At 41.9% G+C, this 72,089-nt stretch overlaps 1 protein-coding gene across 1 annotated transcript; it reads right to left on the reverse strand.

The window, feature by feature from the left end:
- Positions 1-6,191: 6,191 nt before the first annotated feature.
- LOC113008816 (potassium voltage-gated channel subfamily A member 5) lies at positions 6,192-52,489 on the reverse strand. The gene is made up of 2 exons (XM_026146628.2): positions 49,679-52,489; positions 6,192-13,094 (listed from the first exon to the last, which is right to left on the reverse strand). Exon 1 carries the CDS (start codon positions 52,163-52,165, stop codon positions 50,462-50,464), a length of 1,704 nt encoding a protein of 567 aa, XP_026002413.1. The 5' UTR covers positions 52,166-52,489; the 3' UTR covers positions 6,192-13,094; positions 49,679-50,461.
- Positions 52,490-72,089: the final 19,600 nt, after the last annotated feature.

The raw sequence follows: 72,089 nt of genomic DNA on the forward strand, positions 1-72,089 counted from the left end.
CGACGATTTTGATAGTCGACGTAATCGTGACTAGTCGACTAATCGTGGCAGCCCTATACAGCGTACACCACATTGTTAAGTCTGTGTTTTGGCGTTTTGTCTTTCGGGTGAACCAGTTTTTGTCTGAGCGTGTTGCTGGGTCTGAAATGCACCGGGATGTCGTGCTTGGAGAAAACTCTCCTGAGTTTTTCTGATACACCAGCTACATAGGGGATGACAATGTTGTTGCGTCTGTCCTTATCCTCCCTCGCTGGTGTCTGGTCTTCTTTTCTGTGCCTCTTTGTCACAAATTGTTTTTTCATTTAGTTGAACTTGAAATGTTTGTCAGTAGGTAAACAATTAGTATTGTACAGGGTGGGCCATTTATATGGATACACCGTCATAAAATGGGAATGGTTGGTGATATTAAAGTCCTGTTTGTGGCACATTAGTATATGTGAGGGGGCAAACTCCTCAAGATGAGTGGTGACCATGGTGGCCATTTAGAAGTCGGCCATCTTGGATACAACTTTTGTTTTTTCAATAGGAAGAGGGCCATGTGACACATCAAACTTATTGGTAATGTCACAAGAAAAACAATGGTGTACTTGATTTAAACATAACTTTATTCTTTCATGAGTTATTTACAAGTTTCTCTTCGTTCACAGCCATTGACATGTCGAAGAGGTTAACACGTGAGGAGCGGATCGAAATTGTGTTGATATCTGGTGAACGCGGTAACCGGGTCATTGCTGCAGATTTCAATGCAAGACACCCTACGAGACCACCCATCTCCCATGCTACAGTTAGCAAACTGCTTGCTAAGTTTCGCCAGACTGGTTCAGTGTTGGATTTGCCAAAATGTGGACACAAGAAAATTGTCACTAGTGAAGAAACATCAGTGGCTGTCCTAGCTTCATTCAGCAAGAGCCCACAACGTAGCACTCGCCGCATGTCACTGGAGAGTGGCATTAGTCAAACATCCCTTCGGCGGATATTACCTACTCACAAATGGCACCCTTACAAACTCCAGCTACTGCAGCATCTCAACAAGGATGACCCAGATTGGCGCACAGAATTTGCAGAATGGGCAAAACAAAAATTGGAACAGGACCCTCAGTTCACGCAGAAGATTTTGTTCAGTGATGAGGCAAACTTTTATGTGAATGGTGAAGTTAACAAACAAAACCACCGCTATTGGTCTGACACTAACCCACACTGGATGGATCCCTCCAAGACTGTTGGAACAACAAAAGTGATGGTTTGGTGTGGTATATAGTAGGGCTGTTCGATATAACGATATATATCAGATGACGATATAAAAATGTCTATCATTTCATTTTACGCTATCGTTTGTTTCATGGTGTCGCAAAATAAACTGTTTACGGCAATATTTTTTCATCGTTTTGATGGTCACTGTAGTGGCTATATTAATTTCTTAAAGTTCTCTCTTTCTCTTATATTTAATATAACCACACTACGGATGGACAAGTGCCTGTTTTTATGCGTTTTGGTTAGCAACAACAACAATAACACCATCGCCTGTCCGCTTGTTTATGTTCCACATAAACTTTTCACAATAAAGCTCAAGATCCTGTTGAGACTTTTCAAAATAAACTGAATCACGTGAAAGAGCAGATTATTTATGGATGAGAAGTAAAAAAGAGCCGCCAGGTGCTAAAAAATAAACCTTAGAATCAAACATTAGAACAGGCTTTTCCCCGCAGCACGCTGTGTAATAAATACTCACAAAGAAAACAGCGGCTGTTACAACTTATGTCTAAAAATATATAGCTTCATGCATCTGTTAAAACACTCAACTACAGCTACATGACGTGCAGCTGGAAACGCTTCCCGCAAGTCGAGCTGCCCGAGATTCACAGAATTTACAGAAAATGTTACATTTTTGTGATTTATATCGCATTGACAATCCAACACAATGGGCAGCACATTGAACACATTTTATAAGAGGTCAGAAACTTGTAAATAACTCATGAAAGAATAAAGTTACGTTGAAACCAAGCACACCATTGTTTTTCTTGTGACATTACCAATAAGTTTGATGTGTCACATGGCCCTCTTCCTTTTGAAAAAACAAAAGTTGTATCCAAGATGACTGACTTCTAAATGGCCACCATGGTCACCATCCATCTTGAGGAGTTTGCCCCCTCACATATACTAATGTGCCACAAACAGGACTTTAATATCACCAACCATTCCCATTTTATGACGGTGTATCCATATAAATGGCCCACCCTGTAGAATGGGAGGGAGAGTCTTCTTCTTTTCAGCCCCTCTTCTGTAGAATGATCTTCCAGTTTGGACTGAGAAGACAGACACTATCTCTACTTTTAAGATTAGGCTTAAAACTATCCTTTTTGCTAAAGCATTTAGGTAGGGCTGGATCAGGTGACCCTGAATCCTCCCTTAGTTATGATTGCAATAGGTCTAGGCTGCTGAGGGATTTCCATGATGCACTGAGTGTCGCTTCTCAACTCATTTTTTCACTCATTATGCATATATATATATATATATATATATATATATATATATATATGCAGACCTTGTTGATCGTCGCCCGGATCAACAAGGTCCGCGTCAGGTGTTGAGGAACCAGGGCACCCTGACGAAAAGTGGGCTACTGGAACAAGAAGGCATCGGTGGGCAAGAGACAAAAACAGGGCGTTGTTGGAATGCTACTACGCAAGTAACCCCGGCGGAAGGGGCTACATGAATAGGATGACGGACCTATGGATTCTTCGATACCCAACATCCACAATGACGGCGAAACCACTAGTAGCTCAGTGTTCCAACATTCGAAAGAAGGGACTGCTCTCACAGCTAGAGATTGACGAGGTACAACACAAATGCTACGGCAAGGAGGAGTCAGGACGCCAGGTCAGGGGGGAGATATCACCCCCACCCGAGATTGGGTACATAGCCCCAAGTGCGATAGGAGAAGGATCGTTGAGTGCGAGAGGAACTGACCTGAAAAATAGGATCATGGCCAAGCTTGAAACCTGGATCTCCCGTAGCCGGTTACCAAGATTACGTGAAGTACCCTCAGAAGGTCTGCTAGATGATGTTAATGCAGCACTACGGACGATACCTACAACCACGATTACCAACACTAACAAGCTGATATACAATACGGCAGCAGTGATCAGTGAGATGCTTGGCTACAAGTTGAACAGCCACAAGGGGCAGTACCCTCCATGGAGAAGGAGGCTAGAGGGCAAGATCAAAGTAGCACGGAGGGAGGTTAGCCAACTAACGGAGTTGCAGAAAGGTGCGACAAAGAAGGTGCATAAGAAATACAGCAAGCTGTCCATACCTGAGGCCTTGGAAACTGCCAAGCAAAGACTCACAGCCTTGGCCAGCCGCTTGAGGAGGTACACCAGAGAGATAGAAGGCAGGAGAATAAACCAGCTGTTCTCCACAGAACCAGCAAAGGTGTACTCTCAGTGGCAAGGGAACAATAATAAGAGAACAGCACCACCAAGGCTGGAGACGGAGCAATACTGGAAGAGCATATGGGAGAAGGACGTAACCCATAACGGCAATGCTCAGTGGCTAGTGGATCTGAGGGCAGACCACAGCGACCTCCCTGAACAGGGTCCCGTAACCATCACAGTGGCAGATATCCAAGAAAGGGTCTCCAGTATGAAGAGTTGGCCAGCACCAGGGCCCGACATGGTTCACGCCTACTGGCTAAAGAAGCTGACTGCACTCCACCAGCGTCTGGCAGCACAAATGAACCAGCTGCTAGTTAACGAGAGACACCCGGAATGGCTAACCGAAGGTCGGACGGTCCTGATCCCCAAGGACCCCAAGAAGGGACCGGTCCCCTCCAACTACCGACCAATAACCTGCATCAGTACTACATGGAAGCTCCTGTCAGGCATCATATCGGTTAAGATGAACAGGCACATGGGTCAATACATGAGTGGGGCACAGAAAGGGATTGGCAAGAATACCAGAGGCGCAAAACACCAGCTACTGGTAGACAGAACAGTCAGCCGAGACTGCAAGACCAGACTGACCAACCTGTGCACTGCCTGGATTGATTACAAGAAGGCCTATGACTCAATGCCCCACAGCTGGATACTGGAATGCCTAGAATTGTACAAGATCAATGGGACCCTAAGAGCCTTCATCAGGAACTCAATGGGGATGTGGCGTACAACACTAGAGGCCAACTCCAAGCCCATAGCACAAGTCACCATCAAGTGCGGGATCTACCAAGGAGATGCTCTGTCCCCACTGCTGTTCTGCATAGGCCTGAACCCCCTCAGTGAGATCATTAACAAGACTGGCTACGGATACCGACTACGGAACGGAGCAGTTGTCAGCCACCTCCTGTACATGGATGACATCAAGCTGTATGCCAAGAGTGAACGAGACATCGATTCACTGATCCACACTACCAGGCTATACAGCAATGACATTGGAATGTCGTTCGGACTGGAGAAGTGTAGTCGGATGGTAACAAAGAGAGGGAAGGTAGTCAGAACTGAGGGGATTGAACTACCAGAAGGCAACATTGCAGACATAGAGGACAGTTACAAGTACCTGGGGATCCCGCAGGCAAATGGGAACCATGAAGAGGCCGCTAGAAAGGCTGCAACCACCAAGTACCTGCAGAGGGTCAGGCAAGTCCTGAGGAGTCAGCTGAATGGTAAGAACAAGATCCGGGCCATCAACACGTACGCCCTGCCCGTGATCAGGTACCCTGCTGGGGTAATAGGCTGGCCAAAGGAGGAGATAGAAGCCACTGACATAAAGACAAGAAAGCTCCTTACCATGCATGGAGGGTTTCACCCCAAGTCCAGCACCCTGAGGCTGTACACTAAGCGGAAGGAAGGGGGCCGGGGAATGGTGAGTGTCAGCACCACAGTCCAGGATGAGACAACAAACATCCAAGAATACATTGGGAAGATGGCCCCAACTGACCGAGTGCTCAGTGAATACCTCAGGCAGCAGAAACCCAAGAAAGAGGAGGGAGACGAGGAACCATCATGAAAGGACAGGCCCCTGCACGGTATGTACCACCGGCAGATAGAGGAGGTGGCTGATATCCAGAAATCCTACCAGTGGCTGGACAAAGCTGGACTGAAAGACAGCACAGAGGCACTAATCATGGCAGCACAAGAACAAGCTCTGAGTACAAGATCCATAGAGGCTGGGGTCTATCACACCAGGCAAGACCCCAGGTGCAGGCTGTGTAAAGATGCCCCAGAGACAATCCAGCACATAACAGCAGGGTGCAAGATGCTAGCAGGCAAGGCATACATGGAACGCCATAACCAAGTGGCCGGCATAGTGTACAGGAACATCTGTGCCGAGTATAACCTGGAAGTCCCGAGGTCAAAATGGGAGATGCCCCCAAGGGTGGTGGAGAATGACCGAGCTAAGATCCTGTGGGACTTCCAGATACAGACGGACAAAATGGTGGTGGCTAACCAACCAGACATAGTGGTGGTAGACAAACAGAAGAAGACGGCCGTAGTGATCGATGTAGCGGTTCCGAATGACAGCAATATCAGGAAGAAGGAACACGAGAAGCTGGAGAAATACCAAGGGCTCAGAGAAGAGCTCGGGAGGATGTGGAGGGTGAAGGTAACGGTGGTCCCCGTGGTAATCGGAGCACTAGGTGCGGTGACTCCCAAGCTAGGCGAGTGGCTCCAGCAGATCCCGGGAATAACATCGGAGATCTCTGTCCAGAAGAGCGCAGTCCTGGGAACAGCTAAGATACTGCGCAGGACCCTCAAGCTCCCAGGCCTCTGGTAGAGGACCCGAGCTTGAAGGATAAACCGCCCGCAGGGGCGTGCTGGGTGTTTATTTTTAAAAAAAAAACACCCAGCACGCCCCTGCGGGCGGTTTATCCTTCAAGCTCGGGAGTTTGTTGGAGTTTTCTCTGTATTATTGTAGGGTCTTTACCTTACAACATAAAGCCCCTTGAGTTGATTGTTGTTGTACTTTGAGACTATATAAATAAAATAGAACTGAATTAAATTAAATTACTTTCTGTGTGCTGTGCAGGGTCCAAAAACTAACTTCAAAGAATCGGTGCAATGGTATTAAATAAGTAACTACAGTGATGTGACCGCTCTACATTAAGAGACTTTCGTACAGGCAAGTCTGTTTGAAATGCAGAAAATTCATTCACTTCACCAAGTGGAAGAACAGTGAAAAGCAGCTAAGCAGCAGAATCCAGTTAGTTTCTGTTTATTTCATAACTCTTCTGCATATATTATCAACAGTTTAACAAACAGGATTCTTTTATTTAAAAACACGATGTAACATTGATGGGTGGAGGTCTAACATGTGAAACACTTAAACCACTTCTACACACAGAAACTTTTGGCTTATTCAGACCAGTTTGGCAGCGCTGTATTTGGGAGAGGTGTCAGTAAAGGTTCTTGATGGAGGGCAGCAGCTTCACACTCACACAGACGGAAACTAATTCCACTACTGCCAGTACAACACAACATCCCCAGGTTTGTACGACTGCTGGGCTAATGCAGTCAAAGTCATGCACTAAGAAAACTTTGCAGGTTTCCAACACAAAGTCACTTTTTCAGACGTGTTGAAAAATGTCCAAAATGCTGCAAAATGTGCGAGCCACGAGCATCAGTTTGTGCCTCTGAGGGGTTTTATCACAAGTGCAGATAAAAAGATTGCCATTCAAATTTAAAAAAAAGATTCCTATAAATGTCTTTATGCTAACTCTAACTTAAACAAAAAGCAGATAAAACCATAAAGTTATTGTACAAAACATCACCCAAACGGAAAGCTTTATGTTGGAAAATCTTTAAATTTAGTTTAGTTTAAGATTGATTCATGATTTTACAGACACTGGCATTTTCAGGTTAATGGGAAGTGGTGTGAAATATGTTTCAGATGGCTTTGATTTGATTGTAATTTTTTAATCTCTACATGAAACACATTAAAAAAGATACTCAAAGAAAACAGCTAAGATAAGTTGTTTAACCAAATGTTGCGTTTTGCATATAAAACCGTGAATAAAAAGCATGATTATTTAATTTTCACAAAAATCGACAGTGGGCCTTATAATTCGGTGCGCCATATGTATGAATTCTGGTTGTGCTTACTGACCTTGAACTGATTTTATGTGGTGCGCGGCGCTCAAAAATTGGTCAAAAAAAATGTTTTACTACGACTTTGGTCAGCTACGAAGCCGCACCAGAGCATTATGGCTACTGTAGTCAGGAGCCTTGCAGAGTAATCTGGATCCAAAACTCCATCTGCTTCAGGTTCCAAAGTCAAACGAGCACTGCGGCATCACTGAGATTTAAAAAACTGTCTAAATTCTCTCATCTTTAATAAAATGATCAGCGTTGCTGCTTTACCAGGCGTAACAATTAAGGCATCCATGATGACAGAATTTATTAAATTTAATGGAGTTACAAGTTAGCAGGAAGTTAGCTCGCTAGTTTCCATCTAAACATGATATAGCATGTTCTGACTGAGAGATTTCTGAAACAAATTAAAACATACAGCTCTGCTATCACTTCCAACATAAATGAAGACAGAAAAGTAAACAGCAGTGACTTTTCTAGGGTTACTGAAGGTGGGCTAGCTGATATATAATGATGTGCTACGTGATCGCTAGCGACACAGTTATGTTAGCATAACATAAAACCAGTGAGGCTGGAGGATGAACGCTAACTTTTTTCCACTCAATAAAAGTTAACGTAAGGGTTCCTGATGATTTTTGACAAATGCAATCGCATGGCAGGATGCTGTAAACGGACCAAACATTAGTCAGGAGAACAACTGAGATAATCCATCGACAATACGAGGTTAGTCATTAATATACTGAAACAACATGGGAATAGAGCAGCTGCAAAAGGATTCAGCATTAATGAATCAATGGTACGGAAGTTGAGGAAGCAAGAAGAATGAGTTGCATAAAGTTTGATTTATCTGACTGTTTTGTTTCGCTTAATGCGCCTTATAATCCAGTGCGCCTTATGGTCTGAAAAATACAGTAATAATTTTAGGAGCTAAAATAGTTTGAATTACTGAATAAAAGATTGATGCAGCTTCATCTCTGGAAATCAGATCTCCCGGAGAAAAATCTCTGTGGTCCTAATAAAACACCATTATCAGATCCTAAATGGAAATAATGATGATTACTGAAGGTAACAATTACTTATGATGTCAGCATAAAGCGAAATTTACAAAACTGGAGCAGGTATGTGCAAAAGTTACTGATAGGTGCCGATCAGTCCTCACGTGTACACCATCTGATTAAACCTATAGAGGACTGTCTGCACCACCTCTATTCGTCAACGCCCGTTTTGTGAATTAAAGCAGGAATATCACGTGACACAATAAGATTGTTTAGTTTGGCAGTCAGAGAATAACAATTCCTTGAGAGGCACAAACTGAATCAAACTGAATAAGATAAATTGCAACTGATTCTAATGATGAGCAGTGTGTGTTTGTGTGTGAAAGAGGTATATGGAGAGCTAATGCAGGATGCTTGTAGGACTTTAGGGTAAGGTTGGACATCTCCGACATCTCCGATCTACACAGTACAGAGTTAGCAGCTTCAAGGGTTGATGGAGCACAGTTCACAGCTACAGAGAGCAGGGCAGAGACAATAAAACAGGAAGTACTGTAAAATCTCAAACAGGCCTATTTTTCTCATGGTTTCTTCATCCTAGTTCACTCATGGTTATTGTTTATTTGTAAAAACTAAGGAATTCCTTTAGTGTTTCACTATATAAGCAGACACATGTACCCAGATTTTGTGTCCTAGCTCATCTGAGTCAATAATTTCAAAAGTACCAAAATGTTAAAGCTGACTTTCACTTCCAGCCTTGGAGGCAACTTGTTTACCACAGAAAATCAAATTTACAGCTTCAACTCATCTTAATTTTCTAGCATTTGGACATAAAAATCAGAAAAGAAATAACAGTTTGGTCCAAATTAGTGTCCAAGTTACAGACAGGGCCACATTTAGCCCAGAGATCTGACTCCTCCAACTAAGAGATCCAAACCCACAACCTGGTGCCATAGCCTGGGCTGTACCACCAGCTATGATTCCCATCTTTTATATGCAATATGAAGATGTTTCTGAGTAATTTCAGGCTTTTATCTTCAATAGAAGATTAATAACCATCATCTTTCAAGAAATGATATTTTTATCCACTGGTGACAGGTTTCACTGGTACATGAAGTTATCTGCTGCATTGTCAGGCTGTAGTTTTCCTATATATTTTTACTTTTTTCCACTTTCCACTTCTAAACATATTTATTATTCCACATGGTCTTTCTTAAATATTTGAAAGTCTACATCTTATTTTACCTTTAATTGAACCTGCCTGAGTATAATGTTCAATCTCAAGACTGCTTTTTTCAAATGGAAATATTCTAGATTTCTACTGAAGTGTCAGTTTCAAATGTTTAGTTCTAATGGGTTCCCTGGATAACTTTACAGAGTGCAAAAACATCTGAAGAAGAGTGGTGTAAGTTTGGGACTTTTCATTGCACCAGTATGCAGCATGTTGCAAGTTGTCAAAAATGACTAATAATCATCATTACTGATCCTCCTCAGTGGTGCAGCCTTCTAAGTGACAAAGACATCACTCATGGCCCGCCACTGTAAGCCAAACTAAGGTGGTTAAACACAAGAACCTGCTGATGAGTTTCTTTGATTCATCACAGCAGTATTTTTCTGTGACGACATTTTACCAGTTTTATGTGGAAACACAGAGACATATTCCTTCTATTAAACATCTGAGGCGGTTCCTCAGTTTTATAAATGGATGCTTTATTAATTGTGAATATTTTCAGTATGTATTTAAACTTCTTCACACTAAAATAAAGAAACCTTCTGGGTCTTACAAATGAAGACTGTGAGGAAGAACCTCAAACAAAGACGCCCTGTTGTACAGAAATCTGTTGAAACCAGCCCTTTAGCTCCTGTCACCTCTAGCCCGGTAAACATCTGCTCTCTGGTCAAGCATGAGCACGCTCAGCTGGAGGCTTCATATCAGGATTTCATATCTATCTTTTAGATGCAAACTATAAACCACTGTACAGCACATTTGTAAGGATTGATATACAACAAGCTAATATAATCTTAGAGTTTATAAACCATATATCACATCTCTGCAGTATCTTCTTTCCAAAAGTGCTGAGTGAAAATCTGTGCTCATATTTTGATTATTCTCTCAGTCGGCTGTGGTGGTTGGCCAAAGTTAAAGTGAGAAGAGGCACAAGTTCTTATTGTTATATGGGACAGAACACCTTTTAAATCCAGTAACTGGAGATGGTGTTATAGATTATGTTTAAAATTGGATTTATTAAAGCTTTCCCAGTTAAGTTTCAAGTTTTCTGGCTCGTAGTCTTTACAGACAGAGCTTATTTCCTGTAAAACATTTAGTTATCTTTGAATCTTAGCTTATATAGTAGCATGGCTGAGAACTAAGGGAGACATAACTTTTGCCACTGTGGCCCCCAGACTCTGGAACTCTCCACCTTTGACCTTGAGATCTGTGGACAATGTAGTCTCTGTAGTCTCTTTAAAAAAAAACAACTAAAAACTAATCTTTGTGTTTGGTTAACTTTTTTTTTTGTCTTTTTTGTTGTAAATGCTCTGGCATTTCTTTATGAAGCACTTTGTGATCTCTGTCTTGAAAGGTACTATATAAATAAAATTTTACTTACTTAATTTTGAGGTTTTGGTTTTCAAAGATGGCTTTAAATGGTTCGTCTCACAAAATATAAGTCTAACTTCAACAAAGTATCTTAAAAAGAAACTATTTATATAAGTTGAGTTGTTGTTATACTCAACAAGTCACCTCAGTTATCACTGTTATCAGACAGAAGTGATCTTCACTAACACATTGACTTGTGTCTGACTTCTTTCACAAAGTTTATCAGCCTCTTCCAGACAAAATAGATTTGGATGCTTCTCACCCGGCATTGACAGCTGAGGTAAACAGTGGACTGACAAAGATAGGGAAAGAAAAATCTAGGGCTGATCTGGTCTGGAGTGACTTTGCTTTCTGGGTACACTCACTACAGATGAACAGCAACTAAAGCTTTGAGGTGTCTCAGGGATAAAAACATAAAATATTTAAGTGAAACATTTATTTTTAATTTTTCTGATTTATTGCTAAGTGTTAATATTATTCAAACATGTTAAAAATAGTTTGGATATTATTTTATTATATAATATATTAGTTACAGTGTTTTAACTACAGCCATTATGTGATGTTTTAGATATCTCTTGACTGATTAAAATGTGTTTGTCCTACAGTGGCCACGGTCGCTAGGTATGTACTTGAATTGCAAGACGCAAAAAAACAGAACTCAGTTGACTACAGTCTGCAATCTGCTGACTTCTGGTGGTGATATTTTACACTCTGGAACTTTAATGTTACAGAAAGCCTTTTTTTTATATAAAATTAAATAGGTCAGAAAATGAAGATTTGCTTGATAAAATATTGAACTGGATGTCAACTTGTGCTGCCCTGTCACAGCTCCTGGCGATGGTCATTTACACACAAAGTGTTGTTTTGGTGTGTGTGCTGTTATGTGAGGTATCTGACAAAATGACATTTTAGAATCCTTTAGGATGCCAGTTTAATACAACATCAACATTTCAGTCTCCAAAAAGCAGCAGGACCCTTGTTTTCCCGTTGTTCTGCAAATTCACTTGAAAACCCAAGATATTTCAGTTTTATCACATTTATAAAGCATCCAAAGGAGACGAACACACTTAACTGAGATGTTTAGGGTGTGGACAGTTTTATAGGAACTACCAGCTCCAATCCTTTGCTTAGTTGACTTGGCTGCCCTGTAGAGGTACTACTCATTTATATAATTTTAAAAATAAATATATAATAGTAAATAATAAATATATAATCGATAAGCTGTCATGTAACCCTTGAAATCTGTAATTGCTGGTAAAGTTATTTTATTTTTTTTCATTTTTTTATAAAGCTCATAGAAAAATTACAGTTTGAATGGGTGGTTTTGTTGAGTATGCTTCCAAATAAAGGGTTATTCTAGAAAAACCATTTGTATTTTAGACACTTAACTAATTGACTCCACATTTTTTAAACCACTAGATCCCTGTTTCATGGATTTGTTATCCAGCCATTATTCTGTGACATATTTGAAAGTTTACAGTACTTTATGTCCAATTTGTAAAGAAGACACTCATTCATGTCTCTCTCTACAGGCACACATAATCATGCCACTTAAAGTTGCTTGACTGATATGTAGGAGGAAGTACAAAATAACAGCAAGAAAAACAGGCCACACAAAGGTAGGGAGCACTAAATACTTCGGATTCAAGGCCCTGAAAAAAACAGGAAACAAACGGCTAAGATGAGCTGACACGTGAGAATGTGAGACCCTGAATGCATCTTGCTGTTAGGGACACCGGTCATTTGAAATGCTTCGTCCATTGTTATCTGAGATAGGCTATGGCTTTGGCCCTGGTCACAGCAGGAAGGGGAGGATTTAAGGAAAACTAAACACCCTTTTTACCAACAAGTGAAGGTTCCGTCTTTGTTAAAATTTGTTTTTTGTTTGTATCCCATCATCTCTCTTACACCGTTTTAGAAAAATAGAAATCAGGAAAAGATCATTAAAAAAATAAACCAAAAAGTTCATCCAAAGTCTACATCCACATAACAGCTTCACGTAAATATCAATGATATTGCACAGCAAGGGATTTCTTCCGATATGAAGTAAATCACTGACACAGTTGGTTGATTAAAAAAAGAACACGGTGGGATGTTAAAATGATTGAAACGTTGCATGTCGGGTTTTATTGTTTTTTTTCTTCAGAGAGACAGCAGCAGGATCCCGGGCCCTCCTTCATCAGGCAGATATGTCCTCTGAGTCCTGCTTGAAAAAAGAAAAAAAGTAAAAAAAAAAAAAAAAGAAAGCTTCAGAAGTATCACTGGTGAGTTTTGGTTGAAGGCACAGAGTTCTAAAAAGGGTGGATGATGCTGATTTTCAAAGCACAGCAGCAGGTTTTTAGTTGTTGGCGTTTCCTGATGGAGGGGATTCATGTGGTCGGATCGACTCTCCTGATGGTTGGAGGGCAGGGCTTAAACTCTCTGTGGACACATAAACAAGAATATGGGATGTGTTAGTGTGGGGAGAATAGAAAAACTAGAAAATATCCACAAAGCATATTCCACTAAAGATCCACAACTTTGATGCCAAAATAAACACTCTGCAGACACATTCGGGCCTAATCCAGGCTGCTTATGGCACTATTGGCCAAGTTATAGCAAATGAGCCAGATGTGACACAACAAACATGATATCTGGCTGATATAAAGAGGTTGCGTGCCTGAGTTGATCCAGCTAAATCCACCAATCAATGAGGCCTAATGTTTTGCAAAATCAGCTGTTGATACCAGGCCACATCTGGGCCAAACAGGTGGTACTTACTTAGGATGCTGCTGTGGCAACTACAGAGAAAAAAAGCTAATCCTCCTGGATACATTCAGAGTTGAAGTGCTTGTTTCTATGGGTGTTTTGACACATACATTTTGGGCATCATGTGACCCAAAGAAACCTGCACATTTGGGCTAAACATTCAGTGCTAATCAGGACGATCAGAGAAAGGCAGCCGTCATTACTGGACCTGAAAAACTCCAATATAAACCAGATTATTGTACTTCTCATAGATCAAAAGAAAAGCGTTAGTTCTTCCAATGACCAGGAAATATGTAGGTTTAGGTGAGATTTTTGGGAGGGTGGGGTGGGGGTCTTTGTATAACTGCAAAAGTTATGAGCTGAGCTGAGCTGAGTCGACACAACTGTCAAATTTAAAGGATCAAATTTATCATTTTGCCACCACTGTCCCCTCACAGGAAGAAGGTTGCTGGTTCAAACCCCAGCTGGGTTCATTCTTTGACTTTTCTTGTTTTCCCTGTAGCTTAGTGGGTCATCTCCAGGTCCACAGTCCAAAGACCTGCATGTTGGGTTAATTGGGGATAATAAATTGGCTGCAGATGTGAATATGTTAATGCAGGATTTAGCGTTACAGTAACTGATCCTGCAGACCCAATGTGCTCCACAGCAGGCTATTCTCCAGATCAGAGACCAACAGGCAGGAAATCACTGACCAATCAGATTCCTGCACAATGAGGTCACCATCCCTGAAGATTCCTGAGAGCTCAGAATGCAGATAGTCAGAGGGTCTGAAGGTTTTTTTCTGGGGTTTAAAGACTTTGTCAGAACAGCTTCAGTTAGAAATTTAGATCCTGAGAGAAACTTTATTCTCGATGTTTCGTTTTGGCCACAAACAATATTTACTATTCTACAAGAATCAACATCTGATCCTAAATCACAGCATCTGCTTGTATTTGGACTTTATATCACATTTGCACACAGTCTGCTTGTCTTTATTTTTACTCTCAGACTGTGGTAACTGGCACCTTCCTTCTTGCTTCAAATAAACTTTATTAATACAGCAGCTCTTTCAGCTTCAGGGCTTTTACTGTTTTCACATTTTCACACACACACACACACACACACACACACACACACACACACACACACACACACACACACACACACACACACACACACACACACACATAGATGAATACACACTGGTTAGTTTTATCACATTGATAACCCCCTGCATGTGATTTCAGATTAGCAGTTAGTTTAAGTGAATCCAGATAAGGAAAATAGATCCTGGGTATTTTGAACCTGCTTCATGGTCAGTGTTGGGGAGTTACGGAATACATGTACCAGTGTTATATATTTAAAATTCAAAATATGAGTATTCCGTTACAGTTACCGCCTAAATGCGCATGATTATTTGCAGGTAGCAGGTACTTAATGCTATCCATCAAGTCTAACAGTCTGCAATCTATAAACTAACTTCAGCTAATGCCAGCTAACAATGTTAGCTTGGTGGCGAGCTAGTTTCCTCTTTGTGTTGTATCTTCTGTGTGTCCTTGATTGTGCATGAATGTTTAAACCGGGAGGGAGAAATGGAACTTTGTCACATTTTTTACTCCACAGATTATAAACCAGCGTGTGAGGGTTTGTGTGGATAGGAAAGAAGCTGAGAGTAAGAGGGCTTCTGCATGGTGGTCGACAGCTCAGGGTCTGCATGTGCCTCCACCCCCACCTTACACCATCTTCCTCGAAGTTAATCCACCAGCAGTGGCAGCAGATGGTGCTGCGAGCGTCCACGGCTGTGCCCTCAGCAGCTCCTGTAGTTATGATTGCACGTCTGAGGCATTAAGTTGGATCAGTGTAATCCACTGCAGCATATGCAGCAGCCAAATCCAGCAGGCAGGAAAACCTTCCTCCTACACTTTCCCTCAACAAATGCTCTCCAAGAGGGTCACGAGGTGTTACCACGACTGACAACACCCCCCACCCCCACCCAGCTGCCAAATAAACACATCAGTCCTGAACTCGAAGCGTGTGAAGTCTTCACTACGAATACACTCTGAAAGGAAACTGCAGGTTTAAATAAAAGGCTAAACTGAGATTTGAAAGGAGAGTTTAATCTCATCCCACTAACCTCACACTCACAGAGCTGAGACGGCACAGCACAGTGTGAATCCCACCAAAGCAGATGGCCTTTCAATCACATAGGCTCTGAGACCACTGTCCTTTGCAGACATGTGTTACGTAACAATAACAACATTCTGCCATTCAGAGTGAACGCTTCTTATAGCTTCATCCTCAGTTTCTTTAAAATACCAGTAATCCTCAGGATCTCAGCTCTGAATATGCAGGAAGAGGATTCAGTGAAAAGTTAGTGGGTCGAGACAAAGTTTACTGTGGTCTAAGGAGCTTGGAAAGAAAAGCGTCTGGACTTCTTTAAGTTGCTTGAAGACGTTTCGCCTCTCATCCGAGAAGCTTCTTCAGTTCTAGGGTCAAATGGTGGAGAGTCCCAGATTAAAGCTCTGTGGGAGTAACCCACCAAGAGGGACAATGGACCCCCTAACGATCCTCTACCTAATCACACGAGCCAAGGTGGGAAGACGGCTGTAGGTCACAATCAACCAAGTTTTCGGGTGCGCTCATTGTGAAACCTATCTTTTTTTTTTTTAAATCACTTTATTTAAATATCAAAATTCACAATTACAAATACACATAATACAAGCACCATGCACAAATTATTCACATCTTATTTTACATTTTACAATAATAAAAGCTCCCACGGCAAGTCGTTTCCTAATTTCATATCTCTCATTTTTCTTCTTCTCAGCTCCGTTACAATGTTTTTACATACTGTGAAACTACTTATCATTTTTTGTTCTATAACACCTTTAGCCCTTGTTTTCCATATGTGTACATTTATAATGCACATCACCAGCCAAAACAATCTTCTTTTATTTTCACTCATCTTTTCTTTAAACAAACCATATCTTACTGGTTTTGTATTATTTTCAATATTAAAACCTAGTTTTTCCATCCTCCTTCTTATTTCAACCGTCCTGTAACATGATATCAATAGATGATCAAGAGTTTCGTTTTCATCACAATTCTCCATAGGGCATTTCTTAGTAGTAACGAAGCAACTCCACAGAACTACAGCTCTTACTGGGAGACGTCCGACAGAGATAAGCCACACTGTATCTCTCATGTTCTCGGATATTACTTTATCATATATGTTTTTAACTATTTTCTGATTTTCTTCTTTTTCCACAGCCTTATATTGTATCATACCTTCATTTTTTTTAGATTGATTTTATTATATATTTGTTTTGAGTTTAATTGTAAAAGATTTAAGGCATCCAATTTCCACTGATCCACAAGATCCCCAAACACAAGTTTAAAGTATGGCACTCCCATTCGGGCTCTCCCTTTCATTTTTTTCCACAAAGATTTCTTCCCTTGGATCCAGTGGGTGCTTCGCGCAAATGCGCTATATACATTTTTTAGAAAAGGAATCATCAAAATAATGCTAAGATCTGGCGCTCTTAATCCTCCATTTTCTTTTCCTTTATACATTAATTTCCTCTGCGTTACTTCGTGGTTTGTCCCCCAAATCAATTTGGTACACAATTTACTTAATTTAATAACAGTTTTCTGAGGATGGGGAAAGACAGTAGCCAGAAACAACAACTTTGTGAAACCTATCCGCCCCCTATCATGTGATTTCCTGAGGTCAGATGGCCCAGGATGTGAGTGGGCATTAAGGCGTCTGGGAAGGGATCTCAAAACTGGATTATAGATGGCAGACAGTTGGTGTCGTAAACCACGGACTCTGTTCAAAGATGGTCGCATTTATGTCCACTATGAGTGACCATCTTTGATTCACAGTTTAAAATAATCCTTTATATGATTGCCAAAAAGTTGATTCTGTTCATTTGGATGTAGCATTTTCAGTGGGAGAAACTGACTGCAGGTTTCCCCAACCTTATAAACACCACATTTGCAAAATGACTGAAACTAGCACCACTGACTAACATTAGGCTGTGAGGTCAGTTTCATGATTATTAATATGCAAATTGTCATGACGATTGATTGACAACCACTGATCAAAGACCATCAAAGGCCACTTTAAGCAATGCAGAGCCCTTAGCATCCAACATGAGCATAAAGGAGAGGAAAGCACTCACACGGGTAGGTGCACAGTTTTGCTAAACCAGAAAGACTATCATGAGAAATACTTATGAGCCCCTGAAATGAGACCCAGGAAGTAGTTACAGGAAGAGAGTGGTTGTCTGAAGCAGTTAGAACAAGACAAAGCTATTGACTGGACCACATACCACAGGCTATATCCAGAGGAAGCTACACCAAGTCTGTATGGTTTACCAAAGATACATAATCAGGGTGTACCTTTACGACCAATTGTCTGTATGATCAACTCGGTCACCTATAACATCTCAAAGTTTCTGGCTTTGATCCTCAACTCGTTGGTAGGCAGCTGTGAACACCAAGTCCAGAACACCTTGGACTTTGTTGACAAGGTAAGAGATGTCATTATGGAGGGAGATGAAACAATGGTCTTGTACAATGTTACATCTCTCTTCACTTGTGTTCCAGTCACTGTAGCAGTGTCAGTAGTCCGTAAGAGATTGCAGGATGATCCCAACCTAAGTAACAGGACCACCACTACTAAGTCATTGGTTCAGATATGCAGATGACATCTGGGTGAAAATCAAATCTCAGGTTGTACCACAATTTGTTGATGACATTAACTTGGTGGACCAACATATTGAATTCACCATGCAGGATATGAAAAGTAGCAGGTTAGCCTTCTTAGACTGTGAAATGTCAATCATTAATGGGGTAAAGTTAAAGGTTTATTTTTACCGTAAACCTACGCATACGGATCAGTATTTAAGGTTTGAGTCTCATTATCCACTGGGGTACAAACTGGGTGTCATCAGGATGCTACAACACAGGGCAAACACCATCCCCACAGACACAGCAGCCAGGGAATAAGAAAAACATCATATCAAGAAGGCTCTGAGTAAATGTGCTTACCCTAGCTGGACATTTGTCAAAGCTGGGAAGGCACCTAAAGAAAGCTCCAGGCATTATTAATATCTGCCCTTCATGACATCACAAAGTAGTCTGCAGCTGAGCGTTTGGCTCACATGAACGAGTGCTTTAAAACCTTTGACTGAAACTGTGCCAACAATTTAATCCTGTATTTAATAGTGACTAACGGAGCAATTTATGCACACACAAAGACAGGAGGCCGAGCTGAAGATGTTCAGAGTGAGAAGTGAGCAGGATGGACATTATAAATGAGTCCATCAGAGGGACAGCTTAAAGGTACAATTGTTGTCTTTAGATTTTGCCACAAACCATCTTGTTTGTAATAATCACATAAAAACTGTTCCAGAAAAGGGTTAAATGATTGATAAAAACCCAAACATTTCTGAATCAGCAGCTGTTTTATTCACAATGAAATAAACAATAATACAATAATTTTAAAATGTTGTGAAAAATTTGAAAACATGGTGAAAAGGCTTTTCATCTGGGCTTTGTTGGTGCTCTGGTCGATCTCACTATTCTCCACTAGGAGGAGCTGGAGGATTTGCTTCTCTCCTGTTAGGAGGAGTGTGGGTTGTGTTTTTCTTTGGTTGGTTTTTGGTGTCAGGGCACCCAGCCTGTCCTGTTTTGTTTATGCTTTGCTTTGAAATTCAGTGAAATGATCATGGATTGGTTCGAGTCGGTTAAGGCTCTGCTGTTTCTGAGGATTTATGTCTGGAAAGGTTTAAAATGAAATGAAGGAAATGATTTGATGCCACTTCCCTCCCCATCTCACACAGGCTCAACTCTACATGTGAAATTTTACATTAAGATGAGAACAATGACATTTGGGCGCTCGCTCTTAACGCTCCAGCAGCTTCATTGCCCTCTGGACTATTTAAAGCTGAGATGTGTTGTTTCATTTGTGTGTGTGTGTGTGTGTGTGTGTGTGTGTGTGTGTGTGTGTGTGTGTGTGTGTGTGTGTGTGTGTGTGTGTGTGTGTGTGTATTTGTGTATTCATGAGTCCTGTATGTCTGGTGTTACTCAGTAGGAGTAATGCATAGAGAGAAGAGGCTGGAGTTGTGATACATCCTGCTAACCTGGAGGGCTTCTTCATCCACCACTAATTTGAAGTTATCCATGGTTGCCATAGTTACCGCAGCTCACAGTGAAAAACCTGAGCTAAGAGACTAAAAACGCCTGAAAAAATATCTGACAGGCCCATGTACGGAGGCCCAGGAATGACAAATTTCTCTGTAGGTTATTAAACATAAAAATACCTATTTAATTAGTAGATGTACAAAGTATGGATTTTATATTAGCAGGACTGTAAAATCTATTTTATATGAATATATTTGAATGAAAGTACAGTGAAGTCAAACAGCTGAAGCTAGCAATATGTTGCTTCTGTTTTTGTTTTTCCCATATTACCTTATCACATAACCCTTTTATTTTATTTTATTATATTTTTTTTCTTAGAGTTGTTTGTTGTGGTCAATTTATGTATTTATTTGGTCCTTTATTTATATTAGAGATGGACCAATCTGATATTACGTATTCGTATCGGTCCGATACTGACCTAAATTACTGTACCGGATATTGGAGAGAAATAAAAAATGTAATCTGATCCATTAAATATCACAAAAGCACCTCACAAAACTTGCGACATGGCGTAACTCAGCTCATAACCATAGCACGTCCGAGCAGTATGCGTCATGTGATAGAGCGGCTGTGGCGTGCAAGACCTGTCGGCGGTCTGGTTGAGCATTTGGAGCCACGTTACCAAACCGGCATTTCATCTCCAAGAAAGTTACTGTATCCCAGAGAGAAGTAAAGCAAGTGTGTAAGTTCATCTCTCAATGTTTGTAAAGGATTCCCACATTAAGCTTAACAACCAATATATGGAGCTACTGCCTCTTCTCTCTCCCTCCCTCTCCTGTTGCTTCAATCAAATGTGCTTCAATCATGAAACTGATCAATGATCAGCTGATCGGCTTTTCTGTCCCAACTCCCATCTCTCTTGTTTGTTTTGGCCCACTTTGCACCAGAAAGAGGAAACCAGCGGCTGAACATCATCAGCACGTTTAAGCTTGATAAGCTGTTGTTAGAATTGATTTAATATTACTTTCTACAGCAGGATCTTTTTCTACGTAGCTGACGGCTGGTAACTGTGCAGGGGCGGATCTAGCAAAGTTTAGCCAGGGGGGCCGATAGGGCATTAACAGGGAAAAGGGGGGTACAAAGAAATACTTTTCTTTCTTATTCTCATTTAAATTGTCTAGCTTTTAATAAATAATTATCTGAATCTTACACCCAAAGTTTTAATCCGATGTAAAATGTATAGAAGTCCATTACTGTATATAGTAACTATTAAGTCTAATATACCCTAGTAAGCTATAGTACTTTTTCCTTTGGGAAGGTACCATCTGTGCAGTCTGTAATTCTGTTGAAAAAAGATATTGAATCTATTCAAATATTGTAGAAAAATAATTGATTTCTGTGCATTTTTTTTTACACGCGCATTAAATTAAAGTTAATTACGTCATCACAAGGTGGAGGGTGGGGGGTGGTTCCCTGTTTTTTTTGCTGGGAGTTGGCAACCCTATTACTTAGGTTGTTTAGTATTTACTCCTTAAAATACCAGAATAGGGAGGATGGAGTAGGTTTAAGTAAATTAGATTGATCAGTATTGCTGAACTATGAAATATTTTGGGTGCAGTGTATTTTTTGCCTACAGGTATAACAGAATAGCTTCAGTGTTTTGTTTTGTTTTTTTAAACTTGATTATGAAGTTATACAAAATGCAGCAAGATATTAAAAAACAGTTTCATTGATTAAAAAATACACTGTATCGGATTCGGCAGATATCCAAATTTATGATATCGGTATCGGACATAAAAAAGTGGCATCGTGCCATCTCTAATTTATGTTATGACAAAACATTATTTAGTTGTTATATGTATATTTGTTTACTATTACTTTTATAAAACAATTCTTTTAAATTTAATTGATTCACAAATTTTAATTTCTACTTTCAATTGCAACATTTTTTTATTCCTGATTAGTAAACATTTAACTCAAGTCATATGTGATCATATATAACCTTTTTACTTTATCTTAACTCTTTTTTTCTTTTTTGGGAGATTATTTAGTAGCCATTTATTTCATTATTAAAATCATTTAATGTTGTTTTTATGTGTTCGAACTTACAACAAAAAAAATTATATGCCCTTCATTGAAAAATAAACAGCAAGAAAAAACAAAGAAGTGAATACTTTTATTTCTTAACATTTTTTATTCATTTTAATATATTATTTTATTTCAAAACGTGAAATTTTTATAATTTTGTAATTTTATTTAAGGGTCAAATATCGTTGTTGTTTCTGTGACTTCATACATGCTGCCCTTTAATTATGGTATAACTATTTTGGATTTTATTTGGATTTCAACATCAAACACTTTGTTTTTCAATAATAAAAAAACATTCAAAAATATATTTTCAAATTTTTTTTTAGAACTTTTAAGCTTTTATTGGAGAACTTAACTGGAAGCATTTTATAATTATTTCATGATTATTTATTAAAATTCAACAGTAAGCAAATAAATTATAAGTAAGTGAATAATCGGATTCGCTAAACATTGTATTATAATGAGATGAATTATCTGTAATTCTTCCACTGCTATAACAAAATAAATTCAAACAAATTTGTCTAAAGATTCATCTATCTTTCGATCAATCTATCATTATCTATGTTGTTCTATGTAAGTTATATTCAATATAAAGATAAATCTATGGTCTTCAAATTAAGCTCACATTTAGAGTTAAAAAACAGGAAAAGCAGTAAAGCTAAAACTAATAACTATATTTATTAAAAACATTAAAGAATCATTTAAAAAACATACTCGAAGACCTTAGTTCAGGAAGTGTTTCTGCAACCAAAAAGGATCTGCACAGCCTCAGTACAGAGAGAGAGAAATCACACACACACACACACACACACACACACACACACACACACACACACACACACACACACACACACACACACACACACACACACCTCACAGCTCAATGCATAAATTGACTGTATCCAAATGTGTTTTCACACCCAGAGATGGTCTGGCCGCTTGTTGCTTTGGAATCATGGGAAATCTGATGGTGACGGGCAGTCGAGAAGAGGACTGCAGCTGTCACAGTATCCTTACAAAATTTTATCAGCATTGCTTTCAAAGATAAAAACAGGAATCAGGAAAGCAGATAAAGTAGTTTCAACCCAATTGGCTTCAAATCAGTGATAAGCAGCTCCTGATCAAAATATATCCACCTCTGCATTACTTTAATGATCATGCATGACTATGCGTGATCTGATATCTGTATATTTATGGAGATTTCTAGCTGACTGGACCAGGAGTTATCCCCCCTGAGAAGGATTTTTGACTCCGATTTCACAGGGAGATGATTTAATCCCATCCGAATGCAATGATAGATGTATTTCTGATGGAGCTCCATCTCTGGGAAAAAAAATCAGGGTAAACTGTTAATCCTATCTTCTTAATATCTCTCGGTTGTTTTAGCCCTCAGTCTCCCTCAGATAGTGGGTCAAACTGCAAAGCACCAGAAGACTTCCCTGCAGTCATAGAGATGCTTTCATGGGGTTTATCTCTCATGCTTGTGTATGAACGTGAGTAGAGTCGCTTAGAGCCCCGTCAACAAGTTCAAAAAGTGTACACTACTACTAGCAAGCTAAAGAGCACCACTGCAAAACCTATTCATGGATTCAGTCACAAAAACAAATCAAAATTACTCCATCACTTCAAACATGCTTAGCCGCACATATAGCTACAGAACTCTGTTTATAGTAACCATTGTCCATATGTAAATATGTAAGAAAATTGTGTATGTTTCTGTTCTGCGTCCTGTGTACTGTTTGTTTGTATATGTGTCTTTCTGGCTACTGTTACAACCAAATTTCCCCTTGTGGGACAATTAAAGGATTATTCTATTCTATTCTAAACACAAGATTAAGATTTGAACTCTTGTTTTAGGTAATGCCCTAATGATAGCGTGCTAACATAATTATAATGACAATAGTCAAAATGAACCGTTTATACATAAACAGGGTGTCTGCAGGTATAAGAGACCTTTTAAATGCTACTTTAAAAAATATTTATAACCAACTTGCAGCTGAGATAGTTACCCATGAAAAGTAAATAAATACTGTGAATCATAATTTTCAAGCCATTTGTGATTAAATTTCCATCTTCCAATTTCAGCATACACAAATGAGTACACCTGCTAGCAAGACCTTCTCCCACTAAACTGAAGCCTAAACACTGGAGCCTTCTCAAGTGACAACCTTCATGACTGAGATGTGAAGCCAACACCGCAGCTCCAACACCTGCAGTTCCTCTAATGTCCAGCAGAGACAGCAGTGAGTCAGTCCCCATAGACTCCCATGTAAAAAATCCAAATATCCAACAAGATGGGGGCCAAAATTTTTTTCACAGATATTGTCCAAGAAATCTGTGATATAATAAAAGGAGTGCTTTCAAAACCACAGATGTAAAGCTCATGAACAAAGGTGAATGGATCCATACGAGTTATCTTCTGGACACAATGAAGATTCATGGAAAACCATCCAACAGGTCCTAAGAAATTCTAGTCTAACCCAACCAACTAAATCAGTGCTGCGCAAACATTGAAAAAAAAAAAAGGTTTTATTTTTTCGTTTGTATTTTTTTTTTCAAGAAACTGTCTGAACTGAAATCCCATCAGTGTCATTGATATCAGTACTTTACTGTCTGTCAGAAACATGGGGCTATAATACACGGTGGCATTTCTAATGTCCTATTGAGTCAGCTGCTAAAGCTCAAACTGTTCATGTAAAAAGTACAGTTACAGGTGAACATGATCTCTCATTTGGTTTGTAAAATGTTCCTGTTCAGTGAGCAGAAGTGTATTTCTTTCTGCTCCAGTTCATTCTCTGGTTATTCAGCGGCCTAAGATGAATGAAGGAACATTCGGCGATGCTCGGCGTCGACACGGCCCACGACTTCACACCCTCGTCCTCTGTGAGAGAGAAGAGCGATGAAGATGAGCTGCAGTGAGACTGACTGCAGACGTGTTCAACAGAGTCATGAACTGATTTAATCCAACATGCTGCTGAACTCCTTTACATGAACGCTCAGATTCTGCAAGGGCCTGGACAGATCCAAAGGGACCAGATCGGTCCTGATTTTTCATTTTTATTCAACATATCACTTAACAAGAACAAAAGGGAGTAAGTGATCAGCAGGAGATATTTAACTGGAACTTGAACTTAGTGAACAGAACTTCTTTGGCAATATTGTAGATAACGTTAAACTTAATCATCATATCGGGCTCCTCTGATGACCTGTTTGCTGCTGCCTGCCACTGAAAGGCTGTGAGGAGAGGGGACACTTGGGTAGTGCATTTATCGTGGCATATAATGATCAGGAAAATGTCTAATTTTGTTGGGGATACCTACTTTGGCACAACATCTGCACTTTCAAATGTACACACATGTAGGTCTACAGGAATATCTGGACCAATCAAAGAGGTCCTGCCCTTGACTATCTCTGATTGGTTTAGACCACAATATGGGCATAATGTGTGTCTGTTGTTCACCACATGGAGACTTTCAGAGTTGCGGAGACTTTTTTCTTTTTTTTTACTCGAACAGCTGGTCACACTGGTGTGACCTAGGATTTTGTTTTTAGTCGCATCATTGAGAACTTCCATGTGCAGGCAAATTGTTCGCATTCTAGAGCCCTGTTTTTATGTGGAAACTCGATCCGCACGTAAAAGTGAAAGTACAAACGAGTGAAAAGGAAAGAACAAACTGCCTTGGCTTAATACAGTTGTACATTAGGGATCTGCATACAGTAAAGTGAAGCAGTTTTACATAATTTAAGACAAATTTATGCATTTTCTGTCATAAACGGGCTGTGTTCAGGCAGGTGAGGACCCAAACGCAAAACTCAAAGAAACAGAACTCAACTCAAGATCACTGCGTTATTGCAGGCTTAACACTGATACAGAACTATACTGGGAATGATAAACTGATGACTGAAGAACCACAGGGAAAATCACACAGCTTCAGGGATGAGACATTGACGGCACGACACAGAACTGAGGGAGACGTGGACATACATACACAGAGGATTAACGAGGGAAGTGGAAGCACACGGGGAACACAGGTGACGCTGATAATCATAACAAGACACGGCAGGAGCAAACACAACACTGACGCACACTGATGGGAGACTATCAAAGTAAAACAGGAAGTACACAGAGATGCAGATCAGAGGGCGAGAGCGAACACAGACATAGCGGGCTGGGGAAAACATGAAATAAAACACGAGGAGAAACGAGGACTCACAGATACACAGAGAGGGCACACAGGGGGTAAAGCCACGAGGGGAAATCTAATAAGCAACATCTTAACAGAAAAACCTAGGAACCATGGAATAAATAAAGAACAAAATACAAAAACACAAGAAAACTAAGAACGCTGGGTCAAAATGACCCAGTACCATGACATTTTCCAGTTATTTCTGCCCAAACAAAAATATATATTGTGCTTCAATACATCCAACCTTAATCAATAAAAACAGCCTTAGCGCTGACTAAAATCAGAAACAAATCATGATGGTAAAGACTGTAAAATAAGGAGGGGATGTTTTTCTCATTATCATTCATTATTTTAATATGGCATTATTAGTTCATTAGAAGTATATAACCAGCTTTGCATTAAACATAAATTGAAGTTTTTGACCTTACATTATCCTTTGCATTACAGTGATTGTTATAACTTTAGTTTGATCTTTTCTTACAGGTACCAGAATAATAACATGATTTTCCATTGCAGATGTAACCATGATCATTCCATACACATTGCAGTTTGTTGCTTATTTTAGAGTTGTGCTCAAGTTAATTAAAGGTTAAAAGCTACAGCCAGCGCGAGTCTGGCTGATCTATGGAGGGCAAAGGCTTTGAGCTTGGAAGGCCGCACGCGCTTACACAGCACTTATAAGATGTTATTCTTGGTGATTTTGTGCTTAGTCATGTTCTAATATGTTTTAAGTAGAAGTAGCTGATCCAGCAATATTAATTTAATATTATATACTTGATTTAGAGCAATACACACTGATGGTCTTAACAAATGAAAGAGTCCTTGTAGCTGCCATGTTGTGTCTTAGCAGGGTACAGACGGTTCCAGGAGACGGGGGCAGTCAGCGTCTGCCCTCGGGAAGGAGACAATGTTATTCTTTGTGTTAAATAAAATTGTCAACATTGATTGTATTACACCTGTCACTACGCATGAAGGGGCGTTCTAATACCCTGATTTCATAAAACTATGGTGATGTGTTTTTTGAGACGAGATCTGAGACTGTCTGCATACAGTGTCCATCTCCCACGTGTGTGATCATTAAATCATCGTTTGACTCAACCCGACCGGACCAGTGTTGTTATTATGGGTTTTTTCCTCTGGTGTCCATCCCCAATATTTTGAACTCGTAACAAGACCAAAGCAGAATGAATATTATATTAAAATCTGTTCATATTTCACATTTTTAGCTCGTCATGAATTTCTTCTGCCCATCAAACCACAAAATGCACCTTTAATGAAAGCCAGCATGCTGCCACGAGGCCCAACCCCCAAATATTCCACAGGAAACTAAAAATATAATAAGGTAATAATAAGCTTGGATAAGGGCACTTCTGGAAGAAGCAAGTCTGATTTGGCTTTTTGTAGTGATTGTGGAATCTCACACTGCACAGTGTCCTCCTATCAGCAGATTTATCCATCTGCTCACAGTAACGTCATGTGATGTCAGCACCTCTGAACAGAAACAGCTGTGAACTTGAATTATCTTCACATTCTCCTGGTAATCAAACGATAAAGCAGAAACTGGCCAAGACCAGCAGCGAACATGCGAGCAGCAGCCGTCATTAATGAAGAGTAAACAAAATCAAATGAAAGTATTCAGCGGTAGTCTTCCGTGAAGTCCTCCTCGTTAGTGTCAGAGGAAGGATGTTTACAGAGAGAGCTCAGAGGAGGTAAAAATCAAAAACGGAAGATGAGCCTGAGTCTTCGTCAGCTGCTGGAGGGATTAGAGAAGGAGGTGGAGGCTCCCGCCTCGTCAACCTCCATCAGTGCTGACACACATCTTTGACAGCGTCCTCAGCGGGTCGCCTCGAGGTTAATTGGAAGCCGCATCGTTAAAGATGGCTGGCCTATGAAACTCAATCAAGCGAGACCCATTGTGACTGGCTGCTGAGAGACCCAGCCTCCTGCGCCTGCCATTGGTGAGCCGTGACACTAACAGCAGCTCAACCCCAGATACTACAAACACACACACACACACACTCTCTCTGTGTCTATTTATATCCGGGGTTAGACATGGTGAATATTATTACTGAGTAATTAAATCTGTGTGTTCATGCACGACTGATGCGGCACATGGAGTCAAACGTGCTGCTGTGGACTGTCAGCTGAAAAAACAGAAAAAATAAAAACACAGTGGCGTGACGCAGTTGTGCCACCTCATCTGTGGATAATGAAACAGGATTTTCCCTCTTTGAGCCCCTAAAAATAGCTGCTTCATCCAGGAAGGGGGTCCAGCTCTGCCCAGAGCCACTGAACCAGGTCTTTATGCCATCACATTTTATTACTACAGCACTAGATTATGTTGCTCCACACTGATATCTTTGGTATAATCAGCAGAAGCCTGAAGTGCTGTTTTGAGTTAATATCATCCATTGGTTAGATTTTGCACATAAATATGACGCTGTGTTATAGTCACAGGGAGAAATAACTATTCTGTCTTGTTAGAGGAAAACATGTTAATTCAGCAGATGTCCCACAGAAAAGGAAAGTGAGGCCCTTCGTATGTGACCTCGGATGTTTGATGGTGATCTGGACAGACTGTGGCTGGAAAAGATCCGCCTCACTTTGACAACTGTACATCCAGTCCTCAGTAAACTGCTGATCCGGGTGGACGGCGGAGCCTCCACGGGCCTCCTTCACTGAGATGGAAAAGGCCTCAGGGCCTTCCTTGTGTCTGTGACAAACATCCTTGTCTCCATTCTCTGAGGCTGAAGGTGACGCACCGAAAACTGTGGCGAAGGCGTCAGCTTATTGAAAGCTTTATTTATAACAGTGGGCTCCTGATTTTGTGTCTGTAGTATATATTTGCCGTTACTCTAGAGATGAAATATCACAGCATGCATGCATCAGAATTTATTGACCACATGTGTATAGACACGCTTGGTTGGTAGGTGAGTTTAGGTTAACTCGTGGATTAAAGTCTTCCTTCTATCAACAAAATCCAAATCAGCAACTTGTTTGTCTTTCTTTTAATACTTCCTTACTTTGTGTCTACGAGTTAGTGCCAAGACCACCCCTTCCTGTTGCAGACACACATCTTTGATCAGATCAGCTGCTCCGGCTTCTTCCCACAGTCCAAAGCCAGGTTTTAAATTGGTCTCAGGTCTGAACGTGAATTACTGACTTTGTCCACGTGAGCAGACTAGCAACCAAGACACCTCTTCACCCACAACATGGATACACAGTGAAGTAAGTAGAGAGGAATGAGGCTCAGAAATGTCCTCACACAGCTGGGCACTGTGATGACCTTTATCTTGGAACTATTTTCAGCAGCGGATTAACCCAAATTCAGTGCTGTAGTGAAAGATTTTGGAAAAACACAATAATGCTTTAAATCCTGTAAACAAAACTATGAAATGTTAATAACGCTTCAGCACTAGTGAAGAAAACAAACAAAGTGCTGCTGCTGAACGTAAAGGAGAAGACGTGGGCTTCATTACACTTCCTACAAACACGCTCACTCATGAAAACCATGAAATATTGTAAGGTGACGGGTCACTCCCAAACTCTTTTGTGCTGAATAAAATAAGTTAGAGTGTGAACAGAGCAGAGAGGAAATAACAGCTTATCACCGAAACCGGAGCCAAAATTAGAGTCCTAATAAACATGCAGAGATGTCATTTGATTGCCAGGATATTTTGTTAGAGTTGTAGCCTGTTTTTCATGTGCCTCTGACAACAACAACAACTGTCTACAGAGACACCAAACAAAAGAGGTGGGCGGACTGACCCAAATATCAATAGTATCGATATCAACACTAGCATTGGTATTGAATTTATACTAGTGTGATAGGACCAACACTTTGATCCTCTGTGCAGCTTACTATTTTATTTATAGCCTGTAACACATTTAATGGTGGGAACTACTGCGTTAGCGCAGTTAGCTCGTTAACGTGTTGACGCCGTCCAGCCCCATGCACAGGGAGATCCGCGGTAGCTCGTTAACGGAGATTTGCCGTGTTGTGGCGTTAACGTCATTTCAGATTAACGCTGACAGCACTAGTGGGAACACAACGAATATGACTGCACATTTACGCTAACATCATCCTAGTGCAAAGACAAGTGGAAGCAGACAAAAACAACAAGCAGGCATGCTACAAACTTTACCCGAGTCATTTAGACAGCCGTTAGCACATGATTCTCCTTATGGGAACCTGATATGTTTAATATGCTGCTGAGAATATAGCCCAGAAGAAGCGTATATAGCTTTAATTTTGGAAAGAGCCATTTCTCTGTAATAAACTCTCTTTTCCAAAGATGAGTGATTTCTCAATCAGATAGATTTATTATTTTATCCCTTTGTTGTTTCAGCAACAACAACAAATTTAAAAACTGTACGTTTGAGTTAAAATATATTTATAATTTTAATAAATGAACCCTGACACCAAAGTATCGAACCGAACCGTGAATTTTGTGTATCGTTGCACCCCTAATATACACACACACACACATATATATATATATATATATATATATATATATATATATATATATATATATATATATATAGATAGATAGATAGATAGATAGATAGATAGATAGATAGATAGATAGATAGATAGATAGATATGGTTGATCTATATATAGATCAGAAAAGGGAACCTAAGCAACTATTAAAAGGCACAAAACAGTTGTCACAAAGAGATAAAGACTGACCACATCAATTCACAAACATGAGGCACAAAGTTCACAAAGCAGCATATAAATGAAGTGCCAAAGGGTTACAAAGGCACGACAAAATACCACAAGTAGAAATTTTCCAAATTGTAATTTCTTGGTCTACAGAGAAAAACGTAACAGTGTTATATGATAAAACCCAAAATAGCTCCAGTATTTCAACCCTCGCTAAATGAAATAAGAGAAAAACAGCCGAGGGTTAAAAGTTAAGCAGCTCGAAACAGCATCATGAAGGCATCTGACATTTTGTAAATGTAGGTGTTGTGCACTTATGTAACTGCATTAGACACATCACTAGCCTCTGCTTCCAAAGACAGCATTGCCACTGGGAAAATAAGGTAGGCCTTTATGAAACCGTGGCTTCTGTAGGTTGGATATCTGATTGGCTGTGAGCACCATCCTCATCATCACTTTGAGCAGCAGTGTAGGTGCCACAGAGCCCTGTGGCAGACAGTTATGGCGCTGCACTCAGAGCAGATGATGCAGAAGTGATGGCAGAAGCCGCTCATCTGGAAACGTTGCATTAAGTCAGTCTGGTTAGATAACGCTGGACTGATGCCTCTTTGTTTGCTTGTTTTCTGCATATTTGATCTTTCTCTCCCAGCTTGCAGAGGAACAACTGTCAAACTGCTGAAACGAATCACAAACCAAAAATAATCTGCAGTTAAAAGGTTTGGATGGATTTTTTTACACCTGTCACTTTGACCCTCTGTGATATTTGATGGCTCGTTTTATCACCGATGGTGTCCACATTTGTTGCACCTGAGCATTTAGACTATTAGGTTTTATATTTACATTTTCACCTTTGTCCATTTTATTTATAAAGCTATGTTTTAAAATTGCTTAATTGCCTTCAAATATAAACTAATGCTGTATGACTACATTATGTAAAATCTGCCAAATGTCAAAAGGATGGCAGGTGCATCGAGGCAGGATACGTTTATGTTCTGGAAGCAAAGCCAATATAAGACATGCAAACAGAATGAGCCCAAAATCTAAACTTTTGCTTTAAGAATCAACTTCATAAATGTGCTGAAACATGAAGTAAGAATAACTGCACAGCTGAAACATAGTTTCATGCTGCAGAAGCCTTAAAACAAATTATTCTATTTGCAGAAAACGATTGAAAATCATAACTAATGACATCATAACATTTGAGAATATCTGCCATCAATAAAGGAAACAGTAGAGGAATAAAAAACACAAAGAGAAAGATTATAAAAAGTTTTCATACTGTGCTCAAACAGTTTGGTTAATGGAAAGTTAATTATAACCAAAAATAAGTTTGGTATATGCACCATTACAGATCTGAGTCAGATGTGAACTTCATGCTTTCTCTCACCGGAAAGGTTTTTGGCTTCAAAGGTTTCCTACTTATTATTTTTACAGCTCGATAAAGACAATCCTGGTTTCTCTTCTCTGCTCTAACCTGTTCTGAGCAGACACCTATCCCACCTGCTGCGATGAGCCTGAAAGTTTACCCAGAATGCACTTTGGTTTCTGCTCCTCTATGACAGTTTATTCAGATTCTGATCGATCCATCGCACTGATGTTCACTGTCGCTCAGAGAACTAAAACCAGATTTTTTTCTTTGGTCTGTGATGCCTGCAGTGGGTGTAAAACTGATCCTGTTGCAGTTTATATCAGAGCTTAAACCAATTTGTCAGCCCTGAAAGTTTCATATGGAGCTCTGCTCTGCTGCACTTATGAAGTAATGAGAGATCGAAAGACTGGAAAACAGCGTGCTGTTTGTGGGCCTTCACGGCCTCATTAAATATACTGAAAATATGCATGAGCTGATGTGAGTAGGCCAGAGGAGAACTTCTCTTTGATACTCTATTAGGTTCTCATGCAGTTGTTATAAATAAAAGACATAAATGGCATCTTTGTCCTCCTGTCCCATCAACAGGTTACAGCAGGAACCTTTAAGTGCAGCCGGCCTCACAGAGACTGACTCTGTTCAACAGATCAAACTTCCCCTCCGAAAGTTCTGCTTCCACGTCCCTCTGAGCACCACTGGAAACCTGTTTATTTGCATTTCATATGCTAATTACTCTCAGAGACTGTTTGTCAGGGAGGTGACGCTATCGTGAAGTGAAATTACGAGGCAACCTCCCCCCCCCCCCCGGCTTGTCTGATGATCAGAGTTTATCCAGGAAGGTGCTGGCACGCAAGGCGGAGACACCGAGAGGGATTAATTAGCATTCTCAGCAGAGTTTACATATATTTGATTAATTTGAGCCCTCACAATGCTTTCCATTTTAAAGTTAACTGCTCTTCTCCAGGGCTAAACAATTAGGTTGCATAAGCTCATCTGAGTCTTACATTTCCATGTCACAGACCTCGAGCCAGCTGAGCAGCTCAGCTGAAAACCTTTAATTATCACACGCCAATGAGGCAATCATTTTCTATTTACTCATGAACTCTCTGCTACGCTCACGGCTCCAGTTAATGACCCGGTACAGCCCAGGTTTAAAATAACCTGTGTCAACTCCACGCCGGCATCCGATCCATCTTTTTTACGTAATTGCAGGTGTGCATCCACTCTGCAGCAGTGCGGTGCTCTCAGACAATATGCTACTGGTTTAGTAATGCAAAGCCTATTAGGATCCAAGTGGAGACACACAAAGCAGGAGGCAGACATGATGAACAAAAGGTGAGCTTTACTTCTGAGGTGCGAAGACGCCAACACAAACTCAAGAAACGACCAAAGACGGCAAATGCAAAACCGCAAGCAGGCCGACAACCAACAAAGACCCAGGTAAATGCAATGAGGGAGGGGTGTCCAATCACAGATCTGGGCAGTCCTCATCGAGGCCTTCCCCAAACCGCAGCTCATTTCTTGATTAAGCCATTCGCCTTTATCTACTAAAAATGCTACCAAACCTAAAATGAGGATGTGGGCCCAGCTATTGAATAGCATATGAATGCCAACCTTTTTTCAGTGTGCAGCATAATCATAAAGACTTCAGTCCCTCACAGCAGTGACTGCTGCAGGACTTGTCAGTGATCACTGAGGGAGTCCACAATAAACCAAACACGTCATCATCTCTGAAACATTTGTTTCCTAAACTGAACTGAACTGTGAGCCGGAGACTCTCGTGCATGAGCGTAGCTCCAGAAGGACATCTGGGTCCAGATTATTTGGATTAGTTCTTATCTTGAGATCATCCTGATGATTGCTTCACACTCAGCAATGATGCTCAAGAGGCAGTGAGTCAGGAGAGTGAGAATAAACACGTCTACAAATGTAATCAATGAGGGAGCAGTGCCACCGCTGACGACTGTTTCAAACTTCACGGCTCACCTGTGCACTGACACTCCACGGCTGCTCCTCAAGCACTTTGAATGATTTAATGTCTTCAGCTTCAAAAAATGTTACTGCTTTAATAAAATTACTTTAGTAGTTCACATTAAAGTGACACTACAGCGTCTTTAAGTGCGTCAACTTCTATATTTTGTCATATCCACTCAACTTTAACAGCTTTCAGTTTCATTTGAAGCTGACAGGATTCACCTTCAGCTATCACTCCAGCTCTGACTGACAGCTCAGCCTCAGCTGGCATGTTGATGATGTTCAGTGTGTTAACTCATTTCAAAGCTTCATCTTTAGCTTGTCTTAAACGTCTGTGAGGACTTCAAATATACCACAGCTCACTGTTCAGCTCTAACACAAAGCATTAACCTCAGCTGCAGCAACTGTTTATCATCGAACTGGGCTCCTGGTCATACCTGAGATGCTGCAGAGCTTTTGTTCTTGTTTAACGTTTACATAACATTAAGATAACTTTCAGCCAGAAGCACGCATATTTGCTCATCAATCTGAGTCACAGGTGACTGAGTAGCTTCATTGGCAGGTGAATTTAAAGTCTGCCCGTGGACACCTGTGCTCCTCTGCCTACGACTGCTCTTCCATACAGGAGCTTGGTTCTTATGCAACGAGAGGCTTAATAAATCCTCCACACAGCACAGAGATTACTGTCAGCAGAAGAAGTAATGGACAAAGCAGCTGAAATGTGAGGAAGAGAGCAGATTTCTGCACTCAGCTGAACTGTATTAAAAAAAAAAACACATTTCTGCCCCTCAAAGATGGATTCATCAGTGATGCAGTTTTTTAATCACACCACGAGTCCGTCCAATCAGGAATCATACAGCACGACATGATTCAGACTAAAGTAAACAGTACGTAATCGTGGTGCAACGTGGAAGTATTTCATGATATGTGGTGACCAGTTTGTGTCCCCATCACATGTTCAGACTGTGCTGGGGTCACAAATGTGAACAGGTGGACAACAACTCATCTACCCTGGGAAGTTGACGGGGAAAAGTGGATTCTCGTGATTCTTATCAATGCAGGAAACATTTTTTTTCACTCCCTGACTAATCAGTCACACTAATCTTTAGAAATGGCACTCACTTAAATTCAAACAGACTCCCTCAGAGTCAGTCAGAAGCCATGCAGTTTCCCCCTCCTATTGATGTTTTCAGTCACACAGCCTCCAGGTGTTGGTTCTGTTTAATATTTTTCCTTCATAACTTACATACAGCCAATATCCAAATAAAAGTTTCAGGGCTGAAAAGCACATTTAAGCTCTGTTAAAAACTGAAACTCAATTAGTTTGACTCCCACTGCAAGCTGTGACGGATTTGTCTGAATGACTACAGATCTCCTCTCTCATTTTCTGTGCATTTTAGAGAGCGTTGAGCGGTCACTGGCAAATTGTAAACTACAGAGTGAACAAAGTGTTACAGTGAGTGAAGTAGTTTGTTTTCTCAGTCTGTTCTGCAAGGTCTTCGCCTATAGCTCTTACAGGTGTTCTGATTTAAAGGAAGCTTCCTGTCCCCACACAGAGGTTAAAGGTCAAACCTGAATGAAGATCCAAAGGCTCTGAAAACACAGAGGCCATAGAAATGACTCTTTTCCTCCAGAGTCATCGCCTTCACTCGAAGGATGAGCTCAACCCCATCTTTGCTCTCTCACTGCTCTCACACTTTTTTCAGGCAGTGGCCGAGGTTGCAGCTGAGCACTGAGTGTGTGTGTGTGTGTGTGTGTGTGTGTGTGTGTGTGTGTGTGTGTGTGTGTGTGTGTGTGTGTGTGTGTGTGTGTGTGTGTGTGAAATATATTTATATGAGTGTACATGTTATGTAACTTCCTCATTGCATTGTCTCTCCTGCTCCCAGCGTTTTCCTGGCCTGTGCACAGCAGAGCAGAGGGGATCAGAGTCCTGTTGGGGGGCTGCAGAGCTCATCTAATCACCTCAGCCGATTCAGAGCAGGCTCCGCAGCCTTCCTGCCTTTTGCTGTTAGTTTTAGTGCCAAAAGCTTCAGTAATGTGTCCACAGCTGAGCCTCATGGTCACATATTTGCTTCTGATGGTCGTGTTGTAATTGTGCTAATCACAGAGCGCTGTAATTAGATGTGCTGCTACAGCCCCACTAATACTTCCTGTGTTGCTTTTCTGTCATGCAAAGTCTTAGACGCCCGCGGATTTCGTACATTTATTAAAAATAGAAACAGGATAATGTAAATACTGCACACAGTATGTGTGTTATCTGAATTTGTGGGACAGTGGCTCAGATTAGTCAGGGGTGTCTTTTTAGCATCTCTCGGCTCTCAGTGAAATGAGATGTCAGTCAATCTGACAGCTGCGGATGGGTATTTTTGCCGGCATGCAAAGTTTTTTTAATCTCCTCCAAGTTTTTGAGGGCACAGCTTAAACTTCAGGCTCAAATACTGGGAAAATGTTCAAGGTCAGACAAAAGATGGAAGAAAAAAGAGTGCAGTGACGGCTGCTTCCTCACATCCAGACATCTGAATCCACGTGTCTAATTTTCTGTGCCAACAAAATCCTTCAAGAAGAATATCTGTTCATAGTAAATAAGGCTGCAGTACATGTGTTATATAAGACACTTTCCATCCGATTTTCAATTGTCCACCCAATATGATCACATAAAAATATAAATAAAAAGTCACGATGGACAAACACAGATACCGCTCTCCATGCTTTTATTCCTGGACATTATTACAGCAGCTTTGCATATTCAGTGTTCATAAAAATCCTTCTCTCACACTGTCCGAAACAAGCTGCTATAGCTCCTCTTCCTTGACTTTCTTCTTATTGGCTGCACTTGTAAACAGGTTTGGACTGCAGGTGGGTGGGGCTTCTGTGCCTGAGATGATCATGATATGGATAACCTGTCTCTGTGACATAATTCAGAGCAAAGAGTAGAAAAAGCTGTGCGAAACTGAGTATTCAGAGCGCTCTGCAGCATGAACTTTTGTTCACAGGTTTTACTATCTCTGCACTGAGCTCATTATTGGAGGCTGAATATATGACAGGAAGTAAGGAGAAGCAGGATAGGTCCCACATAATCTCAGGAGAGAGCTCACCTGACCTCTGAGCTCAGTGAGCTCTGTCCTGGTGATGATGGTCAGGTCACAAAGGAGCAGGACGCAGAAAAGATTTACCATAAGGTTTCCGTATGGTTTCTTTCACAATTAAAGCATTAAAGCATAATTTCAAAATAAAATCAACAGGACAAGCTCGAAATGACTGTAGGAAAACATCCATAAAATAAACAAATGTGAAAATGGGAATGCTCATTATGGTTAATTATGGTGATTCACTACAGTATCTACTGTTCTCATGACTAGAAAAGCATTTTTTATCTGCTAGATTTGCCCAGAATAAATCTGTTAATGCGTTTCTCACTTATAGTAATGGATTTGGTTCAGTAATGCCTAACATCGAGGACTTCACAGCAAAAAGCACAGATTACTTTTCATTGAAACTATCCAGCAGGAAACTGAAGCCCGTATCAGATTTTCAGGGATGTTTTCATGGATCTGTGGATGACACTAAGCCCCCTCCTCGACACTGTTTATTCAGCTGCCAGCAGCAGACGGCTTCCCCTAATTGGGAGATCGGCCGCCAGTTCACCAGATTACAGGACGACGGCGGTGCTGCCAGAGTTTATGACGCTTGGACGGTGTCCCGGTGCTACGGTTATATCTGGCTAATTGATGCATCCAGCAGAGCAGTTTAGCCCAATAACAGCAAACAGCACAGGAAAGATGGGAATGTAGATCAGAAGTTTGTGACCACCTGAGAATCAGTAGATTGAGATTTTGTCCATTTTAACTGTGTTTTACTTCCTTTAAATATATTAAATATATTTTTATGTCTGTCAAGTCTGGTCCCTTTAAATAGTGTCAATTTTGTCTTTCTCTATGAAAAACAATTTAATATTGTTTATTCACACCTTTATTTAAATATCAGTGGATGTAGAAGTATTAGGCTGACCTTTGTTGAAATCATTGATGAATTGATGATGGATATTGATATTGATATTAAAGTGGAGTTTGGCATCTATTTCTCTTTTATTCCATTTTCATAAAAGGTTTTTCTGTGACATATAAACTGAGTTTCAACAACAGCTTTAAGGTCATCAGGCCCACCCCAACTCAGAACAATCAGATAAACCAGAACTGGATCTCACCTGGGCCAGCGTTCATAACTCAGGTCCAGATCTGGCCCACAAGTTGGGGAGCGATACTACAGGGAGTGCAGAATTATTAGGCAAATGAGTATTTTGTCCACATCATCCTCTTCATGCATGTTGTCTTACTCCAAGCTGTATAGGCTCGAAAGCCTACTACCAATTAAGCATATTAGGTGATGTGCATCTCTGTAATGAGAAGGGGTGTGGTCTAATGACATCAACACCCTATATCAGGTGTGCATAATTATTAGGCAACATCCTTTCCTTTGGCAAAATGGGTCAAAAGAAGGACTTGACAGCAGGGGCGGAGCGGGGGGGTGGCTTACGGGGCTTAAGCCCGGGTTGTTTTGTCAGAAGCCCGGGGTATTTTGGAGTGTAATTTTTTCATAGTTAGATGTCTGGCTGACAACTGTATAAAACAAAAAGTACACACAATATTCGAAGCACATAGTGCACACTGTGGGAATTTACGACTGTGCGTGAATCCCCCCCTGATATTGGTATGATCCGAGCTCAGGCACTAAGCGACTGAGCGAGGGGGCGGGGCAGCTGCTGCCCGTGAGTGCGCTGTTGGAGAAACAGAGCCAGCCATACTAAGGAGAGCTTAAGTTTGACCAGGTACCAAAGCAAATCATTCGTACCGTACAAATAATGTAAATATGACGGTGCATCACGAAAGATTGATATGAAACTGATCACTTGACCAATATTACGTTACTTGCTCTTCAAGTGAATCAACAAATGGCAAAATGAAAAGCCGAACAAATGCTATTTTTTTTAGAGTCTTAGCTTACGTGTGTTTATTTCATATTTTCAGTTCTTACCCTCCCCGACTAAATCGGTTTCAGTTATGTACTGAAATATAAGAATGGACATTAGAGGCTTCTTTCAAAGAAAAAACTCAGGTAAATGTTATTTTATATATTATGCTTTGTATGTTGTTCAGTATATTTCTATGCAAAACAAGAGGGATTTCAGTACACAGCAGGATATTCACATTTGTAACCAGATATTTACACTTTAGGGAGAAAACATAAAACATTTTTACTGTACAACATCAATTTAGAGTAAACTTTTGTTTTAGATAAATATTGAAATATATTTTGAATTAGTTAAATTTCAGAATAAAGAGAGACAGAGCTATTTTTATCACTTTCATCAAATGTAGGAGTACATGTACACTAAATTTATTGTTAATTAATAAGAAAACTGCAGACGATTCCATTCTGAGCTGAAGAAGCTTCTGATAGGTTAGTAGAGTCCATGTGAGTAAATTGGTGGCACACCTGTGGATGCATATAAGGCAAAACACAGAGCCTGTTTCTTTGACATGGGAAAATCAAGAGATGTCAACCAAAACACCAGGAAAAGAACTGTGGAGCTCCATAAGTGTGGCTCAAGTTTGAATTCAATTTGGTGCCATTTGCAATTAAGAAACACAGATAGTTTCTCTCTTTACTCTTAAAGTTAACAAATATGTTTTTATATTTATCAATCTAAAAAAATAAACATTTAGTCTGATTTGATGTTACAATTAAAAAAGTGTTTTTATCTGAAGAGTTTGTAAATATCTGGTTTCAACTGTATATTTGATGATTGTCAGCACAAAGAGGGAGAGAGAGGAGAACGAGGACAGAACAGATGAACAAGAGCAGGTGAGACACACATGTTAGTCAAATGGTTGTTTACCAAAAGTATCACCGTATCACAGGTCCTCATGTATCTCGTACCTAGTGTTTCTTTTTAGGTTTGTTATTTTTCAAATTCTGTATTTATTAAGTTATGCAGGCTTGTTTGCACAACAAGGATAAATAATTATATAAACTTTTCTCAATCTAAATATTGTACTTTGGTAGAATTAAAAAATAAGTGTAGTGCAGGTCTATGATGATTTTTAGTGCTACTATCATCTAGTTCTGATTGTGGTTATGTCTTGGTTAAGTCCTCAGTAGTCCTGATTTTGAACTGTTGTAGTCCTGTTTTAATTCTGGATCAGTTCTGGGTCTGGTTGAATTGGGGTTTAGTCCTCGTGTCTTGATACAGCCCTGACCTTGTTCTGCCTTGCTGCTTAATTAAAAAACTAGTTTAAGGTGTCCTGCACATGTGATATATATTTTTCCCTATATGAAGTCATTCTTTTTTGAACAGAGCCTATTAATCTTTCAGTCATTTCTACACCCCCCCCCCCCCAAAAAAAAAAAAAAAAAAAATCCCACATGCATACTACTCTTTGGGCTAAGCCCCGGGTGTTTCAAATGTCTGGCTCCGCCTCTGCTTGACAGGCTCAGAAAAGTCAAAAATAGTGAGATATCTTGCAGAGGGATGCAGCAGTCTCAAAATTGCAAAGCTTCTGAAGCATGATCATCGAACAATCAAGCGTTTCATTCAAAATAGTCAACAGGGTCGCACGAAGCGTGTGGAAAAACCAAGGCGCAAAATAACTGCCCATGAACTGAGAAAAGTCAAGCGTGCAGCTGCCAAGATGCCACTTGCCACCAGTTTGGCCATATTTCAGAGCTGCAACATCACTGGAGTGCCCAAAAGCACAAGGTGTGCAATACTCAGAGACATGGCCAAGGTAAGAAAGGCTGAAAGACGACCACCACTGAACAAGACACACAAGCTGAAACGTCAAGACTGGGCCAAGAAATATCTCAAGACTGGTTTTTCTAAGGTTTTATGGACTGATGAAATGAGAGTGAGTCTTGATGGGCCAGATGGATGGGCCCGTGGCTGGATTGGTAAAGGGCAGAGAGCTCCAGTCCGACTCAGACGCCAGCAAGGTGGAGGTGGAGTACTGGTTTGGGCTGGTATCATCAAAGATGAGCTTGTGGGGCCTTTTCGGGTTGAGGATGGAGTCAAGCTCAACTCCCAGTCCTACTGCCAGTTTCTGGAAGACACCTTCTTCAAGCAGTGGTACAGGAAGAAGTCTGCATCCTTCAAGGAAAACATGATTTTCATGCAGGACAATGCTCCATCACACGCGTCCAAGTACTCCACAGCGTGGCTGGCAAGAAAGGGTATAAAATAAGAAAAACTAATGACATGGCCACCTTGTTCACCTGATCTGAACCCCATTGAGAACCTGTGGTCCATCATCAAATGTGAGATTTACAAGGAGGGAAAACATTACATCTCTCTGAACAGTGTCTGGGAGGCTGTGGTTGCTGCTGCACGCAATGTTGATGGTGAACAGATCAAAACACTGACAGAATCCATGGATGGCAGGCTTTTGAGTGTCCTTGCAAAGAAAGGTGGCTATATTGGTCGCTGATTGGTTTTTGTTTTGTTTTTGAATGTCAGAAATGTATATTTGTGAATGTGGAGATGTTATATTGGTTTCACTGGTAAAAATAAATAATTGAAATGGGTATATATCTGTTTTTTGTTAAGTTACCTAATAATTATGCACAGTAATAGTCACCTGCACACACAGATATCCCCCTAAAATAGCAAAAACTAAAAACTACTTCCAAAAACATTCAGGTTTGATATTAATGAGTTTTTTGGGTTCATTGAGAACATGGTTGTTGTTCAATATTAAAATTACTCCTCAAAAATACAACTTGCCTAATAATTCTGCACTCCCTGTACTTGGGCTGCCTCTGAATAAAATGTATTCATGTAAACCAACTGAAAAAACAGAAGTGGCCCTAATCCTAATTTACTAGGAGCCTGTGCCAATTCGCACATCTATCTCCCTCACACACTGTTAAAACTGATGACACTTGTTGGTTCACCCCTGTTTGCAGTGAAGGATGTCATCAGTGCCACATCAGTGTGAGAAGCTGACCCACGTCTGCATGAGGTCTCAGCCTTTAAAGCAGAGCCAGAGAGAGATTTTCAGTGTTCAGGCAAATATGTATATTTCATGCTGGCTGATGAAAGTTACATCATACCACTGAAAGCTTAAGAACAGGTACTAAAAACATTATCTGAAGAGCTTTGAGTACTTTCTACTTTTCTACTATTTACAGTCAAATTAGTGTCTCAAAGTTATTCTGTCTTTGAACAAAGTGAGACATAAAGATGTGTTAGTTTCAGAAAATACCGTCCAACTTCTATAAAAGCATGAAACGTTCAATATCCAGCAGCTCTAAAGCAGTATAGTATTGAAGGTGTTTATTAGCCTAGAGCCAAATTATTAAAAGACGTCTGATCTACAGTGCTGTCAGGCTTTGGAGAAAGAGAGAGGGCCCAGATGGAGGAAAACTAGACCAGTAAAGCTCATTATGAGTAAAATGTTAACAATCTGTGCTGCACAAAACCTTCATCACCATCACCAACGATTACCAAAACCCCCAAAATATGAAGACTACTGTGACAGCTCCAGGACACGTTTGCCTCAGCTTCGCACGTCTTAATGTTAGCACAAAATTCAAACATTAAGACTTTAAACGGTGGAGTCCAGAAAATAGTGGGCAACAGCAAGGTGGTTACAGCCATCTTTTATATACAGTCTGTGATTTCATGCCATATTTTGTTGATGGACATCTGGCTTGGCTGACATTTATATTTCCTTGAGCTACAGAAATGTTCATGTCTATTATTGATTATAAACAGACTTTAAAACGATCAAATAAACAAACAATTAACCTCTAGAAGAAGTGTTCAAAGATATTTTGCCATCATTCAGAGCCTTTCTTTAACAAGCAGCCAGGAGTGCACAGAGGAGATGGTGATGAAGGCTGTAATTACCCAGTGAAATCAGATGAAAGTAATAAAGGATGCAGGCTAGCATGTGCATTGGCTTCTGGTCGACTGCGTCCAGATGCTGCACTGTTGGCGGCGTGTCGGTGTAGGTGAGGCCATGTGGATCTGCAGGACAGATTTTTGTCCTGCAGCTTTCTGGTTGGTGAAAGGTTCGCACAGCAGAAATTATGCTAAACGACCGTTTTCTCCATGAAAAAGGCAACTATCATCATGGCTACAGAGGCCTCAAACGATGGCGAGTGGAGATAAAAATGGATAAACAGAAAAGTTACATAATCTAACTGGATTCAGGCAGCGAGGGGACCTGGATCGTTCACAAAGGTCAGCAGAAGAGCCCCTGAAATGATTAAAGGCAGGAGGGGGCAGCTGATGGATGATGAGGTTTGGAAAGTTGAGCCAAGATGATTAGGTAGAAAAAAATGTCTGCATATCAGTGACTCAGGGAACATCTCCTTGATTCTTTTATCCTCTGGATAAATATTCTTTATCCTGTTATTGAATCAGAGCCTGAAAAAGAAGGTCACTGAGTCACAGCATCCATTTACGCTATGAAAACAAGTTGACTGTATAATCAATCAATCAATCAATCAATCAATTAATCAATCAATCAATCAATTCAACATCTAAGGCCGACATTTTCTGCTTCTCTTTATTTCCTGTATCTCCTGCAGTAAGCAGGAAAGCACAGGAGCCCCACCAACCTGCTTTTCTGTTTACTGTCACCATCATCTGTACCATAACACACACTGAGCATGTGTGAAAAGGGCTTCCTGCTCCTACCCTTCACAATAAAAGCCCTCAGTATGTATACAACATGTAGGTTTGCAGAAGTGAAGAAGGTTTTTGCTGATAAGCAGATGAGTAAAATGAGTTACAGAAGGATGGTGAAGCAGTTTACTGCAGAGCCAAGTTTAACTTTAGTTTTACCAGCTATGAAATACAGGATTCAATATTTTCTTATAGGAATTGTATTTTCCAGATAAAATCATATTTTTTTAAGTTCTTGGAAGCTAATTTCTATTAGCCCAAAAATGATCAAAGAACTTCAGTATCAGATATTGATATTAATTATTCAAAGCTGCTGTGGAGTCAAAAACACACAGCTGGAAATAATCAGAATAATTCAGCTTTACATTCAGTGTAAAATAAGTAAGTAGGTAAAGTTTATTTATTAAGCGCTTTTCATAGACAGGTAGTCACAAAGCGCTGCACACAAAGATTAAAATAAACAGTACGATAAATAGCCAGATGCACAATATACACAATATAAGAGGTTAAATGTAAATTAAAAATGTAAAAAGCGTTGGTCAACCGAAGGCTTGTTTAAACAGTAAAGTTTTTAACTACTTTTTAAAGGATTCCACAGAGTCAAACAAACGCAGTTGTAGAGGTAGACTGTTCCACAGCCTTGGTGCCACAGACTGAAAGGCTCTGTCCCCTTTCATCTTCAGTTGTGTTTGGCGAGCAACCAACAAACTCTTAGTCTGTGAGTGGAGACAACGAGCAGCAGTGTATTTTGTGAGAAGTTTGGATAAATAATCTGGGGCTTGGCCATGTACTGCTCTGTACGTTAAAACAATAATTTTAAAACAAATTCTAAAATCTATTGGGAGCCAATGTAAAGAACATAAAATAGGAGTAATGTGAGCACGCTTGCGAGTTAGTAGTCTGGCTGCTGCGTTTTGTGTAGCTTGGAGGCGGGAAAGCGATGATTTATCCAAGCTGGTAAACAGGGAATTACAATAATCTAAACGCGATGACACAAATGCATGGAGACAGAGATTTTACGTGTGAGTCAAGGCCCAGAGAAGAGTCAAATATTACTCCAAGATTTCGAATATTTGGCTTAGCAGAAGGACAGAAAGGGGCAAGAACCTGACTGATTTTAGAATATAGATCAGAAGGAGCTATGATCATGGTCTCTGTCTTGTTCATGTTTAAAACAAGGTAATTGTTAGAAAGCCAGTCAGAAACCTGAGTTAAGCACTGGACTAGGGTGGACAGCCTATCCAGCTGATGAGGCTTAAAGGACATATATACAGCTGAATGTCATCAGCATAGAAAGGATAAGACAGATCATTAAAAGACTGAATAATGCCAGCTAAAGGAAACATATAAAAAGAAAATAATAATGGACCCAAAACTGAACCCTGTGGAACCCCGCAGGTTAGGGCAGCAATGTTAGAGGAGAACCTGTCAGTCCTAACAGAAAAGGTCCTACCTGATAAATAGGAAGAAAACCAGTCTAAGGCGGTGCCAGATATACCAGCCAGAACTTTCAGCCTGTTAAGTAGGAAAGGTCACTTTATTCACTCGCACTGTTGACAAGAAGAACATTGAAACACTAAATTTAAAGGCTAATTTTATCCAAAGCAAACAGACTTTCACAGTCCTTCATTCCCGCAGAAGGATGATCTCGGACAGCTCTAAGATCACAGTAACACCCCACATACCCCAGCTCCACAGTTTGATTTTGTCTAATTCCTGTGTCTACATGACGACTATCGAGTACAAAGCCGGCTCTGAAGAAATGGTTCCTATGTTTGCTGTGGATGACCCTCACTGCAAATCCATGACTGTGAGTCAAATGTTCTCATCCAACATCAGCAGCCAACATTAGGTATAAACGGTGACAGCGTTGTTTTAAGCAGTAAGTAAAGAAGGGTTTCTCCTCCAGCTGCTTTTCAGGCTGTCTCTCACAGGCAGACAGTTGTTATGATGTGCCAGTGATCATAAGGCCTCATAAATTGGAAGTTATTACAAAGGAAATGGAGAAAGTGATAATGCAGCCATTAATACTCATTTAGATGCTCATTGTGCAATGGTGGAGCTTGAATCTTAAAAAATGTACCTTTTTATTCTGATGCCAGAAGCAGAAAGTTCACTTCTGGATTCTCTCTATAAAATTGCCTCCTGAAAAGCTCGGGCAACTGATTGGTTAGCTGAACTGTCAGAACTGAAGTTTACCTTATATGGTCTCATATTGAATTCATAATATGTGGGGCTTAATATGCTTAAAATGAAATGCTATTTTCACATGTACAGCAACCAACCTGCAGTTCCTGAGTTCCTCAGTCCCCAATCCCATGTTAAAGCTTCACAGCCGAAATAAACATTATTACAGCCTGACACACAAATGGTTTTCTCTCTGTGGATAATTTCTCCTTTCATAACAACAGTTTTAAGATAAAATTGTATTAAAGCTTAAAGTTTGGGTTATTAGGGGCTTGGCCTCTTTGACTGACAGTTAGATGGTGATGCCGGTGGCATGAACTGCTAGCTGTCTTTAACTGGACCTCTGGACCGTGTTTGTGCTTGTTGGAGCCTTTTGGAGCATTTTTAATGACATCATGTGACCAATAACATGGCTGCTGTGAGGTTTCTGTAAGTTCCAGTTTTGGTTCACATTGAAGTTCTACCTTAAAGTCGTGAACTCTGGGTAGTGACTGATAGAATGAAACCAACCTGGGTTACGTCAGATTCACATGTACTTGTCTGTAAGAAAGACTTTACTAAACACGTAGGAGCTTCTTCTTTCTGGAACTCTGCTTCTTCAGCATGTGGATCAAATAAGCAGACAACACGCTTTCACTCCCAAAGCGTAACATTTTATGCTAGGTGACAAATTGTCTGTATATTACACTTTCAGCCACCCAACAGGTCCCTATATTACGAGTTCAGAAAAATGAGGAAACATGAGAACCGTTTGGAATGAATCTACACATGTACTTTTATTTTACTTAAATCACTTTGGAAAACACTATCTAACATGATTAAGGTGGTGGTTAACAGTTATGGTTAAGGTTAGCGATAATGTTAGGGTGAGGGCTGGAATACAGGGCTGGAACATGTGTTATCGCAGGAGCATCATTCTGTTTGCACAATCCAGCACGCAGCATAAGAACACAAACCATCACCTTTCGCGTTCCCATGGAACGCCTCGGGGCGTGACAAATCATCAGTATATTCCGCGTCGGGAGTGAGAATGGGCTGGAGCAGACTGTGAAATTGAACTCGAATGTTCAGTGGTCAGCTACAGAAATGAGGAGCTTTGGATTTAAACTGCTCTCGATATTTGAGGTAACAGACGCAACTACTAATAGAAGGCAAGATATTGCTGACTAAACTAAAGGCTGTGTGGGAAATGTAATAGAGTATTATGTAAGCATCCATCAGCCACAAACTGATGCATGAACAGCCAGTAGTTCTTTCAGTTGAATGTGCTTTAGGACATCCACACGGATCTCGTAGTGTTGCTTCTTTGTGATGGAAGCAGCTGAGGTGGTTCAGACGTTATGAAGAGCCTTTCTGTGCTCTCCCAGCTGGGAGGAGACCCCGGGGTAGACCCAAAACTCTCAGGAGAGATTATATTTAACTCCTCTGGTCTGAGAACACCTCGGGATCCCAAAGGAGAAACTGGAAGGTGTTGCTGGGGAATGTGACATCTGAAATATCCTGTTTAGCCTGCTGCTGCTACCCGACTTCAGACAAGCTGAATATAACTGACCGATTCAGACAATATTCTCCTTCAAACTAAACGATGTGGTGGTTTCCTTGTGTGCTGTTTTTGTTTGCTGGACAGGATCAGGCCAAAGGAGGAAGCTGCTTTATAATTAGGGATGCAGATTTTGTGATGTGCAGTCTCTCCTAATTTTGATAAAAACCTCTATAAATATCTAAAGTGGACTTGTTTGGTGCATTAAGATGCCCCCATCGAACCTCCAGCGCTCCCCGGTTTCCCAGGAAAAATGTGCAGGAAGCTCCCAGCTGCTTCAGAGATAATACCCAAAGTGACAGCTGATGGCTTCTCGCCTGCAGACTCCATCTGTGCACTGCCACTTTTACCCAAACTAAAAATAAAAGATAACAAATCCCCACCTTCCACTGAGGGAGGTGGGAGCTTGAGTCCAACTGAACGACAGGAAGGCAGAGCATGAATGAAACAAGTGAAAGTGCTTTCCGTTTAATGTTTGCCTTCATCTTTAAATATTCAATATTAATATTCATCTTTAAATACCGGTCTTAGTACATGAAGACAGTGATGTGTCTTTTCATCATTTGGAAGCTGTAAGTCTGACAAACTGTTGGAGTCATTTTAATTTTAAATCTACCTGGACACTGGCTCAACAGTTAAGTTGTCCAAAAAAGTCATGATTTTAGTTACCGTGTTCAGTCTGCCCCATATCTTCACAAAGACATCCCTCCTCTGCGGTAACTCTCACACTAATCTGCTCTGAAACAGCTCCAACTTGTCCTTCCAGCAGGTCAAAGGCAGCGTTTTGTTTTCCCAGCATAAGTCTTCTGTTTTTAACACATCAGAGGTTACATGTCACAGGCTTTGTACTCCATAGCCTGAGACCTAACGAAGCCTGCGAGGTGAGGATTAGCGACTTCAGTCACCAGTGGGTTAGTTAGAGTTCGCAGCCCTCCAGGAGATATTGTGAAAGTGATTCATCAAACAGATGTCCAGACTTTAAGGTTAATTAGAAGATGTGTGATTGTTAAAGACGCTGCCACTTTAAAGCTTGCTGGATTTAGAAATACTGGAGAAAAGCCACCAGTTTACGATCACAGTGCTTAAAATACTCGAGTCATACAAGCAAACATGGTGAAAGGTTTCAGCTTCGACGTTATGGATGGTCGTCACGTCACTTCTCCTCCATATTTGCAGCTTAGTTTGTAATGCTGTGATAACAGTATGGGTACAGAGACGGCTCTGATACTGAGCTAAGCTCTGAAGGCACCAAGCCACATGTAACCTGTGTGAAAGCTGCAATCATTTTAGTAATGTTTCCAGACTCTTAGCTTTAGCATGATGATGAAGACTTCCATGTTCACTGCAGAATATTATTAGCTGTATTTTTAGCTGAGTATGTTGGGGAAAAAACATGCTGGGATTCAAAAAATATTTAGAGTAATGATGTAATTATCATGTTTGCCTGAATAATCAATCATTTTCTTAGGACACTTGAAATAATTTAGCTGTGTTATGAAACATGATCCTAAACTCGGACTCATTCTTGGACAGATGTTAAATAAAGACACTCCTGTAGGAACAGGTCAGAAGGGGGATTCCTCCCAAAAAGTATGAAATGAAATGAAATAAAATCCACAGCGAGTATCCTGGTGTGTGGTTAGTATGCTGATTGGTTGAAACGTGCGCATGGATAAGAGAGGACTTGAAATGAAAATTCACCACAAATACGAAAAATAATGAAAGATCCAAAAAAAAGCTCAGACAGGCTGATTAATTTCTTTTCACGCCATCATAAAGAAATTCTTTCTCTACTTTCACTTCTGTTTTCTCTGTGGGTGGAGCTAAACAACATAACCAACAACAAACTACTGCCCCCTGTTGACAGTACAGCACAACAACATGTACACATTGGTCTGCAGAGCTCTTTATAGGATCAGCAGGGCCACACTTGCCCTGTCTCAAAAGTATTTGTGTAATTTCTCTTGCTGCCTGAAGGTGGCAACAAAAAGCTCTAATCCTGTTTCTGACACATATCTCTTCCTGTTAAAAGGGAGATTTCCCCCCCCACTGTTGTCAAGTGCAGTATAGTATATAATCTAAAGTGTCACTCAGGTGACTATGACTTTGTTGACTATATTAAAGACTATATTCATATTGCATCCGAGCATAAGTCGGATGCAATATGAATATAACCAAAATTCGTGTATATTTAAATAATATAGAGTAGATGTTTGTATGCTTTGTTTTTAATAGACAAAAATAAAATTTAATTTAAATTTAAGATATAATTGAATTTTTGTAACTTGAAATTTGGCATCAATCGGACTCCATACCGAGGAGCGTGGTGCTGAAAGGACAGCTCCCGGCGACATGACTGTGCCTCACGTGCACACTACTGAGCATGTCATTACATAAAAACTCTTAAAATGTGCTCACATGTTCTCACCTGGTATCGCTGATGCTCGATCTCTCCAGACGGTTTCTGCTCTGTCCTCTTTTCTTGGCTGTTGTTCCCTCAGTTTAAAAAAAAATCCCAAATGTTCTTTATTTAAAAGTTCAAGGCTGAGGTCCCCCCCAAACCCTCTCTGATTTAAACAGAACCTGAGTGAAGGAAAACAGGTGTCTGCATCTCAAAAATATACTTTTGTTTTTCTACAATAAGAGCAGCCTGTGGGGAATATTTACACGTCTGCTGCCAGTATAAACATCACAGTTGGGAAATTATTATTATTATTGTTATTATTATTATTATTATTATTATTATTATTATTATTATTATTATTTGTTGTTGTTGTTGTTGCACTACTGAATGTGGTCTGCGTCCTGCATTATATACACAGTCTGGTTGGTCCCGGTAATCCTCTCACTGTGTCAAGTAATTATTCCGAGTCGTGCTTGTCCCTGATTATCTGCAGCATCTGATGTCCCACTTCCCTCTAATTCATCCATGAGTTAGATTTGATGCTCTGCAGGTGTCCCTGCTTTATTAAAGGGCCTCTGTGTTGCATCACATGCGCTGCAGCTCGTTCATAACTCCGCACTTTTAACTGTCGTGCTTACCAGATGATGGGGATTAAAGTGTGCTTTTTATAAACCAACCCTCTTAAAACTTTTCAGGATTGCAATGTGTTGATCCTCCAACTGCAATGTGCAAAGACTTAAGAGCCCATTAATGGGGTTTATTCTACACGACTGTATCTGCTTTAAGCCCAGGTGTGCTCGTGCACGGCTACAGGTCCGTCTCCCGCGTGTCCAGACAGAACGCGTAAAGGGATCTCTTGAAGTCCACGCTGCTGTTTGCTTTGATGTTCGTTTTCTCCACCGAAGCGCCCGCCTCGTTGTTCTCCACATCCTGAGACTTCACGGACGCTTTGCTGCCTTTGCGCTTAAGCTCGGGGCTCTCTCTGCCGCTGTTGGGCTCGTCCTTCAGGGAGGACTGATCCTGGTCCGTCTCCCGGTGGTAGAAGTAGTTGAAGTTGGACACGATGACGGGCACCGGCAGCGCGATGGTCAGCACTCCGGCGATGGCGCACAGAGAGCCCACGATCTTCCCCCCGACTGTCACCGGCCTCATGTCACCATAACCCACAGTTGTCATGGTGACTACCGCCCACCAGAAGGCGTCGGGGATGCTGGAGAAGTGGGACTCCGGCTCGTCAGCTTCGGCGAAGTACACAGCGCTGGAGAAGAGGATGACCCCGATGAAGAGGAAGAAGATGAGCAGGCCAAGCTCGCGCATGCTGGCCTTCAGAGTCTGGCCCAGGATCTGCAGCCCTTTGGAGTGTCGGGACAGCTTGAAGATGCGGAAGACCCGGACCAAGCGGATGACCCTCAGGATGGCTAGAGACATGGCCTGCTGACCGTTCTGGTGCTCCTGGCCCTGCTGCTCCGCCAGCTCAGTGCCCACGGTGATGAAGTAAGGCATGATGGACATGATGTCGATGATGTTCATGATGGTCTTGGAGAACTCGGACTTGCTGGGGCACGCAAAAAAGCGCACGATGAGCTCGAAGGTGAACCAGATGACGCACGTGGTCTCGATGATGAAGAAGGGGTCGGTGAAGGTGAGCGACGGCCGGGGCACCGTGCTGTTGTCCAGACGGCTGGTGACCGCCAGCTCCCTCTCATCCCTGAATTCCGGCAGCGTTTCCAGGCAGAAGGTGATGATGGATATGGTGATGACGATCACGGACACGATGGCGATGCCACGGGCCGGGCTGGAACTCTCCGGGTACTCGAAGATGAGCCAGACCTGCTTCTGGAACTCGTTCTGCGGCAGCGGCTTCTCCTCCTCTTTAATGAAGCCCTCATCCTCGCGGAACCGGTCCATGGCCTCCTCCCCCAGCTGGTAGAACCGGATCTCGTCCGCAAACACGTCTATGGACACGTTGACGGGTCTCCGGATCTTTCCTCCGGACTGATAAAAATACAGTATCCCGTCGAAGCTCGGCCGGTTCCGGTCGAAGAAGTACTCGTTCCGGAGCGGGTCGAAGTACTTGATCCTCTTAGCGGGGTCTCCCAATAAAGTGTCAGGGAACTGGTTGAGGGTACCCAGCTGGGTCTCGTACCTCAGACCCGCGATGTTGATGAGCACCCTCTCGTTGCTCTCCGTATCCATGTCCATGTCCAGCATGTCCTCGTCGAACAGGTGGGGACTGTGGTCCGCGCGTAAAAGCGCATCCATGGCGTTCTCGCTGCAGCTCAGAGTGTTGTTCATGTCATTGATCTTCCAGGGGCTGTGCGGCGGCTGCGGGCCGCCCCGGGTGTTCAGCTCCTTGCTGTAGTCCTCTCCCCGCCCGCCTTGAACGAAGCCCGGCTGAGGGACATCCAGCGCGTTCCGGCAGCTCTCCTCGGCAATGTTGCCTCCACCTCCTCCTCCTCCACCGCTCCCTTTTGCGCCGCCGTTCTCAAAGCTCACCAAGGCTATCTCCATCCCGCAGCCATCCACAGTTACAGCGCGCAGAGCAGGAGAGACTTGTTGATCCTGAGCGCGAACATCCTCCAGGAAACTCACAGAGAGGAGCAGCGGGGGAGACGCAGCTCCTGCAGCTCCTACTCAAGGGACCGCATCTGTGGAGGGTCTTCTGTTCTTCAGGCTCCGAGCCGCCGCACGTCTGCGCCAAACGGACGGGAAAAGCGCACAAAAGGAGAAGAAGACCCGGATGATACACAGAGAGAGAGAGAGCGAGAGAGAGAGAGAGAGAGAGAGAGAGAGAGAGGCAGCAGTGATCACTCCTGACGTCAAAAGTGTTGCTCGACCTGCTGCGCTCTCCTCTCTCTCTCTCTCTCTCTCTCTCTCTCTCTCTCTCTCTCTCTCTCTCTGGGGACAAAGCGCGCGCACTGACCATCTCATTTTTTAATATTCACTTTCATTTATTTGGATTTCTGCGCAGGGGACAGTCCGCGCGCACGTGCAAACAGCGACGGTTTAAAAATGTCACTGAAAACCTCAAAGATCAAAGTCTGATCCAACACAACATGACGGTTTGTGGCAAAAAGCCCACATGTCTCACCTGCGCGCTCCCACCCGGTACACACCTGTGAGCTTGTCAGGCAGTGTGAATGAAGAGGTCAAAGGTTGCGAGCGCCACAGCTGCCCAAGGACAGAACAGAGTCAGTATTTCAGTGTTGGAGAAGAAGATACATGAAAACTTTTTATTTCCATGAAGTTTGTTTTGTCTTGATTTATAAACCTTTGCTCCTGTTTCCTGTCACTCTGACCTCTCCCTGTCAGCCATCTGTGATCTCCTTGCATTGGTTCCTAATACAGAGACAGCCCAACTTGCTTGCACACTCAGCCTGAAGCCGCACCTGTTTGCGGAGGACAGCGACCATGAAATTCCATCTGAAACCACACGCTGCTGTTCCTCTGCCGGCCACCAGGGGCACCAGTTGTGAGCCAGTCCTCACAAAGTCCTGTTAACATAAACATACTGACAGGCTCATGCAGAAGCTGTTTTGGTGTCTGTATATAACCCTTAACAAGAGTGAGGATTGGCATTGACTAACACTACCTCAGATGACCTCGCTGGTTTTTGTGGACACAAATCCATGCTTCAGTTTATTCTGAAAAACAGAATAAACTGAGATGCTGTGAGGTCATGTGGTGATTTCTTTCTGTCATTTTGTTTTTATTTTCACTCCTTACACAACATCAGACCTTCCTTTGTGTGTTTTGCTGCCACAGCAGCACACGTGTGCAAGCTTTCAGGTCTCCTTATTGCGCACACATCCATCTCCTTACAGTGTGAGCATAAAGGCTTGCTTTCCACATGGTGGCATCCATGGACTCGCGGCTTTCATGCGTGCCTCTTTGTTTCCTTTATGCTCGTGTCCTCTGCTGCTCTGCTGCTGCTGGCTCGGCCCTGGGGCCACACTCTGCCTCATCCTGCTGGCTCTGAAGGAGATGGATACATCTTTTCTTTAAAACACAAACTCGTGTTTGTCTGCACATATAGAAACATCCCCATCAGTCCACCACTGCTGGTCAGCTGTTACTTTATGGTTGAAGTGAGTTCTTGTACTATCATGTTTGGATCTCATGCAGCCATGTGAGTCTTTATGTCAACATTGTAATTATTAACCAGCAACAAGCTGGAGCATCACTTTCTGTTTTTGCTGTAATCATGAAAGATCCTTGTTTCTGTGTTCTGTGGAGTTTATTCTGCGTTTAATCATCTTTTTAATCATTATTTTTGTTGGTTTTATGAGAAATTCATGATAAGTTTGAATGTTTTTTTTTCTTGTGCTTTTCAGTATCTTGCTGTTGATGTCTAGAGAACTTCAGTCACTGCTCAGCAATATCCAAATAAAATACAAAACTGCCCCTCAAACTTCATGGATGGTATTCTGGTCTTCTGAATAGAAGAGAAGATGTTAACTTAACCTTACCGGTTAGGTTTCATTCTCTCAGTCACTACCCAGTGTTCATGACTTTAGGTTCACTCAGCAAAACCAGAGCTCAGATTTCCTAGATGTTGTGTTAGTACAAAAACCTGAAGGCAGCCATATTATTGGTCAGATTATTCATTACAAACACCCCAAAAGGAAACTCAGCTTCATGTTTCAGACACAGGTGTTGATTTCTGGCTCTTATAGTATAAAAAAGCTACACGCAGCACAACATTTAAGCAGTATTTCCAATCAAGGCAGCAAATTCAATTTTATTTATACAGCGCCAAATCAAAACAGTCGCCTCCAGGTGCTTTATATTGTAAGGTACACCATACAATAATACACACAGAAAAAACCCAGCAATCATATGACCCCCTGTGAGCAAGCATTTTGGTGACAGTGGGAAGGAAAAAAATTCTCTTTTAACAAGAAGAAACCTCCAGCAGAGCCAGGCCAGTTATTGTGCAGGGTCGCTTAAGCCAACCAACAAAACAGAAAACTGTGTCTGACATTATCCTACTGCTTTTGTTTGAATATAATTGGCATGTCTCTTTTTATGAGCGACAGTATGCAGACGTGATTAGACTGAGGATTCTTGATTGTACTGTCAGGGTGCGATCAAGGTTCCGGTGCTATTTATGGTTGAATGGTTGAAAAACAAAACAGTGCAAATGTTTCATAAGAAATAAGATCTCTGGTTCTATGTTAGGTGAACATTTTAGACATAAAGGAAAAGCAAACGTAACAGAGCTTCATATTCAGGCAGTAACTCAGATTCGGGGAACAATCTGATCTGGTAATATTTTGGCAGCATTTGCAGTGCCTCTGTCAGTGCGATCCAGGGTGGCTGTGGCTACAATGTAGCTTGGCATCACCAGTGTGTGAATGTGTGTGTGAATGGGTGGATGACTGAATGTGTAAAGCACTTTGGGGTCCTTAGGGACTAGTAAAGCGCTATACAAATATAGGCCATTTACCATTTTACCATTAATAACAAAAAAAAAGAAATAAGAAGAATACAAACTGCAGTCACCTAAGTTAAATTCCTGGTTTTAAGAAGCATCGCCACTGAGACCCCTCCTGCTACCTCACCTCTAATGTAAGATCTTTAACCGAGTACTGTTCAGAGTGCACCGACTGAACATCCAAAATCCTACAAAGGACACGTAGATGCACGCCGGTGGACACAGAGAGCCGGAGCGCTTGTTTCTAAAAGCAGAGGAGGGCGACCTATTTAAAAGGTTAGTTTCTCAGCCCTGTGGGTGGATTAGCAAAACAAAGCATGAGCACTATATTTATCCGTTTCCTTATCTAATGCCGCAGCCTCATCATGATAAGAACTTTGTGCATCTCCCCGCCCCTGGATTAATGCACTGTTCTCAGACTCCTGCAGCCATGAATAATATCCCACCATCACCCATCCCACTGTGTGACTGGCCACTGGCAACACAGCGATTTCACGCACTGGATACAGCCATTAGGAGGTTTTTACAATAAACTTTATCATGTTTGTCATGCGGGCGCTCCAAAAACATGAAATTGTAGCTGGATGCTGTGAGGTATAAAATCGGGGGGGGGGGGGAGCAGAAACAAACAGGGACATGAGAAAAGAGCAAATGATTAGCACAGAGATGAGAGATTATTTTGCTGCATCCTAATGTGATGTTCACATGTGTCTGATCTGCAGGTTTCAGAGGCCCAGAGGGAAGGAGGGCTTTAACTGTGTTCTATTATTATGAGAAATCTTCTCCTAAGACCTGTGGTCATGGCAGCAGGTGCAGTCACAAGTGCTACATAAAGAATATACAAACACTGGAGTGGTTGTGTTTAAATCTGAAAGCTCTTGGTCCAACCTTATATCCTGACACCATGAACATAACAAATTCTGCACCTGTCCTCATCGAACAGGTGGGGACTGTGGTCCGCGCATAAAGGCGCATCCATGGCGTTCTCGCTGCAGCTCCAAGTGTTGTTCATGTCATTGATCTTCCAGGGGCTGTGCGGTGGCTTCTGGTTTTAATGTTATGCCTCCACATGCTGACCTTTAAGCATAATTATATATACATGTGAAAATGTTAAGGCCAGGCTGCAGGTGTGTAACAACACATCAAAAGAAAAAACACGTATAAATAACTACATCACGTAAACAACTCAGTTTGTTCTGCTGCCCTACCCTGAGCCTGAGGTCACTAAAATAAAAATAAAAAATCCAGCCAGTTTTCCGTCTTGTGTTTTACTCAGGTGTGTATGAGCCAATATGAATGTCTCTGTGAAAAACCAAGTTGGCACAGGCTGGACTTACCTGGGTCCGCTCACTTTGGCAAAACACAAAGATGTTCTGAAGGAAGTGTGCAGGAATCATCCTGTGAGGGACATGAAGGCACAAACCTTTCTGGCATCAGCTGCTGACAGATTTCAGGTGCTGAATAAAAACCCCCATCACACAAACAGCTCCTGCATGTGAGTGTGGTCAGTGACTGCTCCTTCGGGGCAAAGGAAGGAGAGCAGATTCATGTAGTTATATAAACTTTTAATTTTGTAGTATTAGCTTAAATAAAAAACAAAAACAAAAAAACAGCTGAACTGATTATGTATTTTACAGCAGATTTTTTTCATCCTCAGCTCCAGTTCATGTGTAAAAAACAAAATGGCTGCTTTTAAGGCCTGAGGTGTGCAAACTCTGAACTCCGAGATGGAAGCATCCTGCTGTGTTACTGACGGAGGTTCAGTCACAGAATGTCCCAAACCTCAGCCATCCTGATGAACATGTGTAGGAGTTGGAGCTGAGTCCCACTCTGCGGTACTCCAGGTCCTGTTACTAGCTACACAGGGAAACGGTAACCATAACAACAGGTAACCACTAACAACCAGCAACCATAACGACGGCAGCTCACAAATTAGCTCTCTAATTACAGAGACACAGTTCAGAGCTTCTGCAGCTGATAACAACAACATAGCTTCTTAAAAAAACTGCAGACACGCATCAGGTCTGCAGGTCAGCCACACAACAAAGAAGTTCTCATTTAAACACAGCAGAGGCACAGAGACAAGCAAATCTACTTTTAAATACCAGAGAAGCACCGGTTTTTCATCTGTTTAAAGATCAGTAAGTGTTACAAGGATCCAGAGGCTGTGAGCAACTTGTTGTGTGCATACTTTGGTTCCATCTTCTTTTGGACACTTCCTCTGCTCCAGTCATTGGAGAAGAAGGGGCAGACACCTCCAATGGCTCCTCTGGGGGACACTGAGGCCTTCCTCAGACCTAAAGGACTGGTTGTTATTTAGTACTCCTTTTCTGCTCTGCTTCAGCAGCCAGAGTGGTTTCTATCTTACATTCACCCCAATGAACCCATCAGGAACAATTTGGGGTTCTATGTCCAGCCCAGTGGATCGAACAGCCTGCTCTAGCTCCTATCCCAGATCAAATCACCATGTCCTGTGTCTGCTCCAGCGTCTCCTCCCAGTGCCTGAAACACCTCACCTAGGACTTTGGTTTCTCTCTGTTTCAAGTTCCTGCCTCCTCCCATCAGCACACAGTATTCTTATTCTGGCATCTGTGGTTAGGTCCACACCTGGAAGACTGACCAGCCTTAGCTAAAATAATGCTACAGCAGAGAGACAACAAAAAACCCAACAAACTTGCAAACAATTAAATTTTGTCCAGTTATTTAATAAGAGGACTGAGAGATAACAAACCCATCACAATAAAGGAGATAACAACAGTGCTGAAGAAATGAGAAAAGCTCAGTGGTGGGCAGGTGACCATAAGCCACATGATTGGAGTGTGGCAGCTGGAGTTTGAGTCTGACCAGCACTCACTTTCCTGCCTGTCTTCACTGTTCTGTTATCAAATAAAGGCAACAAAAGAAACAATCAACTCGAGCATTATGAAACAAAAAGGACACAAAGGATGAAAACACCCCAAATAAATGCCAGAGCACAGCTGGATGATTCACCCTCCAGCCTATGAACAGCAGATAACACCTGCTTATATCTACAGCTGCAGCTCTCTGATGCTGACTCTGTTATCACGTTATCATGTGTTCATATGATTATTGTTCTTTGGTTTGTTGCAGGTCAGGGTAGATCGGCCGTCTGATTGGTGCCAGTCATCAAAGTACTTTCTGTCCCCCTGACAAAGAAATGAAGGTCACAGAGAGGACACAAAAGCATGCAGAGCATCAACAAAACAAACCAGAGAACAACATTAAATGGAGGAACACCTGAGGACGATGAAGAGCACAAACAGAGAAAATGATGAAGGAAAAACACAAAACTACTCCCCTTCTTATTTCTCAGATTGTGCATGTTCAGTTCCTCTCCTCGACTCCTCCATTGGGCTGAAGGAAGAATGAGAAAGATGTGGGAACAATCAGCGAATCAGAGGCAACAGGCAAGAAAGACAGGAAGTGGAAACCAGGAGACAGACAACACGAGAAACAGCTCAAAGTTCTGCGTTCTTCCAGAAACATTTATCTGCGTGGGTTCTTCCAGACACAGAACCGTGTGTGTGTGTGTGTGTGTGTGTGTGTGTGTGTGTGTGTGTGTGTGTGTGTGTGTATCGGTACAGTAGCAGAGAAATGTCAGATTCAGTACCCATGTGGAGACGAGCAGCACACTGCTGGGATGACAGTAGGCCTGAGTCAGACTCTGCAACACCTGAGGGAGCGTCACCAACCTCACATCACCACATCTGTGTGTGTGTGTGTGTGTGCACGTGTGTGTAGGTTTCACACGGAGTGCTTGCATGTGTGTGTGTTAAATATATGTGTGTGTGTTTATAGGCTCAGGGCTGCATGCAGAGAGTGGCGTGGAGGGGGGAGCACTGTGATGAGTTTAAGAAGTCTTGACAGCAGATGCCTGCATAATAACGCAGAGAGAGGACATGTGCAAGCAGGAAAATCAAGGACACCACGTCATGCGTGCCACTCATTTAAAGTAACAGTTTCTGTGGCGGCTTAGAGCGTGCACGCAGATTATGTGCAGAAAAGGCTGCAGATGCTGCTAAATGGATTTGGAAATCAGTGCTGAGAAATATAGCCGAGCAGGGATTTAAAGAGCTGTGTGTTTGTGTGTGTGTGTGTGTGTGTGTGTGTGTGTGTGTGTGTGTGTGTGTGTGTGTGTGTGTGTGTGTGTGTGTGTGTGTGTGTGTGTGTGTGCTTGGTGGAGGTCGAGGCAGCGTTTGTTAGTATGATTGGTTTGGTGAGATTTGTCAGCAAGCCTGTGAGCAGATGCTGATGTGTAGGAGGAGGCCAAGTTCAGCTTCAGCCCAAACAGGCAGAGCGTTTCAGGCTGACGATGTAGCTCATTAAAACAGAGCTGGAATCCTGGAATCTGGAGTCCAGGTCCTTCAGGATGCTCTGCACTGTGGTCTGAAATTCAGTCTGAGATCATTCTTGCAGAAAAACTGACCATCAGCGTCAACATGGCAGCAATTTAAAATGGATTCCTATCTATCTGCCTCCTCCTCCTGTGTGTGTCTGTGTGTGTGTGCACGCTTGTACTTCTGTCTCTGTGAGGACCAGTTTGCGTGCTAAGGCATGAGAGTGCACATCACAGCGCTGAGCTGGAGTGGACAGAGGATGCTGCAGCAGAGCGAGGAGGAGCGTGTTGTTTTGCATTTGTGATGCAAGCTGATGCTGAGGCGTGATGTGATGTTCTCTCAGCACACCGGCTTGCACAGAAAGGGCTGCTGGATATTTACCTGGCGAGGCTGCAGGCGCACTGATGATGATGATGATGATGATGAAGATGAAGTTGAAGATCAGCCCTTACCTCTGCTTCACTTCTTTTCTCCATTTGAGCAGAAATGTCTTGCTGGGCGAAAAACTTTGTTTGATCTGCTGGTTCGCTTTCAGAAAACTCAAAGCTTTAAAATCCACAATCAGCTAAGCTTAAAACAAATATTAGCTTCATAAACATAATTAGAGGACACTTTCATGCTCAATGCTTTAAAACCAAGAGCTCCTGTAATACTAATTTTTAACATTTAAAAGCTAATGAGCGTTCCCGCTGCTCACAGGTCAGTGGTTCACATCAGGGTTTCATTTCTTCTTTTGCACCTGGTTCTGGATTCATACCTGGAACCCGGAGGAATCGTTTTTTCCTGCAGGAATCATTCCACTCAAAGCTCATAAAGTGCTAAAACTTTAATCATGGAGAAGTAAATAATGTTGGAGCTAAAGTACTGAACATTTGTCTAGGAATTCAGCACAGTTTAGGAAAAATCATCAAAACCAAGACAGAAATAATCAGTGATAGTTTAAGATTAATTACAGAAAATATAGTGCTGTCAGCACTAATGACTTTTGTCAGCACTAATATATATCTATATATCTATATCTATATCTATATAGATATAGATATAGATATATATAGATATAGATATATAGAAAAAGGTGACTGCGACTGGAGGAGCTGTGGGCCAATCATCAGTCTCCACTGGTCACGTATTGCACCTCCAGCTTTAACGTGCACCCTGGGTAAACCCCATCATACACACACAAACACACACACACAGGGTGAGGGCCTCCCCTCCTCCATCCCACCCACCTCAATGTGTCTGCATGTGTTCAAAAACCCTCGGGGATGCAGATCACAAAAAAAAAAAAAATCTGTGCTTGTTCACAGCAGCCTACACAGGATATTAACCACACACACACACACACACACACACACACACACACACACACACACACACACACACACACACACACACACACACACACACACAGAGTCAAATCTACAATAATTCAACAGAGGCTGCAGGGGGGAAGAGAGGGGATTACAGCCTCAGAGAAATAATAACAACAACCTCTGCTGCTCTCCACAGACATCAGAGTCATAAAGGAAGTGCAGGGAGGAGAGAAGAGAGGAGGGAGGAGAAGAGGGAGGAGGGATAAGGGAGGAGAGGAGGGAGGAGAAGGGTAGGACGCCACCTGAGATGGATCGGTGTGATGGAAGGGACAGAAAACTGATTGTGTCGAGGGTTTTTTAATTGACAGCTGTCCATAAGCCCCCCCACCCCCATTACCACCACCCCTCCTGTTCTGAGTGAATATCACTCATCTTCTCTCTCAAGCAAGGGTATTAAGAGTGAAAAGCATTTTAAAAAAAGGATTTAAGTGTTCTGCTCTGTCTCTCTCTCTCTCTCTCTCTCTCTCTCATTCTCACACACACGCACGCACTCGCACACACACACACAAGCAAACACACACACACAGACATACACCAACGTGGAGGGGCTATTGGATGTAAAGTCCTGAGGAGGAGGCAGAAGCTCGTTAAATAACAGCTGATTATCATTCTGTTGGTTTGTCCTTTGTGTCATGATGCTGTTGAGCTCTGATGAGATTTGACCCTGTGCGACTTGTGCCAGCAACAGCAGGCCTGCAGGAACCTGCTTACACTGTGGTTAGAGCCACGAAAGCTGAGCTAGCATCACCTCACAGGCTGTATTTCAAAGATGAACACCGCCCCTCTCTGTGCTTTAAAACCAGCCACAGTGTGTGGGCATGCTCACAGGACTGCAGCTTGTGATATGGCATTTAAACCTTTATCAGACCAACCAGAACAAATCCGGGGTACCCACACATATTTGTGCTCCTCTACGTCACAGACATCAGATAGCTGCAGTTCTGAACAAAATGTACATTTAGTCTTCAGTTTGGGATTCTTGGTGCTTAAATGTGTTCTCCTGGACTGATGAAGGTATGAAGCATCAAAAATGCTACAAAAAAAAGAAACAAATTTGAACCGTTGGACTTTAAAGAAGAGGTGAAGCTGTCAGTTAAAATAGGCCACGACCTTAAAAATGCAAACTTTAAATGCTATACAGAGACCAAACAGTTTGTGTATCAGGCTGTAAACATGTTCATTTCTGCTGTAAAGGTTTCTGCTGTAGACGGGAGTCTAAGGGGACTGACTCACTGCTGCCTCTCCTGGACATCAGCAGGACTGCAAGTTTTGAATAATAACTTTCAAATAGAGTTTCTCTGTTACCTTGATTTGCAAATTACCATATTTCTAGATTACCATTTTTGTTAGCAGCCATGGTCAGTGGTATTAACATGCCCTAACACTTAAAAATGAAAAAGAGCTAACGGAGGCTTCAAAGAGCTGCACAACTGGTGGTATTTTTGCTGTAAGCTTCTTCTCTGCTAAATATTTTACTGGCCAGCCGGAGTGGGCACGCTCCATTTTGTGTAACTATTTTTTAAGCCTGGTAGAACTGCAACCACATAAGCTAGCGCAATAAAAAAAAAATGCATATAAAACCAGAGGAATTGTACTTACATCTTATGCCATCAGCTTGTCATAGGTCATGGTTTCCTTCCACATATGGCTTTGCAAAAATTGCATAAAAAGCGTTTGCAGCAACAAAAACATAATATTCGAGAAACATGCCTTGCCGATCCGATCAGCTGTTCATAACACTTCCTACGTTGGAATAGACATCAGCGCGATCTATCTGACGTTCGCCATTACCTCCCCAAAACCGGAAGTGACTTCATTTTCACAGAAAATTTAGTTTTTTTCCTATAAGGCATTTACAAATATATTCTGGCGTTTTTAAAGTTCATGTTTGAGTTTATGGCTTTCTGTATAGTTTCTGGGATGTTTAGAACTCAAATTACACTGTTAGAAATAGCTTGTGTTGATGCAAATGCTTTTTTCCCCCAAATTTGCATCTTAATATTTGTTTTCGTTTTTCCTACAGTGTATAGAAATTGGTGTATCATTACACATCCAGTCATCCACACATTCACACACTGGTGATGGCAAGCTACATTGTAGCCACAGCCACCCTGGGGCGCACTGACAGAGGCGAGGCTGCCGGACACTGGCGCAACCGGGCCCTCTGACCACCACCAGTAGGCAACGGGTGAAGTGTCTTGCCCAAGGACACAACGACCGAGACTGTCCAAGCTGGGGCTCGAACCGGCAACCTTCCGATTACAAGGCAAACTCCCAACTCTTGAGCCACGATCGCCCCGATATAAAACTATGAAGACACTCAAAATAAATTTCCCGTGGTTGGAAACTATTTTGGGTAACTTTTTTGCATTTACCGTTTTGAGGGATATACTGCTGAAATTTCTCTAACTTGAAAAACAAAAAACATTTAAAAAATTTTCTAGTTTATTGCATTTTTTGCAATTTATGTAGTTACTATGGAATTAATGCATACATTTTATTAAAATTTGGGATATAACGGCTGTAATGTATAGCAACTTGAAATACTCCCTAAAATGGTACCACAGCTTTTAAAAATAGAAAGATAAGCTCTGGCAGACTTGGTTCTATGGTAGGTCTTAAAGGGTTAAATCAAGTGGAACAGAAAGTCGTTGTTAGAGGAGTTTTACATTCATACCTGTACCTGACACGCTGAACATGAATATCTGCAACTACAAGAAACGCACAACAAAAATTAAAGCTTTGAACATTACACTGCAGCGTCTGTTTAAACTGAACCAGATGACTTCAAACCCCGCAGAGAGCTGTAGCACACACACACACACCCCTGGAGAGGAACGAGGAAAGGAAGGACAAATTTTTTCAGCATGAGGGAACATCGTCCGGCACATTGAATTCCCAACAAGAGCACACACAGCCATGTTTCCAGCCCTTCAGAGGACATTATGTTAATACATGCAGAAATGCAGCTACAGCCAGCGCTTATCTCAACCTAACAGTTTTAATAACTTTATTCATGAGGCAATTAAGGGAACAGCAAAGGCTAAAAACCAAAAATCACTCTGCTCATATACTACTCAAAAAATTAAAGGAACATTTAACCAGAGTGTTCCATCGAGTCAGTGAAACGTCTAGGATGTTGATCTGGTCAGTTAAGTAGCAGAGGGGTTTAAATCAGTTTCAGGTGCTTTGGTCATAATGAAATTAACAACAGGTGCACAAGAGGGGCAACAATGAGACAACCCCAAAAACAGGGATGGTTTTACAGGCGGAGCACCCTGACAGTTTTCTCTCCTCGTCTTTTCTCACTAGTTTTGTATTTGACTAGGGTCAGGTCACTGCTGGTGGCATGAAGGTTGCCATTGTCAGAAGGTTTGCTTTGTCTCCCAGCAGAGTTTCAAGACAATGGAGGACATTCCAGGAGACAGGCATTTACTCTAGGAGAGCTGGACAGATCATAGAAGGCCTTAACCCATCAGCAAAATCAGTATGTTCTCCTTTATGGAAGGAGCAATGGGATAAGTGCTGCCAGAGCTACAAACTGGCCTCCAGCAGCTCACTGGCATGCATGTCTCTAAGGCTTCGTTCACACTGCAGGTCTTAATGCTCAATTCCGATTTTTTGATCAAATCCGATTTTTTTTGTCTGCTTGTTCACACTACAAATAAAATGTGACAGCAAACGCGCTCTAGTGTGAACGCTCAAAGCGGCCCACATGCGCAAAAGAAGACGTCACACACAACGCGCGCTGTTTAGACCCAGACCAAACAGTATCGTTTGACTGATGGCCGTTAATATAAAGACTTGTTTCGGACTTTACGTTTCCCAATTTTGCTTTAACTTTTTGTTATTTACATATGGCCTAATAATTATCATTACTGCTGTTTTAGAGGAGCAGTGCTTCAAAGGATAGTTGCAGATTTCTGTCAGAATCTGCAGATTATACAGTACAAATAAAATGTTCACGTTTCTCTAACGCTGCCTTCCCAACAGTTTCACTAACATCTACACTGGATGGCCAGGAAACGTTCGCAATGTCTTTGCTTGATGCATAAAGTTAAAAGATTAAAACTAATAAAACAAGTTTTAAAAAGAGACTTTTCCATTTGATTACATTTTGTATGATGGATTATGCAGAAAAAGTAGAATTGGGCTGAAAGAGCTATCGCTTTATCACCTATTCAGGTTGTAAATCGTGTTTTTAAAAAGTAACTAAGTAACTAAGTAATTAATTACTTTTAAAAATAAGTAATCAGTAAAGTAACGGGATTACTTTTTTGGGGAAGTAATCAGTAATTAGTTACTGATTACTTTTTTCAAGTAACTTGACCAACACTGCTTCTCACAGATGAGAGTAGGTTCACCCTGAGCACATGTGACAGATGTGAATGGTTCTGGAGAAGCCGTGGAGGATGTCTGCCTTTTACGTAGTTCAGCATGACCCATTTGGTGGCGGGTAAGTGTCTAGGGAGGTAAATCCTAAATAGTTAACTGAACACGTATCTGTGGAGGGACCTCAGAACTCTACATGCTAGGCAACGTCCCCCTGATTGCCATCAGCCATCTGGATTCTTGGAGTCACTGTCAGACACTATGCTGGTGCAGGGGGTCCTGGGTTCCTCTTGGTGCACAACAATGCCTGACCTCATGTGGAGAGTATGCACACACTTCCTTCAGGATGAAGGAACTGACACCATTGACTGGTTCGCTTTACCTAAATCTAATGGATTACATTACATGCCATCAAGTTTGGCAAAGGTCTGGTAACAAGCCATCCATTTGATTTGGGTGTGTCAGAACAAAGATGCATCTAAAATCTCCAGGACAGTAGCTCTTGAGAACTGGAGTTGGACACCCCTGTCCTAAAACATCTCCAGTGGGGAAGCATCTCTGCTATGAAGTCAATGTTTCCCACTTAGTCAGCAATGTTCTGCTGGGCACTTGAGGCACAGTCATATTTCTAACAGGTGAACATGATGATTGAGCTGAACGAGTCTCTGATGACTCAGATCACATAAAATGATGCATGAAGAGAAGAATCGGACTGATTTCTTTCTTTTATTTACATTTACATTTCTTTCTTTTACATTACCCAAGGTGCTTTGCAACATATTCACCTTAACTTATATTAATAAACACAGAACATAAACCTCGCCTCTGTCAGTGTGCCCCAGGGCAGCTGTGGCTACAATGTAGCTTGCCATCACCAGTGTATGAATGGGTGAATGACTGAATGTAGTGTAAAGCGCTTTGGGGTCCTTAGGGACTAAGTAAAGTGCTATACAAATACAGGCCATTTACCATAAAGCCAACATGAACAAACAGCACAACTCAAATGAAAAGCAAAGCTGAATATGTGCAGGAAGTTACAGCCATGAAGCCGAGAGGAGATAAATAGTTGTTTACAAATGAGACCAGCTTTTATTTTGTGACATTCTTGGCTGGTAAAAGCTGCTCTTCTATTGTTAAAAGTCACAGATGAACCCAGAAAGGCACCAGTTTAAATGTAATGCTTGTCTTTGCGACACCATGGTTATAAAAGTGTGTTAAATGATTCCATATTTGTAATGAAAGTGTGCGCTCTGAGGGCAGACTGCCCGTCACCCTGGACAGCAGAGCCCCTCGTTTTCATCCATGTGTTTGTGCTCGTTGTGGGAGGGGACTGAATTTGTCTGAGAAGTGCCCAGCAGGAAGAGGCTGTCCTATTTTATCGCTCATTAAACAGGTCACACATCAGGGACTTGACTCAGAGGAAAAATAATAAAAAAGACGATGACAGAAATAAAAACTGAGATTTACTGTACAAACACTGAATGTGTCCCGGAGGCGTTCCCGGCCTGCTTCTCTCATTTGATTTTTTTGATCGTCAGTTTGTGAACTCATCCCGAGGGGGGATTCTCTCTGACATGTTGTCATAATCACTGTTTTTTATGTAGCATCTCCTCTGCCTTCATTTTCCACCCTCAGTTTTTGACATCTCCTTCTCTCTTCCCTCTCACCAGTTCACAGGTTACCATAGCGACACACAGTAGTATTTGCCTGTTGCCAAGGCTCGTCTCCACGCCAGCACAGCATCCCTCCCACAGCGGTGTGATGGATCGTGTATCAGATATGGGGATGTGTATTCCATAATGCTGCTTTTATTAGATGAGAGAAAAAACAGTAACCTGCAGTGCTGCAGTTCAGCCACAAGGTGATGCTGGAAGACTTTTGGAGGACATCAGGGCTGTGGCAGAAAGGAAGAAGATCAGGGTGACCAGAGTCAGCAGCGAGGAGAGGAAGATTAGTTTTAACGGGCTGGTTCACTCTAGCAGAAAGTCACAGTGGAGTTTATGTGAATATTTAACCTTTCAAATGTGCCAAATGTGGCTTTATTCAAAATCATATCTCTCCTGTTTTTATTAAACATCGTCAACAGTAATGCTTAAAGGTACAGTCAGTTGTGTTTTGAGGTTATTTAATTAGAAAAAAAGAATATTGTACTCACAAATACGCACTCATTAGTGAGTAATTATGTTTTTATGTATTAAAAATATATAGAATGAGACAGCATGACTGCCTTACAGCACTAAGAGAAAGGTTCATGCTTTGAAGCACAGGTGTCGGACTCCAGGCCTCGAGGGCCGGTGTCCTGCAGGTTTTAGATGTGTCCTTGTCCCAGCTGATTTAAATGGCTAAACTATCTCCTCAACATGTCTTGGGGTTCTCCAGAAGCCTGTTAATGAACTAATCATTTGATTCAGGTGTGTTGACCCAGGGTGAGATCTAAAACCTGCAGGACATCAGCCCTCGAGGCCTGGAGTTCGACACCCTTGCTGAAGGAACAGAGGATGCGGAACAGGATGACATCTTGATGCCTGGAATTTTAAAAAAGAAAAGTTTGTCTTTTTTTTTTTTTTTTTTTACATGTTTTCATGATGTCAAATAAAAATAAAAACAATAATGTTTTGATCTTCGGCACAGGTTTCTCAAGTTCATGAGGGGTAACCAATCTGGAGAAAGGCGGCTTAAAAAGATTCATGGTGGTCTTAAAGAGGAAACAGCTAAAACACCCTTGTGGTGCTCCCATATAGTCTATGGATGCAGCTCATAACCTTGCAAGGAAGCATTAGCTGATAACTTAGAGTTCTTATCCAAATATGGTCACTCCTGTCTCCAAAAAAAAAAAAAAAAAAAAAAAAAATATATATATATATATATAAACTGTGGTTTAGGAAAATGTTATTTTCCTATGTTAGCGTGCTTAGATGAGTTCTAAGGGCGGCTGGGGCAGATGGGATTAAATGTTTTGCAGGTATTTTGTCATAAAATGAGTTAAAACATTTTCACTGACTTTTCACTGGGGTTCATTCCACTGCAGATCATGAATGTCTGAACCAAAATTCAACATTGTGTGTGCAGGGTTACTGGTCCATCCCTGTTATCTGTTTGGCTCAGATCCAAGTTTTCATCTGAACATGATGACCTTCCTCAGCCAAAGACTCTCCGTCCACTCTCAATCTCAGTGACTGCCATTAAACTGACACCAGTCCACTCAGCTCTTCTGTCCTCTGAAGATGAGTCTTTAAATTGTCCTTTTGTCCTGAAGATTATTGTTTTGACGTTATTATTCACAGCTCCTATTTTTAGAGTTCTGTCTCTAGCCTTAAAAGGCAGTCGAATCCTTACAGTATGTGCACTTACACAAGCAGAAAGCCAGTATCCGCTGTCAGTGTGCATTAAAGACACGGTGTCCCGTCCTGTGGAAGGCCTCGCTGCGGGGCAGTGAGCCTGCGCGTGACGAAGGCAACGACAACACGGCACAGACACAAGAAGGGAAAAAACAAAGGGTAAGGGGCAGGGTTATGTAAATGATGCAAAGGCCGGCTGCCCAGAGGAAGAGGTGCACACTCATGCATCTGAGCACACTTTAAATGTAAGTTTTCATAATGTGGTCTTTACAAGCGAGCCCCAGCTTCAGGCGTCAACAGCAGCAGAAGCAGAGCACTCCACACTTTCTCTCACAGCGACATCGCCTTTCATTTGTGCCAGTTTTCACTAGAATAACTTTTATGAACTGTATGCTGTGGTGTAACAGCATGGGAAGCATATTGCTGTGGATGAATATTAAAAGTCCCACCAAACCTGTAACTCAAGCACTGCACAAGAAAATGTGTGCAGTGTGTGAGTGTTCAGGTTGTCACAAGGTAAAAGTTGAGAAAAAACAACAACCTGACCCTATTCAGTTTTGGCAGATCTTTCTTTGTGCATCTCTGAACAGTTTCCAGTGCTGCTGCTATTGTTACGTCACTCCCTGGAAGTCACGCTCTGATTCTCATTTTACCACGCTGTGATAAAAAAAAAAGAAAAAATCTGATAAACATGTTTCTATAGATGACTTCTCCCTTCAAAACAACTGTTTCTATAACTCACTTGTTTATTAAGACTTGTGCGTGGCCTCTTTGGCTGTAGCGGTTAGCTGTCTTCTAGCTTCACCTGAACTGGATCTCTGCACTGCGTTTATGCGTTGGAACCTTTTGGAGCATTTTTAATGACATCATGTGACGAATACGGCTGCTGTAAAGTTACTGTGCTAACAGATCATATAAGAAGTCCAAAAATGGTTGCAGCTGGCTAACCAGGATAGCATTAGCAAATAACAGAGCAACTTCACCCTGGTGTCTGTTCATCTTTACGGAGCATTTTTCAAGGGAGAACCGAAAATTAGTCAGTCAGCTGTTCAGTCACCTGAACAGGTACAACGTCTTTCGTTTCAGGAAAAGCAAGCATTTCAAAATATACATTTCTGTAAAATTTCTCCTTTTTTGACATGAGCAAGGAGATCAGAGCTGGAAACGAGGCCGCACATCACAAGGAACCAACCTCAAAGGGGATCCCGCCAAACCAAGACAATGGCTGGTTTTCCTTGTTATAGAAAGATTGCAGGAACTTTTTATTCACACCTCACCCATTTGGTTTTTGCAAACTGATCTGTGTTCTCACTCTCCTGATGACCTAGCATTAGCTGTTAGTGCTTCTCTCCATTATAGAGCAGGCCCGAGCCTGATGTCTCACACAGGCAGTGGGAGCTTCTAGTTTTCCCACTGGGGCTCTTTGGGAGACACGTTGAGCCCTTTATTCACACTAAGTCTGCATTTCTGCAAGACCTGGTGGGGTGAATTACCCACAGCCCTCAGCAGATGCCTGAAAGCAAGAAGTATTGATCGATTATGTGACAGTTAGCTCTTATCCACACTGTAAAGCAGAGGCAGCTGGTCCCTTATGTACTGGTCTGCGTCAACATGAATGCACTGATATCTTTTCAGTGAACATCCTGAAGAAGCTGTAACACTGAGGAACATTATTGTTACAGGGACGTTACCTGATAAGGTCAAATGACCTCAACAAGCTGGAAATGAAGCTGGAAAGCCACATAAGTGTGTTTCCATGCTGCTTTCTAATGATGTGCTGAGCCCAGGTCAGTCTGCTGGAAATCAGTGACCTTGGAGAGCTGCTGTGTGCTGTGGGAGCACCACTGACACAGGCTGCAAACACCCACTCACATCCACCCACACACATCTCTCCTCTTTCTCTCACATGCAGACACACAGACACGGCTCGACTAATAGCCCGGCCGTCTCCTCGAGTTTCATTTTCCACTGCGGCGTTCCAGCATTTACCTGAGCTGCCATCAGCGCATTCAGGCAGAGAGGAGCGGAGCCGACCGCCTTTGCTCAACACAAAGCACCAGACAGACTGATGCAGCACACAACAAACAGCTAGCTGATTGGGTTTCATCTCTTCCTGAGTGTGCTGAGAAAGAGCTTTGAGCGCCAGCACTGGGCTCCCGGCATGGAGTCCAACAAAAGACCAGAACCAGTCTGAATCCTGCTGTCTGAGAGGACGAATGATCAGATCGGAGGCAGTGAAGAACACCTGAAACAATGAGTAACTGATGATCACCTCTGTGTGAGAGCCATGCCTCATAGTAGCGTTATTAAACAGTAAATCAGCACAGCAAAAGGACCAATCAGATTCTCTTTTTTTTTTTTTTTTTTGCCTGTCCCGTTTGGCTCTTTTGCCATCAGAATTGTTGTCTAAAGGCAAAGAAAGATGCCCAACGGATTTACTTTACCAAATTGACCATGCCAGCCTTGCCATAATGGTCCATTTGATTCACCTTTTATTGTTTATTTTATTTTCACTTGCTGAATACGGGACAGACTTGACTGGAGGAAAGAAGGGGAGAAAGAAAGAGGGAAAGAGAAACAGCTGAGAAGAGGGACGGGGGAGAAGGGCAAAAAACAAACACCAACAGAACGGGCAGAGAAAAAAAAATGCATATATCAATCACCTGGATCACCTGCTGAGAAAGAAAAAAGAAAACAAGCAGAAGAGAACAAGAGTAATAGAATAAACAGCATCACAATGATATATGGCAATATGACAGTAAATACTAAATATTAAACATTATTGTGCAGCACATAAGATCAACAGAACACAGTGTGCTTTGAGGTAAGAGCCAAAAAGGGTGTAGTTTGTGGGTGTGATCACCTGTGTGTACACCTGTGAGCATGGACGTGCTTGTTTTTTTTAAAAGGTTCCTTCATGTAATGATCTGCTAGAGGGTGTGGGGGGGCCACAGCCCCGTCCTCCAGGGCATGAAGCAGGTATGGAGGAGATCAAAACTCCAGACATCCAGAGGCCCCCAGAACACAAGAGACCAAGGAAGACCAACAGAGGGGCAGCCGCGCCACTGTCCCGGAAAGAGCTGAGGAGAGTCCCAGATGAGGGCTCACTCAGCAGCCGCGGAGCAGAAGCCAGGGGGAGTTGCAGTGACGCGCCCGTGAGCTCCGCCGGCAGCCAGCCGTGCCTGAGTGACCGAGTCCCAGGCCGAGAGGCCGGGGGCACCCCACCTCCGAAGTGGCCCAAGCGAGCCCCAGGCTCCAGGCCCCGATAAGCGGCCGCCAAGGAGTGAGCCGGTGTGTACCTGGATGCCCATCCCCAGACACAAAGAACCACCAACGCACCGATGTCTGAGGGAGTCCGCCACTGGCAGGGGAAGTGGTGGTAGGGGGAGATAGGCCTCCAAACCTTGGAGGGCCTGAGATGTCCCCATGACCAATCAGATTCTCAGCATTAACCATAAGTTCTTCTGTTAATCTTTAATAAATGTTTCTGGTTGCTGAGCCTTGTGGATGCTGACTGACTTCTGTATGCAAGATATAAGCTGTAAGTGTGAGTGTTTATATGTGCTGCTGATTGCTTTTAGTCTTCAAACCGTCTGC

This window comes from Astatotilapia calliptera, chromosome 17 (assembly GCF_964374335.1).
Source record: "Astatotilapia calliptera chromosome 17, fAstCal68.1, whole genome shotgun sequence".
NCBI lineage: Eukaryota > Metazoa > Chordata > Actinopteri > Cichliformes > Cichlidae > Astatotilapia > Astatotilapia calliptera.

Bases quoted from the DNA above. Each gene is read 5' to 3' on its own strand.
- LOC113008816 (XM_026146628.2), bottom strand. From the start codon at position 52,165: ATGGAGATAGCCTTGGTGAGCTTTGAGAACGGCGGCGCAAAAGGGAGC.